This window comes from Theobroma cacao, chromosome 5 (assembly GCF_053813885.1).
Source record: "Theobroma cacao isolate CCN51 chromosome 5, ASM5381388v1, whole genome shotgun sequence".
NCBI classification, from domain to species: domain Eukaryota; kingdom Viridiplantae; phylum Streptophyta; class Magnoliopsida; order Malvales; family Malvaceae; genus Theobroma; species Theobroma cacao.
Window position 1 is genome coordinate 35,362,872 of NC_142643.1, and position 72,089 is coordinate 35,434,960.

The window sequence follows — 72,089 nt, forward strand, 5'->3', positions numbered from 1 at the left end:
GTATGGCTGCTTTGGAGGGAGTTTTATTTTTTGGGGGAGCATGGGTGTCGTTGGCCAATCAGGGGAAAGCCGACCATTGGGGGGTATTGCCGGTTGGGTTGGAATGGCATTGGGTCACTGATCGACGGTGGTAAATAGAGAGAGAGAGCTGACCGATCGGCGAAAGGAAGAGAGGAAAAGAGAGTGAGAGGAGCCCAACTTGGGCAATGAAGGGAGAGCCGACTAGGGCGGCAGTAGGATAGAAGGAGAGAGGAGCCCGATTTGGGGCGACGACGGGAGGTCCGGTTGTGAGAAGGGCCGACGGCTTGTAGAAAGAAGGGGGAAAGTATGGTTTGTAGAAAGAGAAAATGGTGAAGGGAAATGAAAAAGAAGGAAAAAAAAGGTTTTTATAGCTAGGCTTGGAGAGCTCAAAACTACGTCGTTTTGAAGCTCACAAAAAAATCCTTTCTAACCTCCCTAAACGGCGTCGTTTTGCTGGTGGGGTGTTAGAACCAAGGGGCCGGATGGAGCTGTGGGAACGGGTCGCGGATCGGGTCGACAGCTTGGGTCCACTTGACCCACAAAGGTAAACCTTTTTATTTTTTCTCAAATTTGTTGGGTGATTTAGGTTGATTTATTGTATTGGGTCTTAGGATTAATGTTTAAATATGTATGATCTAGATTTAATAGTTTTAACTTGATGTTCTAAACTATATAAATATTAAAATAAAATATCAATGGAAAAATATGATATATATATATATATATGTACACATAGTAATAAAAATGTTTAAAAATGAAAAGAATATTTGCACTTAAGTAAATGAAGCATATATGCAAAACAAAAGTAGATTGCTAAATAAAATATATTTATAGTGTTAGATTTAGAGAACAAATATAACAAGAATAAAAATAATAAAACAACAATAATACATAAATGAATGAAATAAATGATAAGCTAAAAAATATATATATAGGTTAAACAAGAATTAGAAACTAATAGATTAAATATTAAAATAATTATAATAAAATAAGTATGAGAATCAATATTAGAAAATTAACTCTTTTTAAAAAATAATAATATATTGTTATATTAACTACAAGTATAATATACCAATGATGGGATGATTGGTCGGGACGCGAAGAGTCGCAATCCAAGGTTAATTTTCTCTAGGTTCGAAATCAGAATTAAGGCTCCACCAGTACGATGGGAGGGCCTAGATTTCGAGATCCCGAAATTTTTATAAATAAAATTTAATTATACAAAAATCATTTAAAAAAATATAATAAAGTAATACTAATAGACAAAAATAAAAATAACAATGATAATTCAAATATATATAATAAATTTGTGAAATGTTAACATCCATGACATTAAATAAATAGACAAATAATAAAATCTATTAATAAGGAAAATCTAAAACAATAAATAATTTAAAAATTAAACATTAAATATCTAATGGTATAAATTATAGATTAATAAAATATTATGTAAAACAAATAAGATAGAAAGTAAAAAAAAAAATGGAATTAAACATAGATATATAAAATGTGATTTTAGGCATTAGGTTTGAACAAAAGATTGATTACAAAAAATAATACTAATAAAAAATATAAGATAGTAAAATAGTAAAAAATAAAATAAATAAATTTTTGTTCACTAAGATAACATAGAATCATGAATAATTTATAAGGTACCAAATTACAAAAAGGAAATATGGAGAAGGAAGATTCATAAGAAATAGCAAAGAAAATATAAGAGAAACTTAGAATAAAAAGAATACAAAAAAATAAAACAAAGGATATAATGATAATAAAAAATATAATGACAAAAATAGTTAATCTCATGAGCATAGCATATATATATTGCATATCATTGCATATAAATATTTTTGTTTACGAGTTAAGCCCCGATAATGGGATCTTCTGAGGATCTTGCGAAGGCTGGTATTCCTCGAAAAGTTTCCTAGGTGAAAGGTATCCCCGAGTCCCACTAGTATGATGGGAGGGCTCGAGAAACATCTTTAATAAAAGGCTTTTGCTCGTATTAGGTTTATTATTCACGAAAACATTATTTTTTAAAGAAAAACGTAAGATAACCCCAATGATGGGAATTATTCGTTGAATTTACGAAGGCAAGTTACTCGAATAATTCTCTAAGTGAGAGAACACCCTGGATCCCACCAGTATGATGGGCGGATTAGGGAGAATGTCTTCGATAAAAGGTTATTTGTCCGATATTTTTCATCTCATACCATGCATCTCATCTTTCCTCACATGTGCATTCCATCTTAGGTTAAATAAGAAATAAAATAAGAGAATAATAATTAAGGAAATATAGTGAACTAAAAAATTAAAACCTCATAGGATAATCTAAAAAATGGTACCGTTCATGAAATGGGCATCCCGAGGGTGCTAATCCATCCCCGGGGGTAACTGTACTCCCGAGCCTAGATTTAAAAAATCATAGATCAGTTTAAGGTTCTCTTCGGCGGGCTTAAAATTAATTTAAGGCTTCGTCGATTAGAATCGAGTCAATAGGTAGCCAATCGCACCTAGTAAAAAAGATTGGTGGCGACTCCTATTTTTTTAGAGTTTTCACTCGTGTCTGGCGGTCAGGTTCCCGGACCCGTACGTTATGACAGTAATAGACAAGCATCCGACAGTCTATTCAAGTTAAATATGTCGAATGTTGTTTGTCATGGTAATGAAAATAATAATATTTTTTCTCTTCATAATGTTGTTCTTTCTTTTGATGTTTGGCATGGTCGTTTAAGGCTTATTAGTAATATGTCTATTAAGAGAATGATGAATTTAGCTCTTATTCCTAAATTTGATGTAAACATGGATGGAAAATGTGAAATTTGTGTGCAATCTAAATTACCTAGAAAGCTTTTTAAGTTTATAACTAGAAAATCCACAATCTTAGAGTTAATACTTAGTGATGTTTATAACATTCAGGTTTACTTTAGGAATAATAAAAGATATTTTATTACTTTCATAGATGATTTTTTTAAATATTGTTATGTCTTTCTAATTCAAAAAAAAGATAAGGCTTTGGCTATATTTACTACATATAAAAATGAAGCTGAAAATTAAAAGGAAAAAAAAGAATCAAAATTCTTTGTTTAGATAGGCAAGGAGAATATGTTTCTATAAAATTTTCAAACTTTTCTAATGAAAATGAATTATCCATCAAGTATACCCCTTTGCACATCCTAATCAAATGGTGTGGTAGAAAGGAAAAATCGAACTTTATTAGATATGATAAACTGTATGCTCTCAAGTTCTAGACTAAAAAAAAAAAAACTTATGGAGTGAAGTACTCTTATTTACATGTCACATTCTAAATAGAGTTCCTCATAAAAAATTAGACAAAAATCTCCGTATGAATTATGAAGAGGGAGGAAACCCAATTTAAATTATTTAAGAATGTGGGAGTGTTTGGAAAAAGTAAAAATTTTGAAAATTATAAGAAAGAATATAGGATCTAAACAATAGATGGCGTTCTTGTGGGTTATTCCCAAGATAGTATCACCTATAGGATTTTAGTAATAAAATCCGAAATTACTGATATAAGTGTCAACACTATCATAGAGTCAAGAGATGTTGTATTTTTTGAAGATATTTTACCATTGAAAAATAAGGTGAATAAATCAATATTTTTTAATTGCACTTTAATTTTGGTAGAGTAAGAGAAATAAGATATGATCAATATGGAAGGTCTTAGAAGAAGCAAAAGCGTAAGAGTAGAAAAAAATTTTGGAAACAATTTCTATGCTTATCTAATGGAAGATGATCCTCGAATATACAAAGAGGCCACATCATCTGTAGACTTTACTTTTTGGAAAAACGCCATAAATGCTGATATAGAATCTTCAATAAATAATAAAACTTGAGTTTTGATTGAATTGCCTAACAGGTGTAAACCTATTGATTGTAAATGGATATTTAAAAAGAAACTTCGGCCAGATGGGTCTATAGAAAAATTCAAGGTAAGATTAGTTGTAAAAAGTTATTCCCAAAAGGAGGGGTTTGACTAATTAGACACTTATTCTCTAGTAGCCAAAATGACGACAATCCGAGTACTTATAGCTTTTGCATCTATATATAAGTTGGAGATCCATTAAATGGAGGTTAAAACCATCTTTCTAAATGACGAGTTAGAAGAATTTAATATATATGGAAGAACTAGAGGGATTTATCATACCAGGTCAAGAGCATAAGGTTTGTAAACTAAGGAAATCTTTATATGGATTAAAGCAAGCCCCAAAACAATAGCATGAGAAATTTGCTTAAGTCATCTTGTCAAATGGAATTTCGTTGAATGACTTTAACAAATGTGTTTATATTAAAATTACTAACCTTGGGTGTGTCATATTATATTTCTATGTTGTTGATATTCTCATATTCGCTGGCAATTTAAGTATTATTAAAAATACTAAATATTTCTTGTCGAATAACTTTAACATTAAAGATTTAGAAGACTTTGGGAATTAGGATATATGAAGTCTTACAGGTATTACAATTACACAACCACATTATATCGAGAAAATATTGAAAAAATTCAACAAATATGATTTCAAACCTTTGAGTACATCTTATGATCCGAATGTGAGACTAAGGAAAAAAGGTTGGAGAACCTATTTCTCAGTTGTTGTAGTCTCAAATTATTAGTACACTCATTTATCTTTTAAATGCTATGAGACTTGATATAGCACAAGCAGTGGGAAAGTTAAGTAGATATACCAATAATGTAGATATAAATCATTGGACGGTATTGGAAAAAATATTGAGATTTCTGAAGAGTACCATATCATTAGGCATACACTATTTGGGCTATCCTGTTGTGCTCGAAGGTAATGCAAATTGGATCTTTGATTTAGATGAAAATAAAGCTACCATAGGATATGTTTTCGCATTAGGTGAAGTTGTTGTTGCATGGAAATCTTCCAAGCAAACATGTATTTCTCAGTCCTTCATGGAATCCGAGATGATAGCCCTAGATACGATGACATAACAAGTAAAATCATGTAAACATTTATTAATGGATATTCCAATTATTGAAAAACCAATTCCTGCAATCTGCCTTCATTGTAAGAATTAAGTGGCTATTGTGAAATGTAAACAAAATAACTCAAATAGGTAAAAGAGACATTTGCGTTTGAGGCAGAAAACAATTATAAATTTAATTAAGAATGGAGTAATCATGTTAGATTACATTCCTTTTTCGAAGAATATTGGGGATCCATTAGTGAAATGATTGGTTAAAAAGTAAGTCATTAAATATTCAAGAGGGATGGGACTAGAGCCCATTAATTAGAAATTATTGACAATAGTAACTTAACCTTTCTTACTGGAAATCCCAAGACAAAGGTTCAATGTGGTAAAAACAAGCTATTTAGTGATTGAAGAAGTACCATTTTTTAAGAGTTCTCTAGTCTCACTATGATTTTATGATGCTTAATGTAACGATTAAGAAAAACATATGCTCTGAATGAGTTCGTAGCAAATTATGTAAGATATACTTCCGTTACACATGTCCTTGCAAAAACTCACCTATTTGAGTGTGGTTGTAAGGTTGCAACCTATGAGATTAGGCTTTTCTCTAGAGCACTCAAGAAGCAAGATACGTGTTGAGTTTAATATTGCTTAGAATTCAAATCTTATTTGACTAAGATTATTGTTTGTATACAACATTGAGTAGTTGTATGGTTTTAAACTTCTTGTTCCACATCGAATCCTAATCACATTCTACTTTGGACTTTTATATTATAAAAGTGGATCTTTAGGCTTTAGAATTATAAGTAGTGCTTTGGGAGCTTTAGAAAGGGAATACCTTGTGACTTTATCTCTTGATTAAAGTGGAGTTAGATTAGTTTGGGTGAGTGTTTTTAGTAATTGGTAAACATGAAAGTTGTAGTTTTTTCTCTTAACTTTTAAATGGCCAATAGAATCACCTCATTTGGAGTTTTGTAGAGATAGATATGATTGAAATATCGAGACATTGTAGTGGAAGTCTACACCTTAAAATTGCTCTCTTTCTTCCATTAAAAGTATTCCTTCATTAAACACTTATAAAAACACAAATAAATTAATAACAACTTATCTAAATCACATTAACACCAAATTAAGTATAAAATTAATTAAGATTAGATTGACTTACCTGATTAATTAACTTAAAATAATTAGATAAAACTTACTAATTTATAAACATTACTACGAGAACTAAGTTAAATTACTATCAAAATTAAGACCAAATAACTTTATATCATAGAGTTATCAGTAAGTTATTGAGAGAAAGTGTGCAAAGGATCTTGGATTGGTTTGGGGAATAATAAAAGTCAATTTATTGTACTTTAATTTTTCAATAATAGAAGAATAACTTCACTCTATGGACGTAATCAAGAGGCCAAACAAAGTAAATTCTTGTGTTTTTTTATGTGCTTGATTTTTTTGGGTTTTATTTTTGTTGTTTCTTTGGTAATTTTCGCAACAAATTGGTATAGAGCTTTGGATTCGATAAAGCAAGATTCAACAAAGATATCAAAAGTTACTAGTTTTATAAATTTTTCAATTGAAAAGTTTAATGGAAAGACTAGTTTCACATAGTGGTAGAAAAAGATGAAAGATTTCCTTGTGTAGTTAGGTTTGATGTGCCTTTTGCTAGGAAAGGAAGAAGGGCAACCAGAAGATATGAAGGTTGTTGAATGTGTAGAGTTTGAGTAAAAGTGTGTGAGCACTATTCAGCTTTGCATTAGAGATAATGTATTTAACCATGTTATTGATGAGGATTCTACTATAATATTGTAGGTAAAATTAGAGAAAATTTACTTGACGAAAAGTCTTTCCAACAAGTTGCAGTCTAGGCAAAAGTTATATCGCTTAATGATGGAGGAGAATAGAGACCTTATGAAGCATATGAACGAATTCGACAGGATCATTAATCAGTTAAAGAAGGTTGGCTTGTAGGTGTAGGAAGAGGGAAAGGCATTATTGTTTCTCGTATCGCTTTCGAAGTCTTATGAGGTATTTGTGGAATCTCTAATTTATGGGATGGATACAATAATGTTAAAGTAAGCACAAGCAACATTAATGTCTCATGAAGCACGAAAGAAAAGTAAAGAAAGGGATAAAAATTCAATTGGCTTGGCATTGGTAGTTGAGGTTTGTAGGAAAAAGTCAACAGGCATGGGATCTAAGGGTGGTAAGTCTAGATCCGATAGTTTAGTGCTTTCAATGCCAAGGGTATGGATATATTAAAAGGGATTATCTTATAAAAAGAGATAAAATAACGAGAACGAAGATGAGTGTGCTTTCGTTACTGATGGTGATGATTGTGATGTCCTTACAATATCAAGAAAATATGAATGCAATTTCTTGTTGGTATTTAAATTTTGCTTCTATCACTCACATTTGCTATCAAAAGGATTATTTTGATTTACTTTAAGAAAGGGTGGTCAAGAATTTGACTTTGGGTGATAAGTCAATAGTAAAGGTCATGGGTCTTGGAGTGGTGAAAATCAAAATGTTTGATAGGGTTGTATGTTCTTTGGATGGTGTGGCCTATGTCCCCAAGACGTGTAAGAATCTAATATCATTGAACCTGTTAGACTCCAAAAGGTATGAATATTCTACTTGTGATGGAATGGTAAAAGTCACGTGAAGCGACATGGTCATGATGAAGGAAAATTTGCATAATGGTTTGTGTAGTCTAGAATGTGAGGCCCTGAAGGGATGGGAATAATGCATAGGAGATGCTAGCTATCAAAGTGAGATTTCATTTGTTGAGGAAGTAATGCATAGGGTCGTTAAAGTCCCTTTTTAAAGTCAATTAGAGCCATTGACTTGATGGTTACACAAGTTAATTGGTCATTTGTGGAATTGAGTGTTAGACCATGTTTGCTTTGGTATGTGTAGTCTGGTGATTTAGAAGGTAATGGTTTGGAAATTCTTGTGCTTAGAGAGTTGTTCAAGGTGTTGGAAAATAGGTAAAGTTAGGAAGTTGCAATTGGGTGCGACTGGTAGAAGAGGTTTAAAGTATTTGACTTAAAGTCAAAGGTGGAGATTTGTTGTGTTTTATGTTGACTAGAATTCTAAATCTTATTTGATTATGATTCTTATCTGTATACAATATTGAATAGTTATGGTTTTAAACTTCTTGTTCCACATTGAGTTCTAATGACAATTTATTTTGGACTTGTATATTGTACAAGTGAATCTCTAGGCCTTAGAGTTGTGACTAGTGCTTTAAGAGCTCTAGAGAGCGAATATCTTGTAACTCTGTCTTTTGCTCCAGGTGGAGCTAGAATGGTTTGGGTGAGTGTTATTGGGAGGCTATTAAGAAAAGATGTGTAAAGGATCTTGGGTTAGTTTAGAGAACCATGGAGATCAATTTATTGTACTTTAATTTCTCAATAATAGAAGAATGATTTTACTCTGTGGAAGTAGGTAAGAGGTTGAACCATGTAAATTTTTGTATTTTCCCGTGTGCTTGGTTTTTTTTTTTTTTATTGTTTCTTAGGCAATTTTCACAACAATACAAGCGCAAGGCCGTTGAAGTGCAACTCCGTTTGGAACTCAATAAAAATCTCGTACAATGTTATATGATGAATTGAAGCTTGGGATAGAAGATCCTAGTTCAAGACACAAGTTTACTACGATTCTTTTGAATGGATTTTCTTATACTAAGTGAGGTTCAAGTGCACAAGACATCTTCACCGAATACATTGTAAAAGACTATTTTTGTATTCCTTAAATTTCGAATTATGTTGGGGATTGTTGGTTTTTATTTATTTCTTAGTTTATTTTGGGGATTTAAAATATAATGTGTCTATGGAGATGTATGACCCTTAATTGTAGAAAGGTGTCTCTCTTTGATAATTAGAATGATACATTTGTTCACTTCATGAATAGATGTGTCTATATAATGAAGAGACTCATTGGTGATGTTTCACTATCTATAAATACCCATTCCTTCATTTTTTAAAAACACTTTTTATCTTTTGACTACAGAAATTCTTCTAATCTCCTCTTTCTCAAAAGTTTAATCTAAGCATTATGTGTTTCCCAAAAACTCTATTATTCTTCATTTTAAAATTTCTTAAAGAGTAGTCAAGAGATTTACGTATTTATCAGATTTTCTATTTGAGTGCACATTAGAAGATCCTAAAGTGGTTCGTTAAGAGCACAACGTCATCGATTGCTATTTATACTGAGATGGCAACAGAAATCCACTCATCAATGCCTTCCATAACGCGCCTCAATTGGTTTTCTCATTTAAATTTTTTTCTTATTTTTTTTGTTGTTAACTGTTGAGTTTTTATAATTTCTCTGTGTATTCTTTTTTATATTTTCGAGTATCTTGTCCAACAGAAACAACTCACTATTGAGTTACAGATGAAATTAGAAATTATTCAATTTCTGGTAATATATTTAATTTTTCTCTTTTACTATGCGAGTTCTAGAGTATAGTCATATGGCTAATAAATGCTATCGTGCAAACACTCATTTTCATACGAAGACACATGATTGAAATAAAAGAAGAGATTGATGAAAAGGACGTTTTAGCGTGTGTAAACCGTTACTTACGCCAAAGCACTAAGTACTACTAATAATTGCAGAATCAGACGCGTTATATAATAGAAGCCAAGCCATGTAAGATTTGTGATCTGATTTTATTTCTATAAATTCTTATCTGATTTATATATTTAATCTTGTCTTTTTCCCGTTAAGCATCGTATCTTTCATCTCTAATTATAAAACATGTTTTCTTTTTATCAATTTCCTGTTCATGCTTTTCTATTTCTTTGCTGTTTTTTCCATCCCCCCATATTTTTATCCAGAAAAACCCTAGTCGGCAGACTAAATAATATATATACTTTTCAAAGCAATGATGGAATTCGGAATATTGAAACCTCATCACTTGCTTAAAACCTATTGGCATTTGGCAATCAAAACATGATTATATGTCACTATAGTAAGGGAAAAAAATACAGTAGTGATTAGAAATGTCCATGGATAGCACCTGCATTACTCAATGCAATTAAAAAAGATTAGGGTGCTTTATAATGGATTTGGATAAAGTACTTGAGATAGTAAAACTATTACCTTAACTTGATTATAAATAATGATTTTTAATATTAAATTATAATTTTATATTATTTTTTATTTATAAATTTTTTGTAATTAATGTAATAGTTACTAAAATTCATTAATTGTTATAAATATAATTTTAAACTTTAATTTATTTTTTATGAGGTAACTTTAATTTACTAAGTTAATTTTCATTATTAATATACATAAAAATTAATTTTAAATTTATTTTAATCAAGTATTACTACTATTTAACAAGTAGTACCTAAGACATTCGGATACGAGTTCAGATAATAATTTTAAAATTTAATCAAATATTTATAAGATTCATGTATCTTATCAAATAATCGGGTTCAAATTAAAATACTTAAAAAATAACAAATACCCTACTAAATATTGACATCCCTAGTAATGATAAAAGAATTGTATCATATTAATTTTAAGTGTTTACGTACTACTTAATTACTCGATGGGATTGACACAAAACCCAAACATTTCCTTACCAAGGAAGGTGCTTTTTTTTTTTTTTTTTTATTTGCACGGAATCTCGTTTCAAAGGATAAATTTACGCTTGTCCAAAGAAAATTATAATTTGTGGAACCATGAATGCTGTTCAAAGTAGTGAAACACATTCCTAAAGTAAAGATATTCGTTCAGGAGACTCATCAAGACTTTATAACAACTCAAACTTGATCTACTAATTTATATTTCTTCTTAACTTTAAGATGTAAGATTCGATGTTCTCATTTTCTTTTTTGGGACTTGATATGCACCAAAAAAGAAAACTTTATAATTAGCAAATATCAATGTCAAATAATTGGAATTGAACTAATTGTCCGCAAGAGTTTACATTCTCCTGCATATACATCATTTCACATTATAAATACTATGAAACTCATGCAAAATCTATATGTATAATATTAAATTCATTGATAAACTACTTTCTTGGGATACTAATTTGATAAATTGTTGATAATATAGGAATATGTACACAATTAAGTAATTAGAGTAGTCAAGAGTGGAACCAAGTTAGGTTGCCTAATGGCAAGGCGGATGGCACAAAACTTTAACTTAGATTTTACATTCCAATCTCATCACATGTGGGATTTAGTTGAGCTTCATATTAGTGTTAAGTTTTTTCTTTTTTTGCCATATATGTTGGGAATTATCTAATTTTGACTGTAATATCTTCTTATACATATATTATATTATTAGATTCAGCTATTTCAATTTTACCAAAAAATTTTTCTCGATCTAAATATATTGAAGTGGTGATAAAAAATATTTCACATCTGTTAAATTAGGAGAATTTTGAGAATTTAAATATAACAAAAACCGTTCCATCTATTATCAATTGATTTTAAGTTAAATGTTCGTTCTAAAAATTTCACATGGTATCAGAGTGGGTGTTGTCTTCATTCGATGGTCTCCTCCATGATTTATATCATATAATAAGTATGTGTTTCCTACACATAAGAGGAGTATTGAAGTGGTGAAACAAAAGATCTCACATTAACTTTCATGTTTTATGTCAAGTGATAGATGTGTCAGGCGGCATAAGATTTAAATCAATTTCAAGTCAATATTAAGCAAACCCTTAATTGAAATAATAATTTACAAAACCTAATCAAATTTTGAATATTGTGAAGGAGGGTTATGTAACCAATAAGAGATGGATTCGCTAGTTTCAACCACTTTGTGAAGAAGCAACTTTGGTTGGTGACTTTTATTGAACCCTTAACCTGAAGCTTAAATCCAAAATTGGAGCGATCTTTGTCCAACATGTTCAGACGACTTTTTAAACCCTATCGACCTATTCACCTGATAAGACAAAAACATAGCTTGTCACATATTAGCACAAGCTGAGATATTATCGCATTTTAGCACAAGCTTGAATTGACCTCAAAGTAATCTACCATGTTCAAAGATTGGACAATAGAATAATCTAAGAATTAATCCACAACGGTAGTGAAAGAACCAGACACTTCAATATGACAAGAAAAGATAAGATATGGAAAAAGAAAAGAAAAGAGAAGAAAAGAAAAAGTGTAGCTATCAAAGGGAAATTCGATTACAACTGTTTTTGAATAAAGATATTCGAGTCGATTATTAAATTAAATGTTTAGATATAAAAGAATTAAATTGGGTTTTTTTTTTTTGCCAAAATTTGACTATCCAATTATTTATAAATGATTAGTATTTATTGTCACAGGTAAATACTTACTTTTTTATATTTTTAAATAATAATTACACATAGAATACGAGAAAAGATAATTATATCTAAAAGACAATTCATGCTTCAATTATATATTATTGAAATTTCGTAATAGGTGAATCTATAAATTATTCAATACTAGTAATTTAAATTAAGAAAAAAAATTTTTAAATGAAAGTTACAATACAATTAGAATTCTTATTAATAAATTAGATAAATTTATTAATATTAATAAAAATATCTAAAATGATAATTTAAAAATATAAAAACAAATATCATCATTTTCCATTGTACTTTTCTATATATTATAAATTATAGATTTAAATATAGATTATAGACAAAATATAAGGGTAATAAATAGTAATTTCATGAAATTTTTTTTTATGAATTGGGGGAACACTTCAGCATATTTTCTCATATATATTTATTGGACAAGCAAAAATTTTCATAGGAATTTTCAATAGCATCTCATTGTTGTGGGCTTCATGTTGGATTACTTGCTTATATAGAAATGGTTCAAGGCTTGCCCTTAAAGCTCAGCTGATGGGTTATAAGGGCGGTGACAATGGGAAAATTTTTTAGCCCATCCTGATCCAACCTAATTCAATAACCCAAGTAATTGCAAGGCCATTACTACTTTTCTGAGCAAGCTGTCAATCCCAAAATGTTAAATTAATTAATGTTAATTAATTATAATGTAAATGTTAAAATAGATTTTAAAATTTTTATTTTTTAGATAAAAGTATATTTTTAGTTTTACACTTATTTTAATATGCTCATATATTTATTTATAAGATAAATATAATATACGTAAATTTTTATTTGAATAAATTAGAATAATAATTTATTTCATATTTGCAAAATAGAAAGAAATGAAAGTAGAAAATGTGTAGCATAAAAATAGTATACCTATCTTATGAAAAGTGTTATGACGTATGAAAATTATATTCACACCTTAACTTTTTTCATTAAAAATAATCTTTTAGACTAAGAATTAAAACCAAACTCTTCAATAAGAGATACATATATTTATCAATTAATAAAATGTTTAAGTGCACAGAGTTGATCATTTGATGACCAGGGTGCCCTTATGTCAGGGTCAAGAGGTACCACCTCGCTTGATAAAATTACATTACAATTAAATATAACAATAATTATTATTATTCAGAGATGTATATCATTTCATTTTTTTTTATAAAAACATTTATTTCTTCATAAAAGAAGAACTATCAAATCTTTAATTATGCAACCGGCCATGCTTTGACTTTTCCACCAAGGATATGATTCTTTGATCTTAGCCAGGAGTTGCTTCAATGCAAGTCATCTTAGTACAGACTAAAGTATCCACCAATAAATCTAGATTTTTATTAGGGTGTGATAGTGATCTTGACAAATTAATTCATATCTAGGTCAACTAATGCATTGATGCTAGATTGGAAAGAACGAATAAATGCCTTTATAAAAAATGCTGACATTAATGATTTTTCCTTGTTAAAAAGAGAGAATCGGTCAATAAAGAAGAACTTAGGAATCTTCGCACCCAACCCCCACGCCAATATATCACTATCATTAATCAATGCCAAAATTATCATTGACTGACCTTCATAAAGTTCCTTTTAGAAATTTGTTTCATAGTTCTCAATTATGCTCTATTTCCAAACAATATTATTGTAACGATAATGGATATTCATATATACGTACTTATATATTTATGTATGTACACATATAAATATGTTTGTATTGCTATTTTTTATTTTTTACGTAACTTTTTATTGGATAGTGTTAAATTGTTTGCAAAAAGTAATCACGATGAAGTCCAAATTTTAAAAGCTTTTTTATGATATTATTCATCATATATGAGATAATTATTAATTTTAAGAAGAAATCAATAGCAAGTTAAATAAATTAGTAAACCAACATAAAATAAGAGTGCGACAAACCCACACGGGATGATACTTAGATTTCGAACTATCTTTTCTTTGAACCATCTAGCACATTTTTATCTTAGAAGTAGGTAGAGGTGAGAGGCAATTTCTAAATAATAAAGCAATTGACAAGTTTCCTTTAATCTATTCTTAATGTAGACTTATGAGAGAAAGGATCAATTCTACTGCGGAGTGCTCTTATAATAGTAAGTTTTTCCAACATATTGTTAGACTTTCCATTATTAAAATGCAAAGATAAAGTCACAAAGTTGAAAATCATTACACTTTTTACCATTTTCCCACTTGCTCCCAAACTCACACTACCTCCACATCCTTGTGCTACTTTATGGGCAAGTTGCCAAATGGATACTTTGAAGAATTTAGTTGTGTTTATTTTTTCCCTCTCAGACTACCTTCTTACAAGTTTAATTTTTTTCCTTCAAAATATTTCGAGCTGTTGCAAACAAGAACTTGAGATAACGACTCAACATGGGATTTTTCAAGTAAAACACGCCAAGGAATTTGATTGGTAAGCAATCTTAAAGAACTAATGATAAATAACAAAAAGGTATCTTGTGATTTGACAAGAAACAAATTTCATTTTTAATATTTAAAATTGTTAAAACATAAAATTGAAAATGTTAAAATAACTTTAAGGTATATAACAACATCATTGACCTTAAAGTTTTATTCGCAACCACTTATAGTTTGCAGAAGGGTTATGGACGATGAACCTCAAGAATACAATGAAATTTAGTGATTGATTGTGTTTCACATTAACGAAATCAATCCACTGAGCATCTATCGGTATATGGCAAGATTATCTAATTTTTATAAGATTATTCTGTAGCAAAATGATATAAAAGAAATCTGAAAAATATTAAGAAAGAAAGGAGAGATTGTATTCGTTGTTTACTACGTGTTCTTTTCAAAAGAGAGTTTATTTATAGACAAAGGTGACTGTTCCTAGCAGACACAATTGTGTCTATTTCAAACATACACAATTGTTTGTATCCAACTATCATAATTGTTGGTTTTTCAACGAGCATGACTATTTGTTTATATAAACTACTACTTTCATATATTTGATAAAAGTCTATTTCCACAATGTGGCTATTCTATTTATAATAAAATAGTAAATATGAAAAAAACTAAAATAGTCCTAAACCTATATAAGCCATAACACATAACAACATATACTAGTTTTTAACACTCCCTCTCAAGCTGGAACATAGGTATTGATCATGCCTATCTTGTTACAAATATAATCAATTCTAACCCAAGAAAAATTCTTAGTAAACAAATCTACTAACTGCTCTCCTTTACTCACATAAGAAGTAGAAATCAATTTCTATTGAATTGCCTCTTGTACAAAATGACGATCAACCTTTAATACGTTTTGTTCTTTCATGAAACACTGAATTAGAAGAAACATGCATAGCTACTTGATTCCACCACAATCTCATGGAAGATGAATCTACAAAACTAGTTTCCTTTAACAAATGATGAATCCACATAAGCTCACAAGTAGTTTGTGCCAAAGTGTTATACTCTAACTTTACACTAGAACTTGCTACCACATTTTGCTTCTCACTCTTCCATGATACCAAATTTTCGGCCACAAACACATAATATCATGTAGTAGATTTCCTATTATTTGGTGACCTAGCCTAATCAACATCAATAAAGCCTCCAACTCGAGTATGTCCATGATCTCCATATAAAACCCCTTTGCCAAATGTCATTTTCAAATACTTTAGAATACGAATCAAAGCATCCCAATGAATAGTAATAGGTGTTGACATTAATTTACTTCTCTACACTCATTGGAAAAAAAAAATTAGGACGAGTCATTATCAATAAATTCAATTTACTAATTAACTATCTATATTTCTCAAGATTTGCAAATAATATCAGAGCTTACTTATCCAAAACCTAAAAAAAAAGCCCTAAAAAAAAAAACAAGAAAAAAAAAGAATGAGGTACTTGTCGAATTGTTGTAACTATGTGGATTAGGTTCTATTAAGATTAGTAGACCTTGCTAGTTGAATATGAGGTTTGTTAATTTTTTATGTCTTAGTTGGTTTTCTTTTTTAAAATGGTGTTTAAGGGTGAATGAGATGGCGTCGGCAGGTAGTAAAAGTTTGGAGATTATATCCTCATATCACAAAATAATTGATATTATGCTAAATGGAGATGGTTTTAATTTTGTAAAGTGAAAGTTTCTAATAATGGTTGTTTAAACAAAATAAAACCTTAAGATTGTTAGAATACAGAATTGAAAATGTTGAAATGACTTCAAGGCGTGTAACAATGTTATTGTCCTCTTAAGTTTTATTTGCTTCACCGATAGTGTGCAAAAAGGTTATAGTTGATAAAGCTTGAGAATACAATGAAGCCTAGTGATTGACTGCGTTTAGCACTAACGAAATCATTCCATTGACCATCCACCGACATATGAAAAGACTATTTAACTTCTATACGATTTTTTTGTAACAAAATGATATTGAAAAAATCTAGAAAATATTGAGAAAGAAATGAGAGATTGTATTTGTTGTTATTTGTGTGTTCTTTAGAATTAAAAGAAAGTCTATTTCTATATCTAATAGTTATAATTGTTGATTTTTTAATAAAATTGACTATTTGTTTCCAATACTCATAATTATTGACTATACAAACACTTTTGTTGGCAATTAAAAAACAAATTAAGAATAAATATTATTTGATTACTTGAAAAATCTAAGTGCCAAGTGTCACAGATTCCACATTAGTAAAAGATAGGGTGAGTTTTAGGTTTATAAATAAAGACCTTCATCCACTTCACATACATGTCTTCTAAGTTGCAAATGTGGGCTTGTGATAAATGGTATCAAAGTAAAACACAAATCTTCATTGATGTGGGACTCTATGAGAGATATCACGGTCGAGGTAGACTTAGAGCAATTATTCCAATCATTAACCATATGCTAGGAAATTCAAATATTTGTCCACTTACAGACATTCTAATCATTGTACTAATATCACTCTTACTAATGAGTCAACTACTAAAATCTTCAGTAGTGGTAGTATGTTTATCACTCTATTGTTGCTTTTATTTTTAATTTTACATCTTCCTAATTTTTCATTTAACTTGGTGTTTATTAGCCAAATAACTAAAGCCTTAAATTGTTGTGTTGCCTTAGATTATGTTCTATTTTAGGATCTCTTGACTTGGAAGATTATTAGTAGTGGTCTGTCCTTAATCTCTCCACAACATGCACTTTAGTTTCACTAGAAATAACAATTTGTTCTTGTTTTTCGTATTCCTCTTCAATTCGAAGATGATTTACCAAAACTTCAAGAGTTATTTTCTTTTTTCTGTGTTTCAGATTTCTTTTGAAGTTTTTCTATAATGAAGGATGTTTGTCTATCATGAGGGATACAATTATAGTTTCATCCATGTTCATCTTGTGTTGCTTAAATTGATTAAGTATTTTTTCAATTCCACGCAATTGTTTAATAACAGAACAACCATCAACCAGTTCATAATAATTAAAGTGGTCAACAAAAAACTTCTTACTTGTTGCATCTTCTGTAATATATTCGGTCTCTAATTTATCCTATAATTCCTTTGCAAAAGCCTTATTCTAGTATGTGTCAAATAATCCATCAAAAAGTCCATTCAAAATGTAACCCTTGCACATATAATCTGCGTTGTCCCATTTTTGTCCTTTTCTAGTTGCACCAATAGATCCATTTTTATTTTTATTATGGTCTAAGTGTAGTCAAGACATAGCCAACTTTTCATGTTGAAAGTAGGAAATGCATATTCTTTTGCCATCTTAGAAAGTTGCAATCATCAAAGCAGTCCAATTTCACAAAGTTAAAACCCAATTCTCTTAATGTTTTACTTGCAGCAACTATTATTTAAATAAAATAAAACCTTAAGATTGTTAGAATACAAATCTGAAAATGTTGAAATGGCTTCAAGGCGTGTAGCAATGCCACTATTTTTAAAATTTTATTCGTCCCATTAATAGTATGCAAAAATGTTGCAGGCAATAAACCTTGAGGATATAATGAAGCTTAATGATTAACTATGTTTCGCACTAATGAAATCAATTCATTGAGTATCTACCGATGTATGGCAAGATTACTTGACTTCTATAGCATTTTTTTGCAGTAAAATTATATAGAAAAAATCTAAAAAATATTGAGAAAAAAAGAAAAAATTGTATTTGTCGTTATCTGTGTGTTTTTTATTATCAAAAGAGAGTTTATTTATAGACGTAAGTGATTGTTCCCGATAGATACAATTGTGTCTATTTTTGTATCCAATAGTCATAATTGTTGGTTTTCCAACTAACATGGATGTTTGTTTCCAATAGTCATAAATATTAACTATACAGACACTTCTGTTGGCAATTTAAACATAACTTAAAAAGTAAATATTATTTAATTACTTGCAAAATCTAAGTGCTAAGTGTCACAAATCCCACATTAGTAAGAAATGGGGTGATTTTTGAGTTTACAAATAAAGATATTCCTCCACTTAACATGTATGTCTTTTGGGTTGGAAAATGTAAGTCCGTGACATATAATATCAAAACAGACCCAAATCTTCACTAATTTGAAACCCTATGAGAGATATCAAGGTCGAGGTAGACTCAGACCAAACATTCTAATCGTTGATCATATGATATAAAATTCAAGTGTTTTAACCACTTATAAACATTTCAATAATTGTACTAATGCCACTCTTACTAATGGATCAACTATTAAAGTTTTAGATAGTGGTAGTACATTTGTTAGTCCGTTATTTCCTTTATCTTCAATTTTGTATCTTCGTAATCTTCCATTTAACGTGATGTCTGTGAGCTAAATAATTAAAATCTTAAATTGTTATGTTACCTTCTTTTATGATTATTGTCTATTTTAAGATCTCTTGACTTGAAAGATTATTAGTAGTGGGAGTGAATCAAACAGATTATATCTACTGGATGAAGTTATTGTTGTTTTTCCTTCTATTGGTGCATCAATTGCATATTCTAGTGATCTTTCTCCTTTTTAACTTCATTGTTGGCTTTGTTATCCTTCTTTATCAGTGTTGAAGAAAATATGTCCTAAGTTGGTATAAATGTCTAGTTTACAATGTGAGTTTGCCAAGCACTATTGTGTACCATATGTCTCTAGTTAATAAGAGAACTATAGCTCTTTTTGAGTTAGTTCATTTTGATGTTTAAGGTCATGTCTTGTAACTTCAATAATTGATTTTAAGTATTTTGTTACATTTGTTAATGATTTTTCTAAAAGTACTTGGTTATATTTAATGAAACCTAGATCTTAGTTGTTTTGGAAACCTAGATCTTAGTTGTTTTCCATCTTTGTTACATTTTGTGTAGAAATTCATGCTCAATTTGTTGAATAGACTCTTGTCCTTACACACATACTTTATTGCTCTTGAATCAATCCATCAAACATCATTTTCTTCAAGCACATTGATTTTAGAACCATCGTTGCAAAATTTTCAAAAGCATCTCCACTTGAAAAAGTATTTTGCTTTTTCAATAATCGACATTATTTCTTGAAATGTACTGGCTTTCCATGATGCAAGTATGTTCCTATCTTCTTCCTTTTGAATTTCGGACCACTAGCAATTTGTTTGAACTTCTTTTTAACAAATTTAGTAGTATGTCCTTCATCTATAACATGCATTTTGGCTTCACCAGAAACAACAATTTGTTCTTATTTTTCGTATTCCTCTTTAATTTAAAGATGATTTACCAAACCTTCAAGAGTTATTTTCTCTTTTCTTATGTTTCAGAATTCTTTTAAAGTCTTTCCATTAAGAAGGAAGTTTGTCTATTATGAGGGACACAACTATGGTTTCATCCATGTTCATCTTGTATTGCTTAAATTGATTAAACATTTTTTTTTAATTTCACACAATTGTTCAATAGTAGAATGACCATCAACCATTTGATAATTATTCAAGCGATTAACAAGAAATTTCTTACTTTTTGCATCTTATGTCATATACCTGGTCTCCAATTTATCTCATAATTCCTTTACAATAGTCTCATCATGGTATATGTCAAATAATCCATCAAAAAGACCAATCAAAATGTAACCTTTCCACATATATTTTGCATTGACCCATTTATGTCTTTCTTTGGTTGCAACAACAGATTCATTTTTATTCTTTTCTCATCTAGATGTAGTCAGGACATAAACAACCTTCAATGTTGAAAGTAGGAAACATATATTCTTCTGCCATCTTAGAAAGTTGCAATCATCAAACTGGTCCAATTTCATAAAATTAGAAGCCAATTCTCTTAGTGTTCCACTTACAGCAGCCTTTGTTTAAATGAAATAAAATCTTAAGATTGATATAACACAGAAATGAAGATGTTTAAATGGCTTCAAGGCGTGTAACAATATCACTGTTCTTAAATTTATTTATTCCCACTGATAATATGTAAAAGGGGTGCAAGCAATAAACCTCGAGAATATCATGAAGCCCAGTGACTGATTGCATTTCACAATGACAAAATTAATCCATTAAGCATCTATCAGTGTATTGCAAGATTATCTAACTTTTATAGGATTTTTTTATAATAAAAATCTATAATAAAATGATATAGAAAAAATCTGGAAAATATTGAAAAAAGAAAGAGAGATTATATTTGTTGTTATATGTCTTTTCTTTAGAATCAAAAGAAAGTCTATTTATAGATATAAGTGACTGTTCCCAACAGACACAATTGTGTCTGATTTTGTATCCAACTGTCATAATTGTTGGTTGACTGCACAAACACTTTTGTTGGCAATTAAAAATAAATATTATTTAATTACCTACAAGACCTAAGTGCCAAGTATCATGGAACCCACATGGGTGAGTCTTAAGTTTATAAATAAAACTCTTCCTCCACTTAACATGCATGTCTTTTGGATTGAAAATGTACTCAAATCTTCATTGAAGTTGGACCCCATAAGAAATATCAAGGTCGAGGTAAACCTTGACCAAGGTGCGATCCTTCTCTTTTATGGAAACATGCACAATTGAAAGATTGAGTGGATCTTGTGTTTATAAATAAAGGTCTTTCTCCAATTAATTGAGTTAGAAACGTGAGCCTATAACATCAAGTGCCATCATAACATAGTAATTAAATATTATTAATTTAATTAATTTCAAGATCAACCTAAGTTTGGAAAACCCATCCACAGTCCAACTTGCACTTGAGGCCATTTTAGTCCAACTATTCTCTTTATTTAAAAGACCCATGTTTCTTTTTTTTTTTTCCATGTGGGATTGTGTCTTACACTCATTATTGTTGAAAATGTCTAACAAAAATCTAACATTAAATTATTCTATGTTTTTTTAAGAATTTTTTTGACATGGTTAAAAATAAATTAATTAAAATATCCCTTATTTTCATCGAATGAATATTAATAATAAAATAAGAAATAAAAAAAATTTGAAAATTCTTGAAAACAAAATTAATGGTGTTAAGTAGAAAAGTAACGAAGATAAAGATAAGATAGTTAAGTGTCAAATTTTAAACTTTAAAAGACAAGTTTATTTTACCTCAAATATATAGAGTATTATCTATAATTTACCCTAAAAATAATTATGGGGCTAATTTGCCTCAATAATGCAAAGGGAAAATGATGTCTGTCTTGCTCTTTACCCATTGGCTTGAATACTATGTGTAAAGGAGATTTGATCGGAAGCACTAAATGCAAAGAAAGTGGGAAAGATTTTCTTTCTTTTGGGGGCCTTTCAAAAGGTTTATACTTACAATATGATGAATAACAGTGTCCTATGCTCTGTAATTGGACAATTTTTTTTAATTGAGAAAGAGATTCGAATCTTATTCTTTATGTAGGAAATCATGCATTAATCAATAAATCAGATATTTAAATGCAAATGAATCATTTATAGAGCTTTAATATATAAAAGATTATTCCTTTAAATTCTAGACTTTATACTAACTTTAATATTATGGTATTTACTTAAAGTCTTGGACATTGGAATCTAGATATGCTGATTCCATTCCAATTCAAAATCTTGAATTAACTTATATTTCCTTCTCTTATTTCGAGAAAGGTGATTAAAGTATTATAAAATATTGCATAATTCCAAATCAAATTAAATTAGTTTAATAACTATAATAATAATGATGCCCTCTTTGAATTAATTTGAAGGTTAAGTAAAGGGTACTAAAAGGTACTCCTTGCTTTCTAAGGGGCTATTGCAGGTACATCAAATTAGCCACTTTAATGTGCACATCAATGCATCTAATTGTTTGTTTTGTACTTCTACAGCTTTTTATGTCTTCTTCTTTTATTTTTATTTTTTAAAAGTTGCTATAAAACAAAGGCAAAAATGTTAAAATTAAAATCATATACTAATTGATTAAAAATGGTTAAAATATTAAATTGTAACACCAATTATAATATAATTAATCTATGCAAAAATAGAAACATGAATTTTTTTATTTAATCAATCATTGATTATTTAAAGGATTGACACTTTGACTCTATGACTCATATAGCTAAATTCATCATAGCATAAAGTAGTAGAGAGAGAGAGAGAGAGAGAGAGAGAGAGAAGAAACACAAAGCTTCCAACAATTTCCATGCCTAAAGTGTGTAATGCAAGACACATAAACATTGTACAAGATGTGATTCTAGCTTACCAAGTAGGATGAATTCATAAGTACATAATCTATGCTAAAATGCGATAATGATTGATTGAGTAGGAATCCAACACTTTATATAACCTCTAGATCAGCAAAATAGTCTCAGTGATTTTGACAACTTAGTAAACTTTGCTTTACCTATTAAATAAATATAAGGCATACTTTTAAAAAAAATTTTTTGAACTATTTAAAATAATTTAAACAAAATTTTATTTTTTTTATTATATTAAATCAGATCATTTTATTTTTATTTTAAATTAAAATAAGTTTTTATAATTAACGGGTGAATAATTATTATTTTATGTTACATGATATTGATATGACATATTGACGTGTCATAGCAAATAGTGACATAAAATATTGACGACATGATCACGTGATATTTTCACTTTTCGTATTAATATCACGTAAATATAAAATGACAAGTGATATTTTAATTAATGACAGTTAATTAACCCATTAATCATTAAAAATTTATTTAATTTAAAATAAAAATATTAAAACTTGATTAAATATAATAAAAAGTAAAATTTTAATTAAATATTTTAAAAAGATTTAAAATATTATGTCGATAAATAACTACGTTATCTAACCCTTGCATTGATTCGTGAAAAGCAAGACAAAAAAAAAAAAAGGAGATAGCTATTCCCCTCACCCTCCCTTAGGATTCTCTCTCACTTGCCCTTGATGGGTACGCACCGTGACACAACACGGCGGCATAAATAATATGATTGAAATTTGTTTCAAAGAATCGATTTAAAATGAGAAAAATGGAGGAGGCTTTTCTTTGTTGATTGGGATGTGACCATGTGGTTAAACCAATTAAAGGGCAGGAAAAGAAGAAGCAATTTGGACAGAGTCAAATTTGGAGCTTTGCTTCCAAATGAAAGCAGCCAAGGCAGTTGTACTTGTCTTGCATGTCGTTTCCATATTGCCATGTTATGCATTCACGACTTCCATACCAAGTTTGCCACCTCCTCCTTCCTGCAATCGCAACGGAGAATCAGATCAATTCCTCAATATAAGTTGAACTCCAGAATTCTTTCTTTCCTACGCTGAATAACAATAATTATTGTCAAGGAACGGGGAACGTATATACACCAAGCATGCCCCCAATAGTGCAACTAGGCAAGGAGTATTTTTATTCCGATTAAGATTTCCTATTACCAGCTTGCCAAACAAGAGTATAATCTTAGTATTTATTGTTCCACACGTGTCGCTATCTCACTGGAACAGAATCTATACCCACACCCGGAAACCCTAAATTTTGTAACCTTCCTTAAATATGTCCGACTCCCCTCTTACGTTTTTCTTTTGGTACATTTTTTAATCTTCATTCAAAAAATACTACTTTAATAAGAAAAAAAGTGATTGTGTGTGGATTTTGAATTAAAATAAATTAAGACTTTTTTAAAATTTAAAATTTTGATTTTTGTTATTATTTTTTAGGAGATAGAAGTAGGAAATATTTATTTTTTTCTCCCTAAAATTCCTCGGATTTCCAGAAAGAAAGAAGTCATTAAAAAATTACCAAAAAAAAAAAAGAATAAGAGTTTTTAAATTAAAAAAATATAGAAAGAAACAGAAAAAGTGAAGCTTCACAAGCACCTCACAAGAAAATTAGAGCCACCGGGATCTTATTGTTTTCGTGAATTGAATGAGACCAAAACGACAGGCCACCTCTTTGCTGTCTTTACAAATATAAAAGAGACAATGGCTGTGAAGATTTCTTGCAATTTCTTCTTCTGCAACCCACCTTCTTCCTTTCTTTTGTTTTCAATCTTCAGTTTCTTTGAATTTTGACTCCTTCCAAACTACCATCACTTGACCCTTTATAGATATCCCAAAGAAAAAAAAAAAAAAAAAAACTAATCACAAACCTCAAGCACAACCCCTTTGTCCTCGCCTTCTTTTATAATCCAACTCTGTTGCATATAGCTTCTGCGTAAGCCTAACCATTATAAAGCTTTCTTTTTCCCTTTTAAAGATTTTTTTGTTCTTTATCAAAAGGTATGAACTGGGTCTCAACCAATCTGTTTCTTTCTCTCTTCTTTTTTTCTTTTCCGATGTGTTTTAGCTCTGCTATTGCATCAAAACATGGATTTTAGGTTGTTTTGTTGTTGTTTACTCTTTTTTTTTTTTTATGGTTTTTGTGACATTGGTAGATTGAAATTTGACATAAAAACCAACTGAAACTTGATTTTGTGCTTATTTCTCTGTTTTCTTGTTGCTTTTTCCTGTCTGTTTTTATTTTTGTGTTTTGCATTGTAATGGTAGATTGGAATCTGGGTTTTGATTTTTGGATTCTAATTTTGATTTTATAAACTCTCAAAAATTGATTCTTTTTTCTGTTTTACCTTCGTGATTGACATGGAATTATATTGATTCAATGTAATCCGTGCTATCTTCTTTTCAATGCATTTAGTTCACATTGTTCGTAGATCCAATGAATATGAGTTCCTTTGTTTGATCTCTTATCTCTCCATGTGTGTTGATCAGGGTGAATCTTGTATTGGAGGCATTGGTTCTCCATGGTGAGCCATTAATCATTTTTCTTTTTATTTTTGATTGTTTCTTTATCTATTACAAAAAAAGAAAAAATAAAAGAGAGAGGGGGGACTTCTATTAGCAATCTAATTGAGTTTTGGTTTGGCAATATGGATAAAAAATAGTAGCTTTATTGTGATTTGATTTGTTTTGGTTTATGATCATCAGGGAGAAGTTCCAGCATTCTGTGTTGACAATCTACAAAACGGGTTCTCAAATGGATTTAATTTAAAATCCGAAGGCTGTGAGACCTCTACCAACGTTGGTGACAAAACAGTATGATAATTTAATGCCTAATTTGGTGTTTTTGTCATAAAGTGCTTCTCTTTGTCTTTCTTTGTTATCTGTTACTGTTAGTTAATATGTTCAATAATCTTTTTTAATTGAGGATTTGTGTGTATTTATCTCTTGGCAGTTTGTGATTGGTGGGCTGAACGATGGTTCTACATCATCTATCGGGGTTCGGATTTATGAGAAATCTACAGGGAAATGGTTAGTTTGTGGCTTTATAGCTCTAGCTACACAGTTTCTTCTTCCAGGTTTTAGTTTAGAGTTATAGATTTATTCTTTTTGGTAATACTTTCAGGGTGATTCCTACAGTGCTGGGAACAAAACCAAAGCCATGTAAAGGCCATTCAGCTGTTCTTTTGAGTGAAGATCAAATATTGATTATTACTAGGGGTTCCACCCCAGATGACTGCATTTGGTTTCTTGAGGTTGGTATTTGAAAACTTAATAATAGCTTAACAAATTCTGCAGCTTAGAATGTTCATTTCTTTGTGGCATTAGTACATTTAAAGCTCAGTGCTTCTGAGTTGCATAAAAGCTATATGAATATTTTGATGCCTAAAAGTGTTTGATCTGTTTGAATATTGGTAGGTGAACACCAAGTATGTTAAGGAGCAGAAAAAAGTTTTGGGGACTGAAGTTGTTGCCTGGAGTAAGGGTGTGAGGGGTGATGCTGAGAAGCCAGTTGTTATCAGTGGTCCTTCTGGTGTTGGTAAGGGGACATTGATAAACATGCTTATGAAGGAATTCCCATCCATGTGTGGATTTTCTGTCAGCCACACAACCCGTGCACCAAGGGACAAGGAGAAGAATGGAGTTCATTACCATTTTACTGAGCGAAGTGTAATGGAGAAAGATATAAAATATGGGAAGTTCCTTGAGTTTGCTTCTGTTCATGGAAATCTCTATGGAACCAGTATTGAAGCAGTTGAGGCAGTAGCAGATTCTGGAAAGGTAAATGGTCCTGCTTTTTACAGTTCTATAATAGTGCTTATAGTACCTATTGATGCTCTGAGAGTTGGACATTGGATACTTGCTAATTATTTCAAATTATCAAATGGAATTTCATCTTGGAGGGGCCCATTGGGAAAGCCAGCGGTTTGAGTCCCCAGATAATTGAATCAGTTCAGGAAACTGACTTTTTTTTTAAAAGGGAAGGGAATGATGAAATAGCATATCAGATCTCATGAAATTATGGTCACATCAGCTCCTGATATTTACAATTAATGAGTTACTAATAATCTCAAGCATATTTTGGCCAAAATAAAAAATCATTTCATGCATAATATATTGTTGTGAGGGGAGAAGCAGGGGTACATTTGCCTCTTTCTGGTGGACCTTGAAAATAATTTCATGTAGGTAATGGAGAAATGGTAGAGTATTAATATTGGATTTTAGGTTGTATATTTTAGAATGCATATCAAGGGCACTTTCTGGTGGGTATAGCATTCTTTAACATCAAAATTGTCTCTCTGCAAAATTGAGGTGTTCTTGTTTTTTTATTTCAATATAGAGGTGCATTCTTGACATCGATGTTCAAGGAGCAAGGTCTGTCAGGGCCAGTTCTCTTGATGCCATTTTCATCTTTATCTGTCCACCCTCAATGAAGGAGCTTGAAGAACGGCTCCGTGCAAGGTGAATCTGAGGTGTCCATTTTGATATTTATCGTAGTACTATTTTCCTTATGTTGTTCAAATTTTAATGTTGTAACTAGGGGGACTAAGACAGAGGTGAATCTGAGCTGTCCATTTGATATTTATCATTGTCCTATTTTCCTTATCTTGTACAAATTTTATTGTTGTAAATAGGGGGACTGAGACAGAGGAGCAAATCTTAAAGCGCCTCCGAAATGCTGAGGCAGAAATTGAGCAAGGGAAATCATCAGGCATCTTTGATCATATATTATATAATGATAATCTTGAGGAGTGTTACAAAAATCTTAAGGTGACTTCTGTTTCCCTTGAACCATATCATATACATCTTAAATTCTTTTGAATCCTTTCCAGAGGACTAGATATCCTGATCTAATAAGTTTAATTTGTTATAGGGACTCCTGGGTCTCGATGGAATTGCACCGACTAATTATAAACCTTGTAAGAAGGTTACTTTGTGATTACTATTTCTTCTATTTCTTTTTAATGCAAATGGATAGTAATCTATTTAAAATGTCATCCAGCACCCAGAGGGATTGATCTGCCTTTAGACCATTCAGTGTTGAAAATTGATAATAAGATCCTCATTAATTGTGAGACTCGAGAATCGGGAAATGGATCAAAGAACTTGTAAGATTATCTTTCCCTTTCCCTTCTTTTTCTTACTTTCATTTTGTAAAAGCAAGGTCATGATTTAGTAGGGTTTGTGACCAAGCATTCGTGGTTTATTCAGGATTGCACTGGATGTGTCCTTGCTTAAAGGTGGGGCTCCTGGTCGGACAAGAGGGCTGAATGTCTATGCCATTGATTCATTTTCAGATGGGTTTGATGGGATTCATAAACTGAGCTAACAACTGCAACCCACTGATACTAACATGGTTTTTAGCATCTCTATTTAACTTAAGGGGAGCTACGATAAAGCTCTACTTGTCTTCTAAGATCTTTGCATATGTTGGATTTTCTTTGTCATTAGATTCTTTGCTTGTTTAGAACCAAAATGTAGCATTTGAACAATTACTATTCCCACATGGGCAATGAGAGAATTCATCATTTGTGCGGCAATTGAAAGCTTTTCATTCTGGGGTAGAATTATGTTTGTCCTACCAGTCAAGGTATAATTGATTGTGTCTTAATTTAGAGGACTGAACAACCCTATTTATCATGAATTTTTCTGTGTGAAAAAGATAAGCCATTGTTTCTGGAAAAGGTGCCATGTTTGTCTCATTAACAGGTAATGGTATGGAAAAGGTGACGATTGATTGTTGAAATTATCTAGGAGTAAGGCGCCTGTAATATGCTGGATTTGTCTTGCTAAATGATGGTTAATGTTCGATAATAGTTGTTCGGATATGCAACACCATAGCAAAAAGTTTGTTATCCATAACAATGATAAGATTCCAAGGTGAAGCAAAAGGAGAAAGGAAAATCTGGAAAATGTCTGGTCAAGAGAATGAGATTGTTTGGATTTTGAAAGCCAATTAGAGGTAACCAGAAAGACAAACCACCATAACAATTGGTTCGACAAGCGAAGGTACATAATTCTCTATTATAGGAATATCTACTTCTTTCGGTTTCTTTCAAAGACCATGGATAATGTCCTTTACTATTGAATATTCCTAATCTTTTTCTCCATTGGAGATTATGGTGGAGCTACTTGTTAACTAAAGTGAAAGCATAATAAAACCATGGCAAAGATGATTAAAAAGGGGAATGGGTTCTTTCCGTAGTATCTTAATGGTTACTCCTACAACATATTTAGGCATTGGATCTTTTTTTTCCCCCTCCATTTAGCAAGAAAAATGCAAAGAGGGAAGAGGGGGAAGAGCCAATGAGCTTCGGTTTAATCCATTTCAAAGAGAGCCAATGATTCTTTTTCTAGTGAATGACCGTTAATGCGGTTTTCAGTTGTGAACCCACCACCAGGGCAAAGGACCCTGTGAAAATTCCAGGGAAGGTACCAAAAGTCGGTGGGCTGGCAATGGCATGCTTTTGGTGTAGGCCCTGAAACAAGTATTGCGATAGAGACGTTTATAAGCTTTTACCTGCACCGTTTTTTAATTTCCCTGTAAGAGGTCGGCAACTGGGCATGGTGCTTGCCCCTTGTCAGGCACTACATATACATATGTATATATATATTGCTGATTTGCTCTCGCTGTAGGGTAACGTCGGGGTAGGGCAACGAAAGAGAAAAAGAGAATGAAACGACCTACCCCATCTTTGTTTCTTTGCCTTTGCAGTCCATTCCTTTTTTTTTTTTTCTCGTTAGAAAAAAGGATATGGTTTTTTAGAGTAAGATACTCTTATTTTTTAAAATTTTAATAAAATTTTTTTAACAAATTTATTACTTTTTAAAATAAACACTTTATTTTAAAAATATAAATATCATTAACAAAAATTAAAAAAAACTTAAATATTTCTCACTAATTAAAAAAAAATTATTATATTTTAAAAAATTAAAAAAAAATATCTACCGGCTCGAGGGAGGGTGATCCCCAAGGGAGGGAGCTTGATCGAGGCTCCTAAGGGAGCACCGGGCTCCTCCCTCTTGGGAGGTTTTTTTTTTAATTAATAAAAAATAAAAAATAAAATTATATAATAATTTTAAAAATTAATTTAAAGTAAAATTATTTTTTTATTTTTATTATATCAATAAATTAATAAAAATATTAATAATTAACTAACGGCTGAATTCTCGTATTAAAAAAAAATTTTGAAATGAAATGTTTATTTTAAAAATTAATAATTTTTTATGCAATTTTAATTAAATTTTAAAAAATAAAAATATTTACCCTATTTTCTAAAGTAAGTGTTTGTCCACGTAAGTGACAAAGAAAAGGGGATTGGGGGGTTGGACGTACTGGGAAGCTTCGTTCAGTCTGTCACAGTCCACAACTACAAGTCTGAAACTTATAAATATTTTACCAAACTTTTGCAGATGGAGGGACCCAGACATTTGACCAGAGAGAGCAAGTTGGTGTTGGGATGGGCCCATTTTGTTCAATATCAGTAGGTAGGTCCCATCCCCTTCAACAGCAAAACATGGGTCGGCCTGCTTCAGATCCTTTTCTAGACTTTTATTTGTGGTTGCAGGGGCCTTTCCCATTGCTGGAATTTGGGCTTTTCGACACCCTCTCTCTTCTCTCTCTCTCTCTCTCTTTGATTTTATAATATTTAAAAAATTTAAATTCTTTTATTACTTTTAATTAAATCATGGGTTTTTATTTTTTAATATTTTAATTAATTACAATTAATCGATCATTAATCATAAAAATTTATTTAACTCAAAATAAAAATATAAAAATTTAATTAAATATATTAAAAAATAAAAATTTATTTAAAAATTTTCAAAAGATTCAAATTTTTTTTTGAATATTTTACTTTTATTTTTTATTTTGGTGGGATTCATTGAACTCGAGAATCTTATCAGGATAACAATTTTAATCTTTGCTCGAAAAAAAAAAAGAAAGGAGAGAACTTCTTAGGTTATTAAAATATAGCTTATTACTCTATTTAATACTTAAAAAGATTGATTAAAAAAATTGCTAATTTGGTGAGTTGATAAGTTATAATTCACTAATCTTATGCTTTTGTCCATACTTTTATTTGGATGTCTTCTATTTTTCACTACTTAACGTACCCCAAATAACAATAAAAAAAAATCCCATCAGTGAAATTAAAGAAGAAATGCAGGATTTTAGATATTTAAGAAAATCTACCGTAAGTGCTTAAAATATGAGGTTGGGAAAGTATATCTATGGTCTCGGTGGTATTAGTAATCCAGTATTTGGATAAATGATCAACTCCATTCTTTTTCTTTTTTTTTTTTTTTTTTTAAGTAAAAACAACAATCGGAGTTGCCGACGTGGGGTCTGCCCCTGAGCTGGGCCTTATTGCAGACAGTCCCATGCTGGACTCTGAAAAATGGAGCATCCTTTTGTACTCCTACAACTCATTATTGTGGACTCCCATCATTTTTCCAATAGGCTTCAAATGGGCTAAACCTCAAATGCCAACACTTGGTGTTGATTTTCTCCAACCCATTTAGGGTTCATTCAATTAATTGACATAGTGAGGCAAAAACTATAGCCATAGCGTCAATGAAAACAAGGATATAAAGTGAAAAGATCACCAGTAGCGTTTTTCATCCATTTTGAACAAACAGTTAGGACTATAGTTCAGTAAATTTCAACTCTTTCTTATCGGCAGTGATGGATTTGGGATTTTGCATGAGAGTGAACTAAAAGATGATCATACAAAGCCATGAAAAACATAGTAATTATAACAGTTGCCTCCATCAAGAACAGGAGGGTGGTCCTAGTAGAGGGTTAACCTTAAATGCTTGTTGGCTTACATGATCAACATATGCATTACCCCTTTGAGATGCAGAAAAGTGAAAATTGTTGGACAAAGTCACATGATTAGATCCTCTTCACATGCATCTACATGTCGGGCCTTTCTACCTGTCACCCAGGCACTAACGTCCCTTCCAGGCAATCTTCAACATCTTTCTTTATTTTCTGCAGAAAATGAATAATAATTGTGGCATGATCCCCATGGCATGATGGTGATTCCTGCCTTGTTATTTCCAGGAAACATCCAAGGGAGCGAAATGAAAAGGGAGGCAGTAAAGAGGGGACAGAAAGTAGGTTAGTCTGCTTTGCCTTCCTTTATCACATTCATTACACACAATGCTACTGTTACTATTGTTTTACTTGTACATTAAAAGAAAAGGTTAAATAGAAGACTCAAAATGCCAATTACAAGTCACATGTCCCTTCTTCGACTCTACCTCTATGGCACATTACTAAGCCAAGCCAAGAATGATTTGCCTGTCAACATATATATGACATGAACCTAAGGGTCGTCCCTTTCGAGATGGTTAGAATCAAAGCACTCCAGCTTCACCTTCCAACTCTTACCACTGGCAGGAGATCAAGAAAGATCTTCAACAAGATGCCATGAAGCATGACACGGTGAAACAATGCGCTCACACTAAATAACTCCATAATACATTTAAAGACTTATCATGAATAACAATGCATGTCAAAAGCAATGCAGGAGAGGCACTTCAACCCTTAGGATGGAAGGTTCATTTGATTGTTAGGGCCCTGTGAGGCACACCATTTGCCACAATTCTCTCATGCTGCTGCCTTGGACAGTCCCCTTCTTCCATCATTTTATCTGAAAGTGAACGAGATGTAGAGAAATGAAACCCTTGATGGTGGGAATAGCAGACATTGCCATTGCCATTGATGTAGATTTTTCCATTGCTGTTGGAAAATGCCTGCTGCATATCTGTTCCTGGCAATTCAGATTCTGTTACTTCTTGATGACCACCGGATGAATTGACATCCTGGGACATGTGACTGGAAATTGATTTGCCACTTAATGAGTTGGTAGGATGTGATGAAAGATTGGAACTAGTGTCACTGCCTTTGTCAGGTGTGGCATTCGAAGCATCACTGTCTAGCTTTTTGGTGTTTAAGAAACGGCCTCCGCATCCTCTTGCTCTTCTCATAGCATGTAGATGTCGAGACTCATGAAGATAGGGCTGGAAAACATGAAAATAGACACCGTTAGAACTTGCAAATGCTGATGGAATACAAATATGGGGAAACAACTGGTAGAATAAAATCTTGCATGAAAAGATGTCTGAGCCAACCTTATGTCGTAATAATATGTGCAATCAAAAGTCTTACACACGTAAAGTATTAGATTTATATTACAATAGACACCGTTAGAACTTGTAAATGCTGATGGAATACAAATACGGGGAAACAACAGGTAGAATAAAATCTTGCATGAAAAGATGACTCAGTCAACCTTATGTCGTAATAATATGGGCAATCAAAAGTCTTACACACATAAGGTATTAGATTTATATTATATTGTCAAAACAATGTTTTGCCAGAATAAGGGCAAATTTTGTTGCAACATAATTTAAACATGGTTAGCAGGAAGTAGGTCAGTAACTTCCTTGCTTTTTTGAGTAATAAACAATTGAATTACGCAAAGCAAATAGCTTATTACCAGGAAACAGTATTCCCACCCTAAACATGTTAAGATGATATGAAAAGGGTAACACAAAAGTTATAACTGCCCTAGAGATGAGAAGCATAAAAGCAAGAATACAGGTATAGAATGAAGTCCCACCAAACTCGGCAATAAATGATAACAACTTCTTAATAGCAACACTTATAATAATTCCTATATGGTTTTCATAAGTTCGCTGAGGATGGAATAAAATCAAACGGCTAATAAGCTCAACCCTGATTACAAAAAGGATTATTTCCTTGCCGATAACTGCAATTTCCAGGATGCCTAGTTAGAAGCCTTAGCTCTCAAGCAGCCATAGGAAGGCAGCACTGAGGCAAAGTATGAAACATTAAACTCAATAACATGGAATAATTCCATTCCAAACATAACTCAGTCTCAAAAACAATTAGACTTTAAGTTTACAAAAATCTTACACAACCACATAATCTATCACAAAACTTTCGTAAATAATCCTAGAATAAGGTTACAGAAAAACGAGAATGCAAAATGAAAATAAACTTGTATCATTCAGGAAGCATATCAGCATCAAGGATCATCTATCCAAAGGGAAAAACCAATCTCAGAAAGGTTCTACATACGATGTGTTACGTGAACTTATAAGAAAAGATGCATAACTAATTTTTCCCTCTCTTTAAAATATCAAAGAACTATCAGCGTTCAGGATGGATACTGGCATCATAAATCATCTCATTCCAGAAAACTTAAACCTAGTTGAATAAGTATGAAAAGAAACTTAAACTTAGTTGAATAAGCATGAAAAGAAAGTTAAACTTGAAAATTGTTTGAAGGCTTTTGCTAAATTATATGTGCAACAGCTTCAAGTAAAAACTTAAACATTGTACTACGCATAAAAAACAAGAAAATTACCATTATCTCAGAAATCCTCTCCTGCTCCTAAGTTAAATTCTTAAGCACCCCTCCGTTCATAGATATACCTATATCTTGCTTTTGACTTTGAAATCTTTCTCCAAGATTTCAAACAATCTTTCAAGTCTCAACAATTAATGTACAAGAAACTTTTCTAGCTTAGACATGTAATAATTCCCCTTATTCATCTATTCCAAACTGTTACTAATAGAAGCCCCGTGTTTTCTTCTTTCCTTGGGTACCATGCTAAAAGATTTCAGAATAATTGGTCAGTCAGTTATAGCTTTCATATTGTCAATCAATGCTTAAAGCATGTAGTTGAATGTTAAGAAAGTGGAACATTTGCTTCCTTTCCACAAGACTCAAACTGCTTGCTTTTCATTTTGCTACTCTTTAAGGTTTTAATCTGGATAAGGAATTAAAAATACCAAGCAAAATTCCAAGCTGCAGGAATACCAAATTCATTTATTCCATGAACAAGGAACTTGAATGAGATTGTAACAGCACTGCCTTATAAGTGAAACTGTTCAATTGCAATCCCGATATGATTACTGTTTGTAATCTAAAAATTTTCTCAAGGATCACATATGATGAAGAACAGAATCCACAACAGAACTATTGTACTAAGCAACTCAAGTATGGTACAATGCACTGATTGACTGATTAATCATATATGCATGCTTATAGTCAGGCAAAATATTACCTTTCGAACTTTGATCAGTTTCTTTTCCAGCTCAGCTTTTGCACGAGACTGCCTTCGTCTCAGAATACCATGGTATTGCTTAGCATTCACGTAAACAGGTTCCTCTGCCATTTCAAGAGGCAAAGCCATTCTAGCAGGATGCACTCCAAGACAATGAGGATGTACCTGAAATGATATTTCAATAACTGTCACAAATATATTTCATATTGTATTTGCATCATGAAAACTGTTCATTAATGATATATTTAACTTCTAAGAAGACATCTAAAGCTAGAATACTTATAAAACCTAAACAATGATTACTATTATAAAGATTTAACTTACACCGTCGAATAGAAGAGTAAATAATTTCCGATAAAAAATGTAATATGCTAGATGCACATGAATACTATCCAATTCTAATGAAAAGATATAAAAAAGAATCAATGTAGGCAGAACTTGCCAATGGCCATACTTAATTTGCACCTCAACCACCTTGCCCTATGCTATAGGTCCTCACAGAAATCTCACCAAGCAATAAAAATTTGATACTACAATTTTAAAGAGAAGTATCAAATATTGTTCAACAATATAAAATTGTTCCTGTTATTTTTCTAATCCAAACAAAATTTAAAAAACTAAAAAAAAATTTTTCATATATAACAGTGACTGCCAAAATCTTGCTTCTTCTTTATATAGATTACCTGGTGTTATGTATAATCTTAAATCCAAATTTCATATATCAAATCCCTTTTCTCACTGGAGTGTGCAACTTCACTTATTGCACAATTTACAGTGGATGATACCATCTTGACAAGTGATGTTTGAAAAATATTTTTTCACTTTTAACTTCATCATTGTATCCAATATTACAGGCATTCTACTATTTCTTAGTAACATATTGTCCAGGTGATATTATGAGCCAGATACAACAGCCCTCCCACACTTCTCAAATCAAGAGATACTAACAATCTCGACAAGATATTTCTATTGGTCAACCATATTTTTGTGCTTGCTTCTGCAGCTGTTGTGAAAACATGATGATTTCATCTCACTTATTGCCGTTTAGTTTTATCATGTCATGTCTTCAGAATAATGATCAATGGATGGACCTGTTAGTTCTTTAATTCTTTTTATAAAGTGGTAAATGGAGAATTTTTCCTGGAGGCGGAAGAGTTGTTGAACCTTTGCAAAACCATCCCAAGGATTTGTATACATAGAATGGTCAAGTGCTTATGGATTGCAAATGAAGACATGGTATTCATGTCAGCAAGTTGCATATCTTGTTACCATAAAAAAGTGTCAATATTCTAGTGGTTGAATATAAAAAGAAATACAATATTTCACACAATGCTTGTAGAAGGAAGAAACATAATGTCTTGAGCAGTTAATTAGTTATATATCCAGGACCCTTGCAAAAAATATACATGTTTTGAATTCTGCTCTGCCCAAATTTAGAATCTTATTCATTATTGCTGCTAAAGAATACCAAGGTCTTTCTTGAAAGAGCAATTCCTAATCTACAACTAAATATTTTCTTTTGGCCTCAAAATAAAAGAAGAAGAATAATAATTCATGCACTCAGTCCCAGTTCATTTTTAACTGAGAGTGCTTCTTTTCTCGTCTCCTACGCCCTTGAAAATCTCAAATGAGAAGTTTTGCTGATTTACTACCTTCTTTTAACCCTTACTTGTGAAGCCTTGGACAATGATATGATAATGGGAAAAAAGCATAGCAAGGCTAATAGATATTTGTTTGTTTTTACAGTCAAAGAAGCAATTAAATGGAACTACAACTATCTTCACAGCTAATAACTTTCTACGCAGTAAAAAAGGTGAATATAACCAACACTTCATACACAATTAAAGCAAGCAGGAACATCAAAAGTAATTCAAGTGTGTAGACTACATAAATGCATACCAAAGATTGAGGTCCGTAAGGAGGCATTGCTCCCCCATAATATGGATCTGCATATGGATACGATGGACATGCCTGCAAAAGAGTTTTCCACTTAAAGTTCCATCATTGCACCTTGACAATAAACATCTAGGATATCTTTAGTATCAAGGATGAGAGGCAGACATATAGTTTTTCCAATCCAATGTTTAGGAAACATAGCAAGAAGAGATGGCTTAGCCATTGGGTCAGAGTGCAACCTATCCTCCCACCTTTCTACCTTCCCATCAAACATAGGCCACAAAGATACACCTAACTGTTTATGTAGCCTACATGAATTCTTATTTTCATATGTAAGCAATTATCACCATAGAGGCAGTAAAGGATCTAAGCAGGCATGTGCACGCGTAAATTCACATCCTCCCAAGAGAGAGAAAGAGAAAAATTACAATTGAGTGGCCAACAAGCTCCAGCCGGGTTCGTGGTGCTATGTATTCACCCATTGTTGGAGGCATAAAGGGTACAGCATGCTGTAAATGTGGCTGTTCATCACCACATTTTCCATCTGTTCATAAAAGACAAAACCTTCATTAGCTTCAGAGCATATAACAACATAATGTGCAAAACAGACTGAAACCATATTTGTTAAAGTACAATATTATCCGAGAAAATGCAGTGATTGATTGCCAAGATAACCCAAAGAGCTGCTATGGCACTTTGGTTATAGCTATGTTAGTTAAAAGAGTGCAATCCAACACCACTCAGAGATTTGACCTGCTTAATGTACTTCTTTTTAAGATCTTATTGAAGTCTGCCTTGACAATGCATCAGTTACAGTTTCAAATTTTTTAACCACATGACTTCAACTTAAGGAATTTTATGCCTTGAAAACTAACAAACACAAACATTATGGATTTTTTACTTCAAAATCATATAAAGAGTGTGATACTTCAATTTTATAAGGCATGATATGTGTTTCATGAATATGAATGCATGTACAAGAAAACACTATCAATAACAGTTCAGAATATGAGCTGCTTGAAAAGTACTTGGAGAAAAATCTTATATCTTGAGATAAACAACTTAAATTAGAATAATTAGAAAGAGAGATAGAGAGAGGAACTGCAGAGTCTAAAAAAATCAAATCATTCCCCAAAACAACCTAGCAAATATTCCCAATCTCACTTGAATGAGGCAAGGAGCAGATTGCAACAAATGGCACATTGTTATTATTGTGTATTATGAATTTATAGCACCGCACTTCGCCAACCTTTTTATCACACTTATAAAGCCCATGAACTAAACTTGCAGTTCAAAACCACTCCCATATAATAGACCTATTAAACAAAAACAGCATATCAATTACCTGGATGCGGCAATACAGTTAACCACATTCCTTTGCTAGCACAAATTTTTTGATCAGTCAATTCTCCATGCTGAGATTCACTCGTTGGGGTCCCTAAACCTCCATTTGGGTGTTTTCCAGGAGCTAAGTTTGTCCTGCTTTCTCCTAAAACATCCGTTGAACTGGCATCCTGCTGGGTGCTGCACCACCAGGGTTGAGAACGAACTGTGTATGGTTTATTGTTATTCGCATTAGGTTCTGGATGGTTTTTGCCTTCTAGTTTTTGGTGCATCTTCCAAAGTCTGAAATCTACATGCACCAGCCAACTGCTTGCATATGCAAACAAAATAAATTTTAAATCAGCAAATGCAGCTACTAATATACTCAAGAAAAGCATATCATAAACTTTATTACGTGAATGTACATGTCTGTCTTAGCACAATTAGATAGAACATTCATGAAAAAATGCATATAAAGTCAATTCACATGACTATAGAAGAGAAACACATCACACTCTTAGAGATGCAAACCGGGAAGCAGCCAATGCAGAATGTAACGCAAGAAAGAAATCTCACAGATCATATTCTATAAAGATAACTTAGCATTCAGAAACCACAATGTTGACACCGCACATAACCAGAACAATAAAATCATTTTGTCCTTGTATATGTACTTAATTTTCTCCTTTTCTTTTCTTTTGAACAAATGAGAGGAATCAAATACATCTAGAACTGCAAGTATGTGTGTGCAGTACATAATGAATGCAGTTGGGGCATATACCAGAGACACATTTAGGGAGCGTTAAAAAGGTGCTGATTCTTAGCAACACCAATTTTTTGAAGGTGTACATCCTAATGGATAATATTAAAATTAGAGTTGCAAGCTTTTTTTATGAGCAATTAGAGTTACAAGTTAACTAAAGCTATGTTTTGTTGTTACTTTTGCTACTTGATTTTAATTTGCTCCCTTGAAATTGCTAAAAGCGACAAAGTAAAGTAAATAGAAGCTTCATGTTTGACTAAAAATGAATAAACTGCTAAAACACAACACAATATATATATAGTTGTTTCTTATAACAGTAAAATCACACAATTTGCTACTCACAAGAATGTAAGTTTAATTTTTAATAATTCGAAATACTACTTACTTTTCTATCTACACAAAGTCTTTTACTATCTTGCTTTCAAAATCATAAAGCAAACAGCAAACTCAATAAGCAAAAGAAGGCAAGTTAATATAATTAGCTTGATCCCAACTCAACAAGGATTCAGGAAGCTTGTTTCCATTTTAGCATATTTGCTGATCCTTCTTATCAAGCTTTTTTACACAAAAAGCAAAGCCGATACGCGTAATTTCTTCTCTAACAGCTTTTAAAACAAGCTCCTTGCGGTACCAAGTAAAATGCTACACAAATGCTATTGGTTTGTTTCTGTATTCTTTCATGTATTCATTGGACTTTAACTACATTTATGAAGTTCTCACCAGTACAATTTAAAATAATTTCTTTCTCATAAATACAACTTAAAATATATTTCATTTTTTTTTCCAAGAATAAGCCAGCTTCCATAGTAATTATCAAAAGATATAAAAGCTCCAATTCCCTTCAAACTTAAGGTCATGCACTTAATAAACAAGGCTGAGCCTCATATCAAAGCTTGCCTACATAGCCAAAACCCTCAGTTAAGCTCAATTAGTGACTAGGAATTAAAAAAGGCTATGCTATATTGATTTGCTTCACACTACCATACTCTTTTCTTATTCTTTAATATCACTTCTGATATTAATGGGGTTTTCAAAAAAAAGAATCTTTTACATTAAGAAATGGTCCTTTAGCTGACCCTACAAAGTAGAAAAAGGTTTAGTTTGTTCTTGTTGTCAAAAAAAAAGAAATCCTTTTTTATAAGACAGGAAAAGATGAAAAGCCAATCTCCAATAGTAATTACTTCCAGTTTGTACACTCTAAAGTAGCCAAAACAAGATAGACCAGATATTTGCACATAAACCTTGTAGCTACTTAATAATTAACCTTGATCTTTGCATATTATTGACCTCTCTTTCTAATAATTACTTCCAGTTTGTACACTCTAAAGTAGCCAAAACAAGATAGACCAGATATTTGCACATAAACCTTGTAGCTACTTAATAATTAACCTTGATCTTTGCAAATTATTGACCTCTCTTTCTAATAATTACTTCCAGTTTGTACACTCTAAAGTAGCCAAAACAAGATAGACCAGATATTTGCACATAAACCTTGTAGCTTCTTAATACTTAACCTTGATCTTTGCAAATTATTGACCTCTCTTTCTAAATCTTTATGGATCATGCGTAAGTGGTATCCAATAATACCTCTCCTTATCGGACTATATATTCAGTAATCTCCTTTAAGGAGAAATCCTATGAAATTCAGACGCTAATTCTGCAAGGCTAAAGCCTAAAATTAAGTACCCCAACCCTTTCCACCAAGGCTCTATTTGGTTGATACTTTTGCTATTTGTTTTTGTCTATTCAAAATTTGCCATATAAAATAAAAAACAAATAAATAGTCGAATGCAGAAAAATAAATTAATTAAAAATAAATAAATGACTATGATAAAACACCAATTCCTATATAAATAAAAGTAAGTAAGATCATAGTATAATTGTTCTCCAAACAAATTACATCTGTAATCTTTAATTTATAAAAGATATTGCTTATTTTGGTAAACGCTTTTTACTCGTTGGCGAAAGGCAAGCAACAAAAATAATATATGTTTACTCTTTTAAAGAAATCATATCAATTCCAAAATTTTAATTAACTCGGTTAATTATCTTATATTAAAAATCCATCAACAGAACCACAAACAAGAAAGAACAAAAAAAAGCTTTCAAGCAACCAATATCCATAAAGACATGCCCTTCTGCATTAAAATATTACGCTGAAAAATAATAAACAACAAGTAAAAACGACTGGTCCTTATTTAGAGGAAAAAACATTTAAAAGAAGAAAAAGAAATCTCAATCTACAACACCAACAACGAAACATCAGATCACATCATGTGCTCACCATACATGCATGCATGCACATGTTTAGTTTGAATCATGATCCTTAATTCACTTCTTATTCCAAAAAACAAAAAACCTTCTATAATTATTATTAAAGCAAATGAAAAACAAAACCAAAAACACTCACCAAAAACAGATCAGTAATAAACCAAAAAAAAAAAGGTGCCCTTTACAGAAATCAAAACAACAAACACGAATTAAACCATAACACAATTCAAAGCCAAAGAAAAACATATAAAAAAACAAGTCCACGGAACAAACTTCAATCAACATAAACCAATACAGAGAGACTGTTTCTCACTCAAACAAGAGAAGAGGAAGAGAAAGAACTTACCGAGATAACCCAAAAAGAGAAAGAAAGTTCTTTGCGTTTAGAAGAAGTGGAAGTGAAGTTGGAAATTTATGTCTGAACTTTCAAACCAAAGATATGGCACTGTATAGTAGTAAGTGATAGAGCAACGAAGCCAACGTATTTTGGATTAAAGAAATTAATTAAAAAAAAAACAATTTTTTTTTTATTTTTTTAATTTAGAGGTGACAAAAGAACGGCGTTTTCTTTCTCCCGCTTAAAAGTTTTTTCGTATGTTTTTTATTTTGGTTGGGTGAGTTAACGGCAGGAATCAAATTTTCTTAGACGGCGTAAATGACGTCAATGTTGCTACTTTTTTAGAATGACGAGATCATCCTTCTTAGTCATAACTACAAAAGTGTCCGATGTTTTTTCCTTTTTTTTTCTTACCTAATTCTCTATTTTTCAACCCCACGTTCCTTGACTCTTTTCCTTGTTCTCCTTCTTTTTTAAGTTTGCGTAGTGGGGTTTTTTGCTTCTATTGTTGATCTAGCGTGTGGTTTAGTTTAATTCAAGTAAATTACTTAACTGATTTGTTTTTCCTTGAAATGACATAAATAGAATATGCTAAAAAAATCATTATGAGTACCTTTTTCTAATTTTTAAATAATATAATAAATTTTAAAAAAATTGAGCTACGTGTATAAAATAAATAATAAACATTTAAAATAAATAATAATAACCCATCAAAACTTAAGTTCAGATAAGTGGATTAAAATAGGGGAAAATTCCGAGATGTAACCTTAAAAGAGAAGAAGCAGCAGAGATAGAAAAGGGCAGAAGGGCAGATCCGTCCATAGGAATAAAGAATTATGTAAGCAATGAATCAGACATTAAACTAAACCAAGTTACTCCAGAAAGAGTGAAAAAGAGTAATTAAATTTTAATTAAATCAATCAAAGATTTGAAAATATTTGCATGTTCTGCCACTGGATTGGACAGCCAAGACGTGTCCACCCATCCCACCACCTTCCGCAATCAGACAACGTTGACACGTGGGACCCACGCACACCAGTAAGCCGCCACGTGGTCCACCCCAACAGTACTGGGTTCCACGTTAACGGCCCAGTGCCGTTAGTCTGTCGTGGCGTTAGGTAGCAAAAGTGTGGTCCCCTTCCCCAAAGGAAAAGACGACATGCACGGATCTCCGTGACGGCGACCGTCAACGCCCACGTGTCCCTCTAAACATAAGGAGTGAATTATAAGCCGCCCGGAAAACGAGTGGAGGCCAGCCACGTGGAAGGTGCGTAGAAGCTTTGGGAAGGAAAACGAGTGGAGGGCAGCCACGAGGACAGCTCATCCGTGGGCGTGAAAGAGCAGTGAGGTTTAAAGGGCAAAAAACAACAAACAAAATTAAGGCCGCACTGTTGATGATAAAGTTTCCTTCATGGGATTGTGATTATCAAATTACTTTTGACTTTAGCTGCAGGGTACCTATTTCTGGTAAGGGAATCTCAAAGACCCATTTTCCAACTTTAAGTTATTATTTCAAGTATTCATTATCTTTAGGTAATATTCAGCAATCATAACGAATGAATAAGGATGCAAGAGTGACACGACCCTTCGAATCAAATATCCATTACAATTTAAAAATTACTACTTATAAATTAAAATTATCCCTAAACAAGTCTAACAATGACACCTGTCCAGTAAAGACGAGATTACACAGTTTAATTTAGGTTATTTTTATTAGTTTTTTTCGTCAATTATTTGTGGATCTATGCATGTGAGTGTTAATGTTGTATGTATTGACAAGTAATTGAAAAATTTTAACATGGTTTGTTATTTAATACAAGAATCCTTTTCTCTCTTTAACTTTTTGTTATCCCGTGAATATAAAATCCAATCACAAATTCTCAAAAAAAAATATAAGGTAAATTATAAAAACAATAAATAAAAACAAATTTAATATATGCATCCGGTTCTTTGATTGTTGTATAATTTTTTACTTAAAGAGTAATGTTCGAATTTCTCCTCTCCAAATAAACAAATAAATTAATATATATAATTGGTTCAATATTGTCAAACTATAGAATTTATTAAAGAGCAAATTTGCATTTATAGTACTTTGTATGAAAGCTTTTAGTGGCATACAAAAGGCTTACATATTAAGCACATATTCAAGTTGTATGAATTCTATTTAGTTATAAATTTAACTATTGCTTTTTTCTTTAGAAACAAAATGTAAAGGAAAAAAGAAAAAGAAAAAACACCTAGATACTAGAACAAAAGTGAACAATTAAAATAAAAAACTCACTTACATGAAGACTTTTTCATACTATCATTATTTTTTAAATTTTGGAGAAGGAGAGATTTAGCAAAACATCATGTAGACTTGATTAAACTCACTTAATACAATATTAGATAGTAAAATTAATATTCAACATGATTTTAGATACAACTTGTGTTTGAGGTTAGGATACTTGTTACTCTATTCCATTTATATATTAGTTGATTTTAGTGCGAATACTTAATAAAAACATTTAAAATTTTTCTAATCTTATCACTTAGGGTATTTATTAGTTTAGTCAGTTTTCGATGAATTGTTTCAATTTTGCTCATTCACTCAAGCAAGACCATTTGAGCATTTACAGTAGCCATCATAGCTTCTAGCTCCCCAATTCTTTGATGATCCTTTGGTGCACTTCATGTGATCACCATGTTTGCTTTTTCACTTAGCATATTTCACCTGTGCTCTAATACTAACTGTCACAACCTACGCCTCTTGGCTCAAATACATAATAACTGGTGCAGTGCTTGAGTGGATGCTACCACACAAGTTAGCTAAAAACTCGATTATATCTTAGTAAACATAAATTATAGCCATGAGTTAGTTTATGAAAAGTAACAACAAAATCATAAGGCATAGCGAATGCCATATACGCAACCACTGATTTCAAGCAAAGGAAAAATATTTTATTAATATTGAAAAGGGAATACAAAGGGTACAAAGGGATCAAGAGTATAAACGCGCCATCGTTGGGTTATAAGAACAGCCCTAAATGGTTAGCCATAAACATACCTTAACCAATGAGATAGGCCAACAATCCGTCGACTACTCACCTTCTATCAAGAGCTAACAAGCTTTTACACCTATGCCACCAAGAACCATTACAATGCATGAAATAGGGACACTCCTTCCTTCAAAAGCCTTCCCTTTAAAGACTTAACAAGTTTTTATAAATATGTTACCAAGTGACATTACATTATTTAAAGTGGGGACATTTCCCTTTAAGGTAACTTAGTCTCCTAAATAGTTCTATCCCATCATGGCCTATACAAAGATTGGCTCATGACATCCACCCTCATTTAATTTGTCAACGTCCCCGTTGACTGGTTGTCATGGAATTCTTTGATCTTCTGCTTGAAGGTGCAAAGGTCAACTTTTCTCTCCTAGTTGATTTCATCTACTCCAAGTAGACTTGGAAATTCGTGTTAACGTGTCGTAAACGTGTTAGACACTATTAGACACGAAACATGTTAAGGCTAAACATGAACATGACACGTTTAACATTTGTATCTTAAATTTGAAACACGTACACATACATGTTTAATACACTTGTAATACGACACGACACGATTAACACGTTTATTAAACGTGTTAATATATGACACGACACGATTAATAACACGTTTAACACAATTAAATAAAAATATTTACAATTAAATATAATTTTATTATTTAAATTTAAAATCTATAATTATAAAAATAATTATAATAAAACAAAAATAATAATAATATCAAATAATCACTAAAAGTTAAAAATTAGGATTAAGCATGTATAATTACATTATTCCCTTTATAAAATTAAAAAAACTTATTAAAATAATTATTTAAAATTATTTATATAAGATTAAAATAGTTTTTAACTATTAATTTTTAATAGGTTAATAAATGTGTTACGTATACACGTTTAAACGCGATAATACGATTAAGTAAACGTGTTTAAACGTGTTTGTTGTGTCTGACACAGTTAGACACGAAACAAGTTAACACTAAACCTAAAACCTGTTTAATCCGTGTCTTATCGTGTCGTGTTCAAAATTGCTAGGTCTAACTCCAAGACCTTTCCATTTAACCAAGTACTCTTACGTTGGTCATCAAAAGACTAACATGGTCCTTTCTGCAAGAATCTTCTATACTTGGCATTGTGATGGTGGCTTGTTGCTAATGGTGGCTCTCGTAGCTTGAATTCAATTTGCATCTACTAGATCTGAATGGAATGACTTCAGGTTCCTGATGTGAAATATCGGATGTATTTTCATCCACTTTGGTGGATCAATCTTGTAAGAGGTCTTTTTAACATTGGCAATAATTGTTATCGGGCCTTCATACTTTTGCACTAGCCGTTGGTCTCTTTTTCTTAGGAACCTAAGCTGTTTGGGTACCAATTTTACTAACATAAGGTCACACACCTTAAAGTGCCATATTCATTGATCTTTGTCTACCCACTTCTTCATTTAGCTGGAGGCCTTCTCTAGGTATGCTCGAGCGATCTCCATGTTTTGTCTCCACTTTTTAGCAAAGTTAAAGGCTCATGGGCTCTTCTCTCGATATGACTCCACTAAGATGTGGGAAAGTCTAGGTTATTGCTTAGTGACAACTTCGAAAGGGTTTTGTTAATGGAAAGACAGAAACCAACGAGAATGCTTGAATCTTTACTAGTACCAACTAGACTTTGAGAAAGCATTTCTCTTGATTTATAGTAAACTCCCTAAGTTTGAAGCTATGACATCAATTTTGGTGGTATTGGACCATTTTTTGAAGTATGCAATGTTTATCTCAATCTAGAAATGAAGGAAAAAAATTCTAATTCTTACCAAATGTCATGATTTAAACATTTTTAAATTCATTTACAACATGCTTGGTTGAGGGAAATGGCTATTCCATTCTCTCTTTATTTCAATCACTAATTAAATATTACAATTGGTTTAATGTAATGGCCATTCTGAGGAATGACCATTCCAAAAGATCCTTGAATAGCCAACACTGAGGCCCCCCTTGGTATTGGCTATTTCAAAGAGTTAAGAATAGACTTAAAATTTGATTAGATATAAATATCCCTTAACAATATAAAAAAAATTACTACCTAACCCAGAGCCACACCTAAACCAACCATCTTGAGTTCCTTTCTCTTCAGGACTCCTCTCTTTAAATAGCTATCCACTACCGCACCTCTCTACTACTATCCACTTTTCCATTGTTGATTTCCCCATATGTGGTGAGTTATTCATTGTCTCTCTCTTTTAGCTTGGGTACTTTTTTTTTTGAATAATTTTAGGTTAATCAATTTTTTGTTTCTCTCTTCATCATATTCTCTCCTTCAACTAGACATCCACTGTAACATCTTCCCACTACCATCCACTTTTCCACTGTCAATTTCTTTATCTATGGTGAGTATTGTTTTTCTCTCTCTATTCTGACTTGGGTGTTTTTTGTATGTGCGCCAAATAAGAATCAAACCACCAAGAACTATACATTGAACATAACTAATTTCTCTATGTTTACTATATCTTAATTATTCATAATTTTTCTATACAAGTTTGTAGGGATTGAATGCCCTTAGCTAAGATATGCAGGCTTTACCTTCACATTGATAGTAATTTTGTTAATAAAACAAATCAATTCATTTATCATTTTCACATATGTATCATATATAGTATCTTAATTCTAATTACAGAAATTAATATTGGACAAATACTTGGGTACTATTATAAGATATATATATATATATATATATATATATAATTTAATAAATTTTAATAATAAAACTCCTTTTTACCTTAATATATATATATATATATATATATATATGTACAGTAACAACTAAATAGACCACTAATAATTTTTATGCATAAAAATATGAACTGTCTCTCTAGTTTCTGCTTAGGCTTGACTTTTACTTGGCTTATTAATAAAAAGGTTGAAGGAATATATTTTTGTGTAAAATATTTAAATTTGAATCATAAGATAAGATATTGGACTTATCAATTTATGATGGGAAGTCGAAGCAATTGAAATTAGGTTGTCATCAAGCTAAATCCGTGAAGAATTGAAGATTACATATATTTATTGGATTAGGATATAACATTATTAATTTTCTTCCCTCCAATATTTGTTAATACAAAAAATAGAATACAAAGAGGTTGACATGTGAGATGATGATAATAGAAAGAGTGTCTGTGGCATTCCAAGTTATGCATGTGCCTTACCACCTACTACTACATATTCATATAGATAGGTGCAGATCAAACTTGCTTTATGGAAAAAGGGAATTGGCTGATGTTATAAGTAATTATATAAAACAACGAATGAACATAACCTTGCCAAGCATGTGTAAAACGAGTTGTGCCTCATGGTAAGTTTTTCTAAAATAATAAGAAGCATAAGGATTTTCACTATAATATCATATCAACTAAATAAATAACTTAGTAATTAATGTAGACACCGGTTTCAAATGTGGTTTTTTGTTAGAGCTTGAATGAATGATTGCAAAAAGTTTGTCAAATGCGAACTTGAAGGCCAAACCTCACATAAAATCAAGGATTAAGACTTTGAAGAAAAAATGGACAATTATATATGATATGGTACACGGGAGAGGAACTAGTGGATTTGGTTGGGACTATGAAAGGAACATGATTATTGTTGAAGATCCTGTATGGGATTCTTATATAAGTGTAAGCATGTTGTTTAAATTTTTTTTCCATATGTGTATTTATTTTCTTATCAATTATTATACCTAATAATATTATTTATTTACTTTGATTAGAGTCACAAAGATGCTACTCAATTCAGAAAAAGAATTTTTCCCTTTTTTAGTGAGTTGTTTGATATTTATGCTAAAGACCAAGCAACAGACAAGATGCTCAAACTCTTTGCAGATGTCCTAGATGAAATTGTAGAAGATGTTGCTCATGGGATAGATGAAGGTTCTGCATGTGAACATGTAATTGGTTTGGATGATGTGGATGTCTCTGCTACCCAACCTCAACCATCAGTTGGTAGAAGAAATCAAAATTCTACAACAAGTAAAAAGTGAATGACTAATGACATGAGTGAAGTGGATGGGTTTGAAAAATTTATGGATGTTGCCATTTTATTGAAGGAGAAATTAGAAAATATTGGAAATTCATTAAGCCATGATTTGGGGACTGAAGTACTTGTGCATAAAAAAAAAATTCAAGATTTGAATAGTGCATTACGTGAGGTTGTGGGTTTGAAAGAGGATGAAATTGATGAGACATATTACAAACTTATTGATAATCCATCCCAAATGACTTACTTTTTACTTTTCCCTCTAGCAGTAGACTTAGATGGTCGAGAAAGATTATCTCAAAGCCTTGATGTTAAAATAGTTTAATCTTGCAAGACTTTGTTGTTAATTGTTGAGAACTTAAAAACTTGTTATTAGTTGGTTTGTTTTTCTAGGATAACAATATTATTAAGGATGTTTGCGTTCTTCAATATTATTATGAATGTTTTTGTTCTTGAATATTATTATGGATATTTGTGTTCTTCATTAATATCTTCATCAATCTCATATCATTATGGATGAGGTTTTTGTAAATTGTAATCTATATGATGCCTTAGAATATCTATTGAATTATTGTGTTTTTTCCCTTGTTCTAAATCCAACAGAGACGTGTGGATTCAAAGCAGCAATGAAGCAGTTTAACCCCCAAAGAAATAAAGGAAATTAGTTCCAAAGATATTATTAAACAAAACAAAATTAAAGAGCATGTATTATTAAAAAAATATTATTAAATTATTTTTGTATTATGGTAAAAAAATTACTTGTTTACAATAAAGAGTATTTTTTTTGTTATCATAGTATTTTTGTTTTTAATTAAAAAATCTTTAAATTTTAATAAATGGTATTTTTATCATTTACTCATTATTCTTTAACTATTCTTAAAATTATTCCTACTAACCAAACAATAGAATAAGTAATAATAAAAATTTTCATCTTATTCCATTCCCATGAACTAATTTACATAATAGTTATTTTTTTTATTCTATTCCTTTGAAATGATTATTCCATTCCTATTCTATTCTTTCTAATGAACCAAGCATGCTGTTAGGCATTAACAAAAAACTCTTAGTTATGATTTTGTTATAACTTGACAAAATAAGATATATATAAAGGTTGTCAATTTGAGTTTATTTTGTATTGATGAGTTTTCTAACTTTTTAATACATTTTGTAATATTATATTGTAATTTATTAAATTAATTTTTTTGGTCAAGTTGGGTCATATTCAAATTTTTAATTAAGTATCCACTAAATAAATGATTTCAGATAATTAATAAATTCACTAATTAGTTTTAGTAGGTTATGGAGAATAAAGTTTTAAAAAGTGTCAATTAAGTTTTAAACATCAATAATAAATACGTAAATAACCTAGTTATTACCATTTTTACTTCATGCATAATCATCAAGATAAATGCTCGAGTGTAGAAGAGGGCACTAGTCGATCACAATTGACTAAACCAATCAAAACTAGTTGATCGCAATTGATTAAACCAATCAAAACTAACCTAATTTAATCATTTCAATTCAATTGTTCAATTTCAGTATTTATTTAGTTGAGGAAGATTGGTTTGTTGGGTTATTTGGAAAAATCCTAACTAAATCGATCAGATAACCGAACTATTAATAATATATTATCTTAATTATTTGAATACGTTATATACCATAAATATTGTAATGTTATTTACGTTTTTACCATTCTTAATTTTTCCTCATTTTCCCCGATCCCAAACCCTAAACCCAAATCAACAAATCAAATTCCCCCAAACCCCTAAACCTACCTCTGTGGATTACCGCCCTCGATCGCACCCTGAATTGATTCACCTCTCTCCCCTATCGCATCATCACTCACCTCTAACCCGTCACTCGGATTCATTTCCCAGTGCCCATTGCCCCCCCGCAAATTCTGTACCCTTCCCTTGTTATTATTTGCTAGCTGTGATGGAGACTTGGCGATCTCATGGATAAAGCATTGGTTTATCAAAAGTTTCTTTTATTGCATTAATGGGGTTGGGAGAGCTAAACCTGTTAGTGAAAACGAAGGCTTTGAATTGATATAAGCTAAAAAGTTTTCTTTCTAGTATTGTGGCTAATAATAGCCAAGGAATTCTTCTCGATGACTAGACACTTAACTCTTTTCATCGCCAACATAATTGTTCTTCCTTTCTATGTTGCATCCACTTATGTCAAGTAATTAATTAAACAGAAGAGAGTATCCTTAGAGAAAATTCTTTTTTTCTTTTTTATTTTTATGAGTGGATAATGAAATCTAAATAAACCGATATTTGAATATTAAACGATTTTGATTAATTTGATTCTAAAAAGTAATTTAATCGATTCAATTATATTTTATTAAATGTTAATTTATTCAATTTTTAATTTTTGTTTTACCGAATTGACTGCATCAATCAATTGCTCTCTCCTGGTCCATTCATATTACCATAATTTGTTTGTCAATAAACATATTTTGCATTCTAACTTAACAATTTAAATATGAGAGGTTTTTTGAAATGATTCAAATGATCCAAAATGTGAACCCTAATTTTTCCTTTGTACTAAATAAATAAATTTTGTTTTTGTTTTATTCGCATTTACATAGCCCAATGAGTTTGCATTAAGAGGTATTCTAATGTAAATATTACCTGTTATTTGAATATTTAAGAATAGTGATTAATTTTTACATTAAATTGTTAATATTATCTAATTTTTTTAAACATAGATAAAGGCATTTTTTTTCTAATCTAGTGGGAAGGAAGGTTAAAATTTGCACAAAAAAATTAATATTATTATACCATATTAAAAGATTTCAGGATTTGAGTTGAGGAAAATGCCTCCAATGTCCCCACCCTAAATCTGTCAATCCATCCATGCATGTGTATAGTCTGGTGTCACAAGTTAAGAAACACCAACTGAGTTGACAAAATTACTTACAAACCAAAATAAACCGTAACATCAAATACTGAATTAATGGTTTTTTTTTTTGGGTTCAATTTTATTGGATGCTGGATATATAATAGTGATACCAAAAATATAAATAAATGATTTTTTAAATATTTTAATTATATTTTTAATGACTTTTTAAACTAAATATGATTACAATTTAGACATATAATGAAAAATTTTAAGCCAACTTTATCATCTTGTTATGTAAGTGAATTCAATGGAATTAAAATTATTATCTATACAATGAAAAATCTGTATTATTCATTAATTTATAAATATAATTAAAAATTATTCAGAGATATAATGAATAAAGATATCATTTTTCATAAATGAAAAGTTTTACATACATTCATGCTGATATATATTACAGATAAATTATAGAGAGTATGATTTTATACTAATATCAAAAAATCAGTCAATGTTACATGAGCTGCGAAATTAAAATCTTTCAATCTTTTTATATATATTAGGATTAGGACAGATTTATCAAAATAGAGATGCGACGAGAAAAACTAAGTGGCAACCCTCACCTCACCGCAGGCAGGTATATAGCTTCATGGTAAGCAAAGCGCAAGCTGATTTGGATGGTAGAGGAGCTGCAAGCCAACTAAGTTCCTAGAGGAATGGCCTGCAATTCTTCAATGCTGGTTATTAGTGATACCAAGGTTCCTAAATATACAAAGAATACAACCACAAAGTTAAATTGAGAATCTCTTGACCTCTCCACAAGCCAGAGCCAGTATCATCTGGATTTTCAAGAAGAAATCATAAAGAATGCGATGGATGCATGACATATATAGGTTGTGGCTTTTCATAAAAAGAGTGAAATGATGGGCCTCAGGCTTCCATGACCAATTATTTTTTAAGCTCAAAGAGTGGGAAAAAACGTGGACAATTAATAATGATAAGAGCATGTTTGGTTTAATTCTTTTTAACTTAAAAGTTATTATAAAATTATTATAAAAATTAATTTTTTAAAATTAAACTAAAACTGTTTACTAAATTGTTTGAAAAAATAAATTATATAATCTTTAATTTTAGTTAAAATTACTATAAAGTATATTTATACTATTTTCAATCATTTAATAAATCAATACGGAACAAATTTGCTTCGAGCTTATATACGATTTTTGATATTAAAAGTAAAGAAATTCATACAAAAATAAAATAGCTCTCAAACTTTGTAAAGTAGTAATAATATTAGTTTTTTGTTACTCTAGCAAGCAATTGGATCATAATGCTTCAATTCCTCGACAAAGAAGAAAAAAATAAAAACTGTATATTTGACATTAAAATCATTTTTAATGAAAAAGAGAGCAAACCTTTAAATAGTACGTGAATATAATTTTGAATTTTAGGTTTTCTTTTTAAATTTTTGTAAGAACAAAAAATTTAAATTTTGCTATTTTGTTGTTGAGTTTTTTTTTTTTTAATAATCTTTGTAGAGATAGGTAAAAGAGAGAGATTGCGATTTACGCTGGAGATGAGTGATTTGGAGAAGAAGGGAGAGGAGAGGGAGAGTCTATTGAGAGAGAAGATATTTTTTTAAAAATTGGTGTGTTTTTAAAAAAAGAAAAAGAAAAATTCCTCTCTAAAACTTTTCTTTAAGTTTTTTTTTTTAATTTTGTTTTTTTAAAAAACCTATTTTAAGAGATTGTCAAAATTCTTATTTAATTTGACTGACTTTTACTTTTAAAAAATAAATAAATTAAAAAAAATCATACCAAACAAGCACTAAATATGGTTAATGTACAGTTGGTTTCAGTGGCATATAATGAAGCAATGTGTGCAAAAGAGATGAAGTAGGAAGCCTGTCTTCATCTTCAATAAATATTGCCAGGAAAGACTAGGGAGAACGGCGGCTTTAATGTTTTTCTCCTTCACTAGTGAAATTTGGTGTTTAATGCTCCGGGGTGGTCGATGCAACAATAAGGATAGGATACTTTACATCATCTCATGGCTTAAAGTTTGGGGGAAAACAAAGAAGCTTGTGGGTGGGTCAGTCATATGCCTTATCCAATGGGAAAAAACGGGGTTAGAATAACACAACATAATAATTGAAGTTTGGTGATAGCAATAGCAAGGCATTACAAGTCTATTCCACAACGCAGTAGGAATAAATAGCATACGCATGTGTTATCAAATGTGTGGATTAACTATTATAAGCACATTATACTTTAAAAAAGAGAGAGAGAGGCCGCTTTTTATAGCTTGTCAACCCCAATAAAATGAAGATAAACCAGCTTCTTTCACCCTTCTTTTTCAACTTTTTCAAGGCAATAATGAGGAGATAAAGATGGTGACCTACTTAGCGAGCGGCCGAAGGCTGCTGAGCTGCTGCCTGCGTATTTTGATGGCATTGGGTTACCAAGGGGGAGGGCCATTCCCATTCGCCGGTTCTTTTTGGGTCTAGTCAGCAAGGGTTTACGAGGCGTGAGTCTGAGCATATTCTTTTTGTTAGTTTGGATTTACTGGGTTCAAGTTGACAAATGACACTCAGCAAATATTAAAATAGTAATTTACATATATTATATCTCCTAAAGTGGTTCAATGAGAATATATCTATATATAAAAATTTTTTCCTATTAAGTATGGTACTATTATTCTTCAAGTGTGCAAAAAATGTGAATGAGCTTATCTAATGGAATCAACAAAATGAATTTTTAGTTCTAAGGGGACATCGCAGTTGTGAACGTCTAATGATTACACTTCCATGTGCAATGGAAGGTGGAAAAACAAAATTAAAGAGGAAGGGATAGACGAAACCAAATCAACAAAAAGGTAGTAGATTTTCTTTCAAGTTTTTAACACTTTAAAATTGTCTTGTTATCACATATTACTACTTCACTCACTCTCTGCGGCCGAATTTACTCACTTTCAAATATGTAAGGTTTAACCTTTTGCAGTTATACTTTTAAAAAAAAAAATTTCACAAAGCAAAAGATCAAATCGTAAAGAAAATCATGTCTATGTTAATGTACAATTATTAGTGTTGGGATGCTTGGTTTTTCAGGAGACTCGCATTTCAAGTAATATCATGTTCTGATTAAAAGCTAATCTGTGTTCAATTAGTACACCTTAAGGGAATTTTTGTAGGGCCAGCCAGTATTAAGCCCGTTAAAACAAAATCAATGTACTTCCAAACGTCTAACATCGGCCTGCCCAAATCGCTCCAACGCATGCAAAATCAATGATCACCATAACGGTACCTTGCCTCTCAACTTATAAAAGGAAATCTACTAGTAGATAGCATACACTACAAGAAAACAGGGCCTTCTCTGACGGAAAAAACCCGTCACAGAAAATTTTCTAATTGTTGCAATCTATAGGAGGATTACTATTGCAATTATATCGAATTATGCCAATCATTTACGCCACAATTTCACAAGCGTCCTTTGTGATTTAGTTGCGTCGCCACTTTTACTAGGAAAAGAAACAATAATAGGCCCATCTCAATCTATATTTTGACGGCCAAGGCATCTTCGGATGTTTTATATGATATTACTAGTAAGAATCTATCAAGCAATAACATTAAAAATGTAAAGAAACAATTTTACAAGTATTCCTCTAGAGATATAGAATCAAAATAAATTATTATCAAAGGGGTGGGGGGGTGTGGGAATGGTACAAGTAAAACACTCACCTTTACAGACAAATCAAAACAATATCGGGGCCCTCCCTCCAGCTTTTTCCGTGAGTTTCTCACCACCGGTAGCAATGGGTGGGGTCGGATCCCAGGCAGGAAAGAGTAAACTTTGAGCAACCTAGATCAGGAATGATGACAAATAAGCACCTGCGCCCTGAATGCTCAACCATTAACGCATTAAACTGCAGTTTTGCACACATGTGGAGTGATCATTTGGTAGCTGGCACAGTGAGGATGGTATGGATCATTGAAGGTTTCCATTTCCGATGGTTTTGCGCTCGAATTCCTTGATGGTATTGGCTAGCTTCTTCATATTGTCATCGTAGACATAGGGTAGCTTATTGAACCAAGTGACATTGTTCTTGGCAGAGAGAGGAAGGAATTCCCTACATAGCTCTTGGTGTACGGTAATCGTGTTGTGATAGTGATAGTAACGAATCTTTGTCTCTGTCTTGTGTAATGTCTTCCCAATCACATTCTCCGACATGTGCACCCCTGTAGCATAGGCATTCTTCGCCTGAATCGCGTATTTCCTGTCCCGCCGAATTCCGGTTCTCGATTCCCTGAAGAGTAGCTTTTCGAATCCCCATTGCCTGCCCCAACGTATGAATGTATGAATAAAATGTGCAAAGGAATTTGGACAGATGCAATTGAATCAAATGTGCAAATTCATTTAATTTCTTTTCCAGTGAACCAAATGAAATGGGGCTTCTTTTTTTGGTTAATTAAGCATATCCAAAATCCATATCTAGAAAGACCCCTCCTTTCATCTCCGTTTTTTTTTTTTTTTTTTAAGAACATAATGACAGAAATACCGTACTTGGCATAAAAATTGAGAAGCAAAGTTGTTAAGAGAAAATAAGCATATGGAGAAATCTACTTGAGATTACCTGGAATATTGTTCAGAGGAATTATTCAAGCAGAGCACACTGGACATTGGATTCTGCTCAATAGTAAACTGTGTATAATCGGAGAACTCATTCAGCACCGATTCCAATGTATTCCCATCAGGCAAATAAATATACTCGTCCACATCGAAGAAGAAAGTCCAATTGGCAGCGTGTCGATAGCGGTGCAGACAATCATTCACCACCAAAAACTGGTTATAATAATACCCATCGAATTCCGCCTGGTCTCGGATGTCCTGCATCGTAGCCCTCCCTGCTCGCACCCAAGGGTCGAGCGCTGCCCTGACCTCGGGCGTGACCCCACCCGCATCATGAAACACAAAATGCGAGTTTGGTCCAAAGAACCAGGCGTGATAAGCCATCCATTCCCTCATCCTGTCAGCGCTCAGGTTCCCATACAGAGACGACCCACAGTACAAGTATTCGTACTGAAAAGGTGAGTGGTACTTGGATTCATTGTAAGATCCAGGGGCCTCCTCCAAAGCTGTGAATTTCTCGTACTTTCTTTGGGACTCCCCGTAGTAAGCGTTTATCATCAGCTTCCCACCGAGGTTGTCTTGGTTTGGGTTGAAAGGAAAGGTGCAATTCACCACCAACACTGTGTAGACACGCCCATACCCCCAATCCGGAAGCATTTTGTAGGCCTTGGCCCTGTAAGATGACCCGTTGTTTGAGATCCACTCGCATTTGTACCACGGCCGCCCGAACACGTGAATGGGCTTCGAAGCCAAGCCCACCACCGCGAACGTCGTAGGACCGCCCCTGTACGCACCCATCCGCACAAACAAAGCAGCCGCGTTACCGTAAGCCTCGAACACTCGCTTATTTGGGTCTCTGGGTTTAGCTTTAGGAGCCGAGTAGTACTTCTTCTCAGCTACCGGAGTTGCTGTATAAGGGAGTGATACATTGGTGGCGAGTAGACTGGTAGTGGCGGCGGCGGCGGAGGTGAGAGAAGGAGCAGAGCAGGGACGGGTGGTGGAGAGTAGGTTTTGGTAGTAAGGAGGAAGATTCCAGAGAAGCATAACCAAGGTGAGCGCTAGCAATGTAGCAACTAATGGTTTTGTTTCAAAGCAAACGAATAGCTTCCCAAAGCTCGCGGCGGTGGAAGGGGCGGAGGAGGGCGCCGCTTCCTTCCTCATTTTAGTGTCGCTTGTGGCGGTGATGGTGGTTGTTGTGACGTTAATTCTTTATTGATGATTTCTAATTGCTCCCCCAAGAAAAAGAGAAAAGAAAGAAAAAAGAAAAGAAAAGAAAAGGGGGGGCAAGGGTCAAATGAGGGTCATACCGACACACTATATTTTTACTCCGCTAACAAACACTAAAGAAGAAAGGCAGTCTCCTCTCCCCTCTGTCTTTGCATCCTCTTCCAAGCCATTAATTTATCAATATTATATATGGGATGGACATGGTATTACGGGTTTTGGGTCTTGATCTGCTTTTATTTACCAAATTGACACTGTCCCTTTTAAAAGTTATTTACTCTATCTGGTTCGTTTGTATTCTAGTTTAAGGGTTGGAAATTAGCAACCCTCAAAAGCACGCCCCCATTGGTTAAAATCTTTGAAAGCAACAAAAGAATGATGATGATGATGCCCAAACTACCAAGATTTCTGGAATTTCCTTTTCGCTCTTACAACGGCCATCCATCCCGAACAACTGCAGTCATCCAACTCCATGTTCTTAATTATCTGCTTTACATTACCATTACCCACCCATCTGCTTAACGTTTTTCTCTTGTTGTTTTCAATTGGCCGACTGTATCCACTAGAGGAACAGGCAGTAATTTAAGAACATCCTGGTTTTTCTTCCAAAAGTGGAAGTCATCCAATCCGCATATGGCCTCCAAAGGACAAAAGCAAAGGCTTAGCAGTTAGCAATCCCCCTTTGCTCCACTTTTCCTTCGATACAAGCTTACAAAGTATGCTCATTTCTCAGCATACATTGCCTCCCCGGTGTTGAATTTCTGATTCTGTACTTTGTGCAGTGTCAATTAAAAATAATTAATCTGATTAAATCAATTTTTAATTAATAGCATGTGAATAATTAGAATACTAAAAATATATAAAAAAAAAAAATAATTGTTGGCGTTTGACTATAGACAAACGATTCCGGATCAACATATGCTGGTGCTTTGCTTTCCTGGAATGAAACATTACACTAATTTTTCAGCACCATGAATTAATTTAATTTATCGTCTATGATTGTGGATGTCAGCAAAGTGATTCTTCCTTTCTCTAACCTATTAAATTTGTTTTTTTTAATGTAATAATACATGATTATAAGGGATCAATAGATTTGTAAAGCCTAGGCTTTTTTTTTTTAAAAAAAAAAGACATAACGCATTTGTGCAGGAGGGTCATAATTCACCATGAAGGTCCCATGTGCAGGCCACTACAGCACAGAATTACAGCAATCATTACTATATCTTTTCTTGCTTATGAGAAAGAAAATGCCAAAACCTTAATTTACATTATCATGCCAATAAAATTATTCATTTTCCAGGAAACTCCCAGACACAGAAAACCGCATCTATTTTATTACAGGCAAACGGAGGTAAGAGGACCAGTATATCTAACTTCCACCAAAAGACACAAAAAGGCCAAAAAAAAATCTTGATATTTCGAATAACAATTATAATATTACTCACAATTTTATTCAATATAAGAAATAAATAAGTAGCATAGAGTCAATGTATTCCTTCTTATTATTATTATTATTATTTAATAAAGAAGATGGAGCTTTACTTGAGATTGGGTAAAGAAATAAAGGTAAAATATAACGCATTTTCATGATTCATTGGTGGGATGAGACGCTCGATAGCTGATCCGGCAATACCCTAGAAAGAAGAAAAAGAGAAACGTATTTAAATTTGGGACAGCGAAAATCAATTGATTTTTAATAAATGCTATCCAAACTTAAGCTATAGAGTTGGCTCGGCACCATAATTATTCTGTCTTGGCTGATGTTGTCTTTTAAAAATCTTTCATGCGTTAACTGATGACCAAAGAAACCAGGTGCAGTGTTGAGGGTAAAATCCGAGGAGGAGGAGGAGGAGTCAAATCTAATGATTAGATTCGATTTTACTTTGCTAATGCAACTGATATGTGTCGGTGGTTACAAATGGCAAAAGATTAACGAGTTAAAATCCTGATGGATGATGAACAACAGCTTCAAAATTTTGTGGGATGGCTTGATAGGATCTGTATTTAAAGTGACATCTCAATTATTTGTGGGGACACCTTGGCTTTGGCCCTTTTGTTTTTTTTTTTTTTTTTTTTTTAATTTTAATTTTTTTAATGAGCTATGAATATTCGGGCACTGCCGATTCCTCTACCAGAAGCTGGAAAGGTTTTGCGACCTAACAGAAATAATTGAAGAAGGCGGCCCCTTCGAGTTAAATCCCATCTTTTTGTTTTCCTCACTTTGTGGTTTACGAACTTGCGACTGTCGGTAGGGGACGCTGCGTTTTGACAGCCAACGAGACAATTCATCCTTTTAACTGAAAATAAGTAAAAGGGTGTATTTAATAATTTGATGAATATTTATTTTATTTATTTATTTTTATTTTTCATTTTTAAAAAATGAGGTTTACAAATTGATCAAGGAAGGAGCATGAGACATGGTTGCACTTGCATCCGTCCTTTAAGGTGTGTGCGTTTGTCTAAAAACTAGATTTCAGACACTTGCCACCACGTGAGTGAAAGCAAATGAAAGTGATTTTCTGTTTTTGATAAAATGATAGTTTTTTTAGGTACAAATGAAATTAAAAAAAGACACGAGACTTAATTTTAATCTGAAGAAGAAACAAAATTATATAATTATTTTTAATTTTTATATAATATCTTATAACGTTAAGTTATATGAAATTCAATAATTTATTTTATAGGAATAATAATGATAACAATATAAAATAATCAAAGAATTACCAATTATATTAACAACCAAATGTCAGCTAAGCCTAAGATATATACATTTGGAACAAATAGACTATACTCTGATTCAAAATTTAAGTTAGCCTTTGCCAAAGGACTTGCATTATGAATATGAATAATTTTAACAAAATAATTATGGACTTTTAAACCCTTTTCTATTTTTATCGCTAGAGGCGGTGGAATTAACTTGTTGAGCCAAATTTTGGTGGTGAATATGAATAGCCTTCTCATCACGGGACCTTTTCATTATTCCCATCTAATAGTATCTTCATTATAATATTTATTATTATTGGTGGCTGCTGTCCAAGGAAGCTTTTTTATGACCAATTGACCAGGGACCACGGTTCCAATGAAACCGTAATGAAAGTATCTGTCTCGAGTTGTCGTCATCATTTTCGGAAGGCCTAACCCTGTTCCCTAGTTGCCTTACCTTTCTCGTGTTAGGGCCTTCTGAACTCAAATGAGGCCCAATTCAATATGTACATAAGCTGCAGTGATTTGAGCCAACTTGGAAGTTGGACCCAACGATCTATATGTCTCTATTAGGGCTTTGGGCCCCAAGTCGGTAGATTTTTACTCGTTTCCGGTGAAAGTATCTTATTGGTCCGTGAAATTTTATTCTCTTACCAAACAGTGTAAAAGTAATTTTACCACTCAGATTGAAGAAAATGTTAGTAACTTTCCTCATACCAAATGTCCACATTCATTTTAAGATTTAATGTTGAAAGATTTTATGTTGTTGTATGAATGAAAAATATGTTTATTTCACTTATCTTGAAAGTACAGACATTCCTTTTATATATATGTTGTTCTGGATAAAAAAAGAGGAAAGAAAAAACTGAAAATAACTAACTAGAATTCAAAAATAAAACTAACTGCTTCAATTTGTGATCAAGATAAAATTTAGACAATAATTATCTCCTGTGCTAACACGTGATCTTCTTCTTCATGACTTGTTTCTGCAATTCAAGTTTTTCCTTCTACACTCAAATCAACTTCTGTTTCTCTATCATTATTGTTGATACTCTCTTTCAAGAGGAATGTGACTATTGTGAACATTCATCTTGCCAAGTAATTTATAAAATTGTTTTGGCTGCAATGCCTTAGTGAATAAATTAACAATCTAAAAATCAATAGAAATATGTTTTGGTTCAATAGTTCTTGCAAGCACCTTATCTTGAATGAAATGGTAGTTCATTTCTATATACTTTGTACGTTCATGAAAAATTGGATTTTTGCAAATGTATATGGCAGACTGATTGTCACAATAAAGTTTCACTATAGCATCATGATTAATCTCAAAATCTACTAATAGGTACTGTAACCATATAATTTCACAATAAACAGATGCCATGGATCGGTATTTTGCTTCTATTGAACTGCTTGCAACAACTGATTGCTTTTTAGATTTCCAACTAACCAATGAATCACCAATAAAGACATTAAAACTTGAGACAAACCTGCAGGTACCTAGACATTTTGCCTAATCACTATCAGAATAAGCTACAATGCACAAATCTGATTCTGATTTCATCAAATTTCTTGACTTGGTGCTATTTTCAAATATCTCAACACTCTGTATGCTGCCATTAGGTGTTCATTCCCAAGTTTATCCATGAACTATGACATAACCTATACTACACAAGATATATCTGGCCCGGTGAATATCAAATACAAGAGTTTTCTCACTAATTGTCTATAACTTGTAAGATCAACTATTTTTTCTTCATCACTGATTCTGCTCAACTTGTGATTATAATCAATAGAAGTTATTATTGGCTTAGCTTTAAGTAATCCATACTCCTCTAAAAGTTATAATGTGTACTTCCTTTGACAAATAGATATACCTTCTAAAGATCTTGCTATTTCAATACCAAGGAAATATTTTAATGATCTAAGATACTTCAACCTGAATTGTGTACTTAGATATTTTTTAACATTATTAGCAACATTAATTGAAGAACTACCTATCACAATGTCATCAACATAAACTAATAAGGCCATAAAATCACCATTTTTAGTAGTCAAAGTGAACAATGAGTAATCCGACCTTGATTGTCAAAATCCATATTACAGCAAAGAAGTAGTAAATTTCAAATTCCATGTTTAGAGGCTTGTTTAAGCCCATACAAAGACTTATGTAGCCTGCAAACTAGTTTAAAATAAGGTGGATACTCCCTCTTCACATCATAACCTTGAGAAATTTTCATATAAACTATTTCTGTTCAATCACCATTTAAAAATGCATTATTAACATCAAGTTGAGACAGAAAATTGCCTTTTTGCAATTACCAAAGCAATGAAAACTCTCACTATTGTTTGTTTTGCAACAGGGCTAAAGATTTATTGATAATCAAAGCTTTTTCTTTGATTGTAACCTTTAGCAACCAATCAAGCCTTGTATCTTTCCACATTGCCATTAGCATTCATTTTGATCTTATAAACCCATTTGCAACCTATAGCATGTGCATCAGCAGGCAAAGGCATTATACTGCATGTGCCATTGTCTTCCAAGGCATCTAATTCAAGTTACATTACATCTCTCCATTTAGAATATCTGATATCTTGATCATATGAATGTGGTTCAGGCACATGAGATAGGGATGTCGTCAAAGCTTTGTGTAGAGGTGAAAGTTGATGACAAGAAACAAAATTAGTAATAGGGTGTGATGTAGTAACTCTAACATGAGAAGGAAATTCTATTTCATAGGCTTCCAAATACTCAGGTACATGTCTAACTTAGCTAGTTTTCCTAAGAGATGGAGTGAAAGAATTATAATTAGTAGAATTTAAGTCAACAGTAGGTGAGGTAGGTACACGATTAACATTCCTAGGTGAGCAAGGTGAATTAGGAGAATTTTGAACATTTTCAAGTAAAGCATCATTATTGAAAGACGAAACAGGTAACTGTTAATCGTGTACCTACCTCACCTTAGAACTAATGAGTTTACTTATTGATGTAAGATTGAATTTGAAGCTAAATACACACAGAACATGCTTCAAAGCAAGGAAGGACGTTATTTTAACAGTTCTTACATGTGTGACTATAGCCTTTTCATCATTTGGTAACTAAACAAAATAGTTACTAACTGGTATGCAATCAACAAAACTATTCAATGAACAAGAGATATAATCTGAGGCACCAATATCCATAATTCAGGAATTATGTTTAATTATGACATTATTGACATTTTTGGACTTATTTGAATGATTATGAATTGTATTGAATGAGGTGTGACCTGAAACAATACTTGCTAAGGTTGAATTTACTAAGGATGGTTGTGTCTATTGTGTGTTTGATAAAATGTTGTTACCATCAGTGCCAAAACCATCTTTATTTATGAGTGGAATAAGCCTTTGCATTTGATGCTTGATGAGAGACATTTGACTACTTGATTTAGTAGAACCATTCTCCTAGAGATATTAAGTTGAATTTTTGCTACTATATTGTTAACAACAGAATTACCCTTCTTGAAAGTTTTGATTGTTGTTTTCCCTTTTGTGAACTTAAAGTCCTCAAGAAATCTAATTATTTTATAGCATTGTTCCTTAACATGTCCTTCCTTTCCACAATGGCTACATGTTAAGTTTGACTTGGTCATTTTCTTGCCAATCTTTGTTGTTGCTATAGCAGATGATTTAAGTAGAGGCTGTGATTGAATCAACAACTTTCTTTAGGATTTTTCTTGAAGAACCAAGTTGTAGGCTTCATCTACTGATGGGAAAGGCTTCGTTAATATGATTTGAGATCTTAATATCGAATAGGATTCATTGAGTCCATTGAGAAAACAAAACGCAGTATCCTTTTAATACAAATTAATATATTTTTGGAAGCAGATGTGGTTACATTCTTCACATTCACATTAAGGAAGAAGATAATAAATTTTGAGTTCCTCCCATAGGTTGTTAAGGTCAGTGAAATAAGTGCCTATAGATTTTGTCCCTTGAGTGATATTGCAAAGCGCAAATTACATATTATAAATACGTATGTCATCAAGTCGTGCAAACCTCCTTTTAAATGTATTCCAAATTTCAATTGCAAAGTCCATGAAGAATATTATTGAGGTTATAGGTGGTGTGATGGACTCAAGTAGCCAGCCAACTACTAAGTTGTTACAATAAGTCCATACTATATATAAAGCTTTACCAATGAAAAATTTTCCATTGGTAAATTATGCTGGCAACTATAGACGGAATACCAACAAAGTTGTCTCCATAGTATTATGTTGTCAAATTTACCACTTAAGCGCACGTATCGTAACAAGTAATATAATAATAAATAGAGTGTCAAATCCTATAAAGAATTGAACTAACTTTTGCTAAGTATTAAAATTAATGCAACCCAATTTTATTTAAACAATTAAAACTAAGTGATTAATTAAAAGTAGAATTAAAATAACAAAACTAAAACTAAGAACTAAAAGCAAGTTTTAACTAGAAAATAAATTAACTAACAAGCCTAAGATTACAATATCTCTTAACACTTCATCTGAATCTTGTCTCTTTCTACATAGTCAATGGCTTATGTTGCTAACCTAGAGTCTCAAATTATTTATAAGTTTTTATCGAGGTTCTTATAAAAATATATTTTCTAATTAATTTACTATATGTCTATGTAAATTCAATTGAAAAAAGATTCATTAAGTTCATGCTTTAACCTTGATTATATATGACATATATGTATATATCTATCCTATATGGAAATCAAATCACCTAATCAACTAAGTGAATTCAAACTATGTTATTCCATTCATGGCCTACCTTAAACTCCTTTCGTCAAGTTATATTTAGGTTTCCAAATCTACTAATTGATGGTAAAGCAATTAGAAGCATTAAACATAGAATTGTAATAAACAACTCATATTCCATTGATCATAAACAAAAGAAAGATAAAGAATTCAAACTATATGTTGAGTTCAATTGAAATCCTAGATAAATAAATTTAGTTCATAACTATTACTAAAAACGTCATCCAAAGAAAATTAACCATCAAAACAAGTCAAAGAAAGTGAAAGAAGAACAAAAATAAAGAGAGAAATTAAGATTTGTTATATCTTGAATATTTAATCTTCTTCAATTTTCCTTGCTTTCTTACTTTCTTGACGACTATTTTTTTCTCCACAAAACCCTCTTTGAATGTTCTCTTAAATTGCTCTCAAAGCCTATTTTAAATAGCCTTTAAAACCCAAATTTTATAAAAAATCAAAAAAATTGAATGTCGTGTTATCGAACTAACGTGTGGCCTTGCTTCTTGGGCGCCACATCGCCTTACTAATAAGTCTTAATATGGACTTCATTGAACCAAGTGTTGGGAACGGCATGATCAAATTAAACGCAATGGAATGAAACAAAAAAAATTGTAAACGAATAACAAAAACATGTTGCACCTACCATAGATCTCCTTGGTGGTTTTAACATAAACAAAACCACAAGAGAGGAATAATAAAAAAAAATATTACCTTTACCAAGTGATGTGGCTATCACGATGGTACCTTTTCCTTGTCCAACTTGTGAACATTACAAAGGAAGCAAAGAATCTAAGCCACTTTGTAGACACTTAAATAAAAAAAATTAAAATTAAACTAAATAAAAATAATAATAAATTAAAATATTAAAAAAAAAAAATGGGGATGGCTGGGCGTACGCCCAGCCATCCCTTCGCCATCCCATCCCCCACCCACTACGCGGGATGGGGGGTTCTGGCCACCAACTCCAGGGGTGCCAGAACCCCCTCGCCGGGTTGTCCAAAAAATTGGACAACCCGGCTCCTTAAAACCCTGCAAACCCTGCAAAAACAAAGAAGACAGCAGTTAGCCACAAGGAGAAAAAGAAAAAAAACAACAAAAACAACAACAACAAAAAAGGAAAGAGGGGTGAGATCTGAGAAGAGAAAGCGAGAGAGAGAAAAAGAAGGAACGGTCGGAAAGAGAGGGTTCGGCCGACGTAAGGAGAAGAGATCCGCCGGGAGAGAGAGAAGAAAGAAAGAAAACCGAGAAAAGAAGAGAGATCTGCCGGGAGAGAGAGAAGAGAGAAAGAAAACCAAGAAAAGAGGAGAGGGCGCCGGCGCCGGCGAAGGGAGAAGAAAAAGATTTCTAGAGAGAAGGGAGAGGGTGCGGCTAGAGAGAGAAACTGAAAGGCTGAAAATGAGAGGAAAAGACAAAAACGGGACTTATATACCCGAGTTTAGGGCTTAAAACGACGTCGTTTCGGCAGAGGGAAGAATTCAAAGGGTCGACGCCAAAACGACGTCGTTTGAGGGAGTCCCCAAAGCCCCAAAGCGGCGTCGTTTCAGAGAGGCAAGCAGAAGCTGGAAGGACCAGGCCAAACGACGTCGTTTTGAGCGGCTTCGCAGGCGTCAAAACGGTGCGTTTTGGACTTTACCTTGCGGGCTTCCAGAAGCAGGCCTGGCATAGTGGATTTGGGCTCCCGCGGGCCGCCGAGTTGGGCCGATCGCAGCCCAAGAAGGTATAACCTTTTTTTTGTTTGTTTTACTTGGGTTCTTAATGTTGGGTCTAGCCCATTGTAATTAAAATACATTCTTTTTAGGAAATAAATATTTAAATAATATGGGCATTTATATTTAATATTAAAAATAAAAAAAATAATAATAAAAAATAATGATAATAATAATAATAAAAAAAAATAACTAATAATAATAATAGTAATTCATGATGCAAATATACATATATATGTTATATTATATTTTTAGATAAAAAAATAAAAAATAAAAAATATATAAAATAAAATAAAAATAAAAAATAATGATAATAATAAAAATGAAAAATAAATAAATAATAATAATAAATAATATAATTGGGAGAAAATATTTGAGTATTACCGCCAAAAAGGGGGCATGTTTCGGGCGGATGTTTTCCGAGTACGAAATTCGAGACGGATTTTCACCGAAGCGTCGGGATAAATCTGAACTCTAAATTTCAAAACCCATTAAGTCAAATAGTCATTATTAGAAAATAATATATGTAGAAAGATTTTGTTAATTCAAATAAATATTACTAAACAAAGTTAAATTAATCGTTTAAAAGTTAATTAATTAATTATTTAGATAAGCTTTGTAAACAAGTAAAAAAATTGACCAACAACAAACATGGATTTAAATAACCAAAAAATAAAGTATATATAAAAATAATAAATAATAAATAATAAATAATAAATAAATAACCAAAATTTTTTAAACAATCAATAAACGCGTGCATATAGATACCATTATTTTATACTGTCATTGCATGCCACTCATATTTTGCAAATGGCGTGGGAATCCCGATGATGGGATTTTCCCGAGGAGCTTGTAGAGACGAGTTCTTCCGGGGATATCTCTAGGTGAGGAAGATTTCGAGACTTCACCAAAGCGTTGGGATAGTCTTCGAATAATTTTCCAATAAAAGATTACCGATTCCATCATTTAAAATAAACAAGTCACGACATCATTCTACGTTTGCATCATATGCATACGTAAGACCAAGTGAAAAACTCAGTCTGACAATTCAATAAAATTTTAATTAATAAAAGAGGGATTAAACTAAGAAAAGGCTATATTAAGATAACTTAAGATTAAATGGTACCGTTCGTAGAACGGGCGTCACGGAGGTGCTAACCCTTCTCCGTGCGTAACCGCACTCCCGAACCCATCTCTAAAAAACGTGGACCAGTTCTCGTTCTTTCGACGGACCTAAAATTAATTTAGGACTTCGTCGATTAAGAATCGGGTTAATAGGTGACCAATCACACCTAGATAAAAAAGATTGGTGGCGACTCCCACACCTTGCGATTTTAATTTTCGCTCCGCGTCTGGCGGACGGGTTCCCGGACCCGCACGTCACGACACACTTAAATGCTTAACCTCTAACGGTTGCACACACAGTTGCACTTGAACCTTTACAAGGAGGGAGATTTCTCAACTATGCCTTTGTGCTAGAAAGGTGGACAACAACTTGTCCTTTCCACACAATCACACTCTTCCTAGCTGAATCGCAATCACACTCTTTCAAGTCACTCAAGAAAGTGAGCGGTTACGCTTTTTTTATTAATTTTCTAACAACTAAAAAAAACCTAACTTGTGTGTTTCACTTGTGTTATGAGAAGTAATTAAAAAGTGATATTTATATCTAGGTTAATTAACTTCTTAAATTGTAAATAAGGCCTCAATATTATAATCTTTTATAATATTGGCCCAACACTTAATTAAACATTTTTAATTAAGTCATTGTAAATTAAAATTAAATTAAATTTACTTTATTTGTTTGTAATTAAGACTTTAATATTATAACTAATTATAATATTGGTATTATACTTAATTAAATTATTTTAATTAAGTCCTTACAAGTTAAAAACCTAGTGTATGAGTTAAGTTTAACTTAAATAATCACACTTTCAATTTAATTTATAATGCAACTTATTGTGTGTGACGCATTAGGTTCCTAACATGCTAACAATAGAATTAAATTATAATTTTTATTAAATTAATTAATTCAATTTCATAGATCAAAATTGGCATCTAGTAATGTATCATGGCCACTTAATTGTTAGGAGAGTCAAAAGGTTATTTGACAACCTTTTACTGTACAGTCTATTAGTGTAATTCATTCCCTCATCATATATCTCGAAAATGATAAGAGTATGGTGCAGTGTCTACTCTTATTGATCTCCATATTCTTTCTTGAAGTTAGAACATTAACTTTATAGAGACTTATAAAACTCTTTTTCATAATCTCTAAGTTGCTTTGGCTAAGGACTTCAATAAGCTAATATTAACCAAGAACTGTTAAGATATCTCTCCAAAATCACTTATGGTGATGATTTCTTTCTTAACTATTCGTTTGCTTTCACATGCTTCATGCTTGTCGCATCTCAGTTCTTGGAAGGATCGTGACTAGCATATGAACCCTTATGAGTATGACCCGACAGGCCCAAGCATACCTCTTAATCTTAATCAATCGTCATTCGCATGTAAGCATAGATAAATGTAAACATAAGCATCCATGCATAGGCGTAAGTACATGATTATGGACTTCTCAACATAAAGGTATACGTGTTTCTCATTCATAAAATATGTACCTAATTGAATCAATATAAAATCAGTAATGGCATCCTAGATGCCTATATAGGCTAGCAGGCCATAATTCATAATATTCACATGATCTCATGAAAATAAATTGTCATTCCATAGCTCAACGTTCTTAATACTTACATATTAACATATAAATAACTTGCCACACAATGGCTTAACATCCCTATGCAAACAATTATTTATAAACGAAATAAAAGACTGATTAGTAAACAGAACATGACTCGACTTCTAGGCTGCAAGTAATTGCTAGATCACCTACCAAAAGAGGAACGGATCACATCTCTGTGACATTGGCTGCTATTAAGAGTGTTATCATTGATCTGTTACAAAAATATATGGGAAAAATAACGTGTGAGTCACAAAAACTCCATGAGTGGATATACGAAGGGGACAAGCCAGGAGATAAGAGTATTTGTAAACATGCATTTGCAATCTCATTCCATTTATAAGCAATTTAATCATAAAGTTCATGAAACATGGTATTTAAACACATTTTAAAAAGCATTTGCATGAAATCAAGTTTGCATAACCTTTAGAAACCTTTTTACCTTTGAAATTCTCATCAAATTCAAGCAAACAACCTTTTCTACAATGAATCTATCGATACATTCTTGAATGTATCGATAGATTCTTGAAAGTATCGATACAATAATGAAATGTATCAATGCATTTCACATAAAAAGCCTCCTTAAGCGTTCTATTTAGAATGTATCGATACATACTCTATTTATATTGATACTTTGAATATAGAACCCAAGTCTCTAGGCAAAAATGCAGCATTTTTGCCATTCCTTAAGTCCCCTTATCTCTTGGGACTACTTTTAAAGCTCAAGTCATTCCATTAAACTTATTTCCATGCTAGTATAATGTATAAATCATAAATAATACTCAGATAAACTTAGCATACAACATTTCATAAACACAAAACAAATATAATCATCCTATTAACATTAAAATGACTAACTTAATTACTAGAAATCATACAATATGATGGTTTATCCCTCATCAACCTTGGGCAAGCAACGTACAGTCCCATTGCACCGTGGACGTTTATAATGCATCATATGAGTGAAGTTGTCACCTACACCCTATGAGAGTGGAATCAATCACACTCATTGAGTTCTCATACTCATAGCATTAGGTATGTGGAAAGTCTATCACATACATGCTTACACATTTCATAAGGTATATGGAAAATACATCATATACATGATCTCATGACATTCATCATGCTTTTTTATTCATCTCATGTAGTATGTGAAATATAGATCATATACATAATCTCATGGCATTCATTATGCATACTTAATCACCTCATATGGTATATAGAATTTACATCATATACACAATCTTATGGCATTGATCATACCAAACATGCACATTATAGCATCCATAAATAAGCATAAAATATCTCGTATTTACACTAGTCCGAAGATCGGAGTAATCGAGTGGACTTCAAACATAAAGTGCTTGTCCCCTTTTGTTGAAAACTAATACACAATAGATTTGTAAACATTTTGAAAACCATTGTGTCAATCATATCACAATCACTTACAATCTATTTTCTTAGAAAATCATCTCTATTCCTAAAACTCAAATCCTTAGATAAACCATTTTGGAGATATCATTTTAACATACATAAATAATCCTTTTCATAGAAATCATGCTAGCTTCATATATTAAAATAATTTAAAAGTGGTGTATCCACTCACTTAGTTGGAGGTTCGATTTCTAGCTCCAATCACAACTTCGTTTCATCAAAATCTATGGAGTTTTCAAGTGTTCCTATCATTCAACATTCATTATAATCAATTCAAAAAATAAAAATCTCGAAATAATCATCTAGGCACTTTTGAAATTTACTCACTTATGACCAGTACTAGTTTCTAGTTAAAACCCATGCTAGAAACCCATAAATCGTTTATCCATTTCTTAGGTATGCTTATAAAACCTCAAGACCCTTAAACTTTGCTCATAAACATAAAAATCTGGACATATAAATATATTTTCAAAAGCTAAAAATCAACATTTAAAGTTTCCAAAGTATAAAAATGTCATTTTTATCATTTAAACTCAAAACCAAGCTTTTTAATGATCAAAGATGAAGATTTGCATCAAGAGAGAGCTTAAGTTGAGAGAAATACCTTAGAAAAAAGACTGAGGGTTGAAAATCTTAAAAAAATGTGAGGTATTTATAATTTTGAGTTTGGAAATATAGTTTTGTTCCTTTTATTTTTTTGAAAATGATGAAATGTATCAATACATTTGGGCCATGTATCAATACATTTGGTTTTGAAAAAATTGTATCGATACATTATGAACATGTATTAATACATTTGAAACAGAATGCAATTTTTGAGATAGATTATTTATAAAACCCGCTTAACTTATTTGCATTAAATAACATTTAAGTAAATGTCTTTATCTTTACTTTTTTCCTTCTTTCCATTTAAGTAAATCCCTATTTAGATTCAATAAAAATATTAAAAAAATAAAAATACGAAACAATCAAAATCTAAATTTTGATTTCAAGAACAAAATTGAAAAAGTTTGATTGAAATTAAATTTACCATTCCTATTTACCATAGCAAACGTACTCTAAAAATTATGAAAAAATCATTTTTGGTCATATAAAAATCAAAGGAATCATTACAGTCATTTTTTATTTTCTAAAGATTATTCTATAAAAATCATATATTTTGACCTCTTTCAGACTTAGAAAATTTTCTACTTCAAAAGCGATAGATAGCTAAAAGTGTCAATGAATTCTTTTACAGGTTAAAACTAAGTTTGATATTCAAAATATGTAATTTATATGCCCACCTAAAGATTTCATACTTTATCCTCTTACTCAAGGTGGGATTTCACATTACTACAACCAACCATATCCTATTTTGGCATCTTTAGTAGGACTCATAG

The 72,089-nt window shown here is 31.9% G+C and overlaps 3 protein-coding genes across 3 annotated transcripts; 1 reads left to right on the forward strand and 2 right to left on the reverse strand.

Annotated features, from left to right (window-relative positions):
- The first annotated feature begins 24,500 nt into the window (after positions 1-24,500).
- LOC18598986 (guanylate kinase 2-like) lies at positions 24,501-28,447 on the forward strand. The gene is made up of 11 exons (XM_007028742.3): positions 24,501-24,908; positions 25,398-25,432; positions 25,614-25,721; positions 25,861-25,937; positions 26,032-26,161; positions 26,325-26,687; positions 27,247-27,368; positions 27,542-27,677; positions 27,781-27,826; positions 27,910-28,015; positions 28,119-28,447. Exons 2-11 carry the CDS (start codon positions 25,430-25,432, stop codon positions 28,234-28,236), a joined length of 1,209 nt encoding a protein of 402 aa, XP_007028804.1. The 5' UTR covers positions 24,501-24,908; positions 25,398-25,429; the 3' UTR covers positions 28,237-28,447.
- Positions 28,448-32,329: 3,882 nt separating this feature from the next.
- Positions 32,330-41,753, reverse strand: LOC18598988 (uncharacterized). Its single transcript, XM_007028748.3, has 6 exons — positions 41,612-41,753; positions 38,254-38,558; positions 37,337-37,452; positions 36,912-36,983; positions 35,013-35,177; positions 32,330-32,936 (listed from the first exon to the last, which is right to left on the reverse strand). The coding sequence occupies exons 2-6, from the start codon at positions 38,522-38,524 to the stop codon at positions 32,475-32,477; spliced, it is 1,086 nt and encodes a 361-aa protein (XP_007028810.3). The 5' UTR covers positions 38,525-38,558; positions 41,612-41,753; the 3' UTR covers positions 32,330-32,474.
- Positions 41,754-55,100: 13,347 nt separating this feature from the next.
- Positions 55,101-57,435, reverse strand: GALS1 (glycosyltransferase family protein (DUF23)). The gene is made up of 2 exons (XM_007028750.3): positions 56,136-57,435; positions 55,101-55,838 (listed from the first exon to the last, which is right to left on the reverse strand). The coding sequence occupies exons 1-2, from the start codon at positions 57,290-57,292 to the stop codon at positions 55,490-55,492; spliced, it is 1,506 nt and encodes a 501-aa protein (XP_007028812.3). The 5' UTR covers positions 57,293-57,435; the 3' UTR covers positions 55,101-55,489.
- Between the last annotated feature and the right edge of the window lie 14,654 nt (positions 57,436-72,089).

Excerpts from the sequence above, each read along its gene's own strand:
- LOC18598986 (XM_007028742.3), top strand. Across the intron at positions 27,369-27,541 it reads GAAGAACGGCTCCGTGCAAG|GGGGACTGAGACAGAGGAGC; the intron begins GTGAATCTGAGG and ends TGTTGTAAATAG. Across the intron at positions 27,678-27,780 it reads AGTGTTACAAAAATCTTAAG|GGACTCCTGGGTCTCGATGG; the intron begins GTGACTTCTGTT and ends AATTTGTTATAG.
- GALS1 (XM_007028750.3), bottom strand. The coding sequence starts at position 57,292 with ATGAGGAAGGAAGCGGCGCCCTCCTCCGCCCCTTCCACCGCCGCGAGC. Across the intron at positions 55,839-56,135 it reads TCCTCTGAACAATATTCCAG|GCAATGGGGATTCGAAAAGC; the intron begins GTAATCTCAAGT and ends ACGTTGGGGCAG.
- LOC18598988 (XM_007028748.3), bottom strand. The coding sequence starts at position 38,524 with ATGCACCAAAAACTAGAAGGCAAAAACCATCCAGAACCTAATGCGAAT. Across the intron at positions 36,984-37,336 it reads AGCTTGTTGGCCACTCAATT|GCATGTCCATCGTATCCATA; the intron begins GTAATTTTTCTC and ends ACTCTTTTGCAG. Across the intron at positions 32,937-35,012 it reads AACTGATCAAAGTTCGAAAG|CCCTATCTTCATGAGTCTCG; the intron begins GTAATATTTTGC and ends CATGTTTTCCAG.